Source organism: Medicago truncatula, chromosome 8 (assembly GCF_003473485.1).
Source record: "Medicago truncatula cultivar Jemalong A17 chromosome 8, MtrunA17r5.0-ANR, whole genome shotgun sequence".
In the NCBI taxonomy this organism is placed as follows: Eukaryota; Viridiplantae; Streptophyta; class Magnoliopsida; order Fabales; family Fabaceae; genus Medicago; species Medicago truncatula.
In genome coordinates this window covers 40,648,648-40,712,343 of record NC_053049.1, presented here as the reverse complement: position 1 = coordinate 40,712,343, position 63,696 = coordinate 40,648,648, and the positions used below count along the sequence as shown (strand labels likewise).

The following is a 63,696-nucleotide window of genomic DNA, read 5'->3' as shown; positions in this document are numbered from 1 at the left end:
AATTGTTATTTTCCACTATTGGAGTCTAGTACAAATGGTTGTTGCATTGTGTATGTGAGTTTTGTAAATCTCGCGATATCGAATTTAATTTCACCAGTTTTAAAAAATATTATTTGCTTAACTTTTTATATATCAAAGTGCACCCAGTGATAGATTTAGGTTTGTGGTTTATCTATATGACATGATGATGGAATAATCTAATATGATAAATGTGTAATGGAAGAATAGTATGCCAATAGATGGTGTCCTTGGTGTTATTAGTGTAGTTGAGATGATTATTGATATGAAAATAATCAAATGAGATCAGATCGATGAATATTTAAAACGTTGATTGATATTTTTTTTTCTTGATATATATTTATTAGGTTTAATTGCAGTTTTAGTCCCCTATTTTTACCATTCTGCAGAATTGATCCCTATATTTTAAAGTTCGACAGTTTTGATCCCTCTATCAATATTTTGTCTAAATATTGATATATGATTTGATTTTAAAGAAGTTTTCAAAGGAATTTTGTTACAATTTCATCGATGTTAATCTTTTTCTATCTTCAAATCATATTCCACGACATTTAAAATTTATCACACCACATTTTTATAGTTCAAAAATATGATGGAGGGAGTAAAATTGTCGAATTTTAAAATAGAGGAACCAATTATGCAAAATCGTAAAAATATGGGATCAAAACTGTAATTAAAGCCTATTTATTATACCATTTTATATTATTATTTTTTGTAAAATACTACAACTTGCAAATGTATCATTGTATACTTCAACCGTTAACGATCATTTGCAGTGCACCAAAATATATAATTGATAAAATGAAGTAAAATAAAGGGAGAACATAAAGTTAACCCAAAACAAAATAAAAATCTATTACCTAAAAAACAAAATCTTCTCAAATGAAGTGTAGCAAATAATTCCACAAGTGAAAACTTGGAATAGTAACACCAAGATTCATCAATTATCTGCACACGAATTTCCTTCACGAAAAATATGGGATACCCTCGTAAATCATGTCAGAGAAAGAGAAAAGATGGTTAAAATCATGATAATATCTAGAACAATTAAACAAAAGAATGCTAAATCCGTATAAAAAGATGACCCATTTAAAAATCTGTAATTTTGATCTAACTTATTTTGACCATATTTTTCTACTAATATAAAAAGATAAATAATATCATATAAGTTGTCGTTAGATTTATCTCAATGAGTATTTTCAAAATATCAATTTTTCATAATTTTTTTAATATATTATTCAAGATATTTACACTCAAAATTATGTATTGACATGTGTAAAAATGTTAATTGTGTAAAGTATTATGGGGCGGATGGAGTAGTAGCTAAGCCAAAGTTTAGCCACTCAATTTTAGCTAGGTAAGAGCTCATTTATGTAACTTTATAGTGTCATTTTAATTTAAAATAACATTTTCCCGTTTTTTATAATAAAACAACTACTTTTTGATTAACCAATTATGTTTATTCAATAAAATATAGCTTTCTGCTTTTTGTCCTAGACCAATAGAAATGGCTCTAATCAATAAAGTGAAATATTTGGTGAACAGATTATCTTAGAATTTAGCAACCACGACAATACAAGCACTTTAGAGTCATCACTTTAGATGGGCGCCCTAGCTTTTATTTCTATATAGTACACCTCGTAATATATTTATTTCTAAAGAGTACACCTCATATTAGATGGGCGCCCTTGCTGTTATTGGTGTAATTAGGATTATTGCTGATATAAGTCAAGTTAAATGCGATCAATATCCAACTAAACAGTAAATAAAAAATTAATTAATTTGTTTTTTTTAACAAATCAAAAAGAATATATTATTATAAAAATAAAAAAATAAAAAACATTCTTCCTAGCTCAAGACGTACCAGAGTAGAACATCAAAGTTTAACAACAAATACAAGGCATCAATAAACAAAAAAACAAAGAGAATTAACCAATGCCGAAACTAAAATCCCCTAACCACGGGTCTATAAAAAAAATGAATATGTACAACTATCACCTTTCGCCGTAAATTCTCCTCAAACCAACTCTCTGCTTCTAATCCAACCTTTTTTTTTTTAATCGGAAAATATTATTATACGCCATCCCTGCAAGACGCAAGGTATGAAGAAACAAGATACAAATGGTGCCGCATATAGACGGTACACCATAATCACCTAAAAACACCCCTGAAGATAAACCCACCAAAACACATCACCACCTAAAACAGACTCCAAAAAAACAAACACTGTAAACACGGTATCCACCACCGCCCATCGTAACTACTCACCCCCAAACTAAAACACGCAGACCCCCACATCCAAGTTGAGCCACATTTCGAAGAGCACCTGACCGAAGGATCATGCAGCTCCCACAACCTCGCGACCTCCGATCCATCGAAAGAGCACAAAACAAAAGCCCAAAAACAAACTAGAGTCAAAGAACTGACACCCGATCTCGAATTAAAAGTGATCGGCCCACCAGACTTTAGAACCAAATTAGCAGGGCACCCCTCGCCCCCGGTACACCAAAGAAAAACCAAATCAAGTCAAACAAAGATTGCAGCTAGACCTCGTCTCCCGATCTCGAAGCCAAATGAACCGGCCTACCGAAAACCAACACACAATATGTAAGACGAAAGACATGGCATGCGAAGTTTAACCAACAAACAAATCACAAGGAAAAGGTTCAACACAAAAGGACACGCACCCTCCAAACTCCGTAGACTCCTAAACCACCCAAAAGGCACAAACAAGAGCTAGTGACGACGAACAAGGACCCGTGTAACAGAGGTTGCTTCCAAAGGAAATCACCCCAACAAGCACCCGCCTCCTCACATAAAACAGTAACCACCACCACACATCATCACCCCCATCACACTTCACCACCACCACGCATCACCACCCCCACCACAATTAAATAAACTCCACCATGCGCACCAACTCCTGCCACCAAGCAGACTCGCCCCTACTGTCCTCTTTCATACGCCCTCCCTCCAAAACCGTTTGCATAAAAGGGCGATATTAAACTCCTTCATCCACCTAACCCCCATACTCACACCCTCCACCTAAGCGCGAAATGAAAGAAATGACAAATTATAGTATAATTGTTTCAACTCAACTTATTCCCAGCTTATTCCGTTCCCTCTTAGACATGTGTTTGTCTGAGAAATGCGCATTATGAAACCAAAAAAACTATATGTAACTGGATAGGATAAAAGTAAGGTGGCAATGCAAATTTTGGTTTTTCTTGTAGTGTTTTGGTCAAATAGATTCTCTAAAATGATTTGATCAAAAATTAGACAGAGTTATGATATTTGGTTATTTTTTAGTGTGAATTGTGTTCTTCACGTAATTGCCTAATCCAACATCTTATAAAAATGGAATGGGTGACAAAGCATCTCTTAAGAAATTTAACATTAATGTATTTTGAGAGTTAGATCCAAAGTTAGGACCTTTCAAGAGGCCACAAGTGCACCATCACATCACCAACTATTAGTAACATTGAGTAGTGCTGACAACACTCTCTCTAATACTCATTTTTTTTATTGGTTTAGATCATTGCGGGTCTACACATTGGAAATAGAACCCACACAGTGATAATACATACATTTATTTCATCTAATAAAAGAGTAAGTGCTAAAGATAGTGTTCAAAAATGAGTATTGTTAGCATTCCTCTAATAGCATTTAATATTATGAACCAAATGAGCATAAGGAAAATTTTACTAGAACAAAAAACTGGGAAAACATTATTGAAGGACTAAAAATAAATTTGAAATTTTTATATGGGACCAATTTTTTTTACAGGTTATGGACCAATTCCTTTTTTTTTGAGGGAAGGTTATGGACCAATTCCTTATTAATTTCTGTATTTATTAACCAAAAAAATAGAGTATAATATAAAAATGAGTGGGTAATTTCTTTTTAACTCATTGTTGTCTGTCTTTTGTTTACAAAGTCGCGTAAAATTCGGGAAAGAAAAAAAAATTGAAAGCTTTAAGTTGGTCAAGATTTGATAAAGATTTTCAACAGTTTTTCTTCCGTCGAATTTGATTATTACAACTTCCTACCAATCTGGAAGTATACAACTTTATCCAAACCAACCAGGGAACCTTCTCACTGTGAATTTCTTAAATCTTTGACCTTTGCATACAAATCTGAAAATATCTATTCCGTTGTATGATTTGAATAAAATCCCTTGATCCATTTCCAGGGATCTCAAATAACTCATTACTCTAGATATATTCACCTATTCATTATAAATATGGGAAGAAAGAGGTTGAAAATAGTTGTTTTATCAACGGGGACTTCCATGTTAAACATAACTACCCTTCAAAAAAAGCTTTAAATATATAACTAAGATAACTTTAGCCATAATATGACACATAAAACAATATTATTTTGTTTCATATTATTCATAAGAGATATAGCAAGTCCAAACATGAAAAAATCATAAGAAATTCAACAACCATTAGGATTGCCTTCATATTGACAAAAGGGGACAATAGAACAATTGATGAAGGAGTTAAAAATCTGAAAATACTATCAACAATTGACATAGAAATCATGCAAAGATCGTCCTTATTGTTAAGCTCTCAAGTTGGCCTGCATTGAATCAACTTTCAACCTTCACATTAGTTCAATTTCAAGTACAAACATGAAGGAAAAAAAATTAAAAATTCCCTCAAGATAGACCATTATTTAGAACATGGCCTAGTCAACCCAATTTTTTACAAAACGTTTATAGTAAGTATAGTCATCACAAGGTTCATGTATCTGATTAATGAGGTAGTGTAACTTGTTACTACAACAATAAATATGGTACTTCAATGAGAAAAAGTAAGGGAGAGGTGTGACTTCCACTCTCATTCATCTGGATTGCTTTTGAATAGACAATGTTAGTGTCGTTTGGAACCATAGATTCTAATTATTTCCCATTGCTACTGCAGCTTTAAAATACTTTTGATACACCATGCACTAAATAGTAAATATGACAAAACTGCGAGTCAGCCTCTAGTGTAGTGTACCATAAGAAATCAACACACCATGGAACACTCTACAAGTGATATTCACTCAATCTATTTTTATTTTTTTTACTCAGACAGGACTTACAACTTCTTATCCCTTAGTTCAAACCACTTGAACTACTCAACCCTTAACTTCTTTAACCTTTTTACTCACTCAAGTGCACTGCACACGCAATATAATAAAAATAAAGTAACGACAACAAAAAATAATAAAAGAAAATAGCACAAATTACACGCTCCGAAAAAACCTCAAAGAAATTCCATATCCAAAACAACCTTATTCATAGAATCCATTAACATCAACTACTTAAATAAAATTGATTCCACCTACTTCATAATACATAAATTATATTAATATAATATTTCGTAGTTTAAAATTAATTTTACAAGGTTTGAGAGTTATTTTAAACTCTCAATTTTATCCAACAGCCAAATTTAAATGTATTATTAAGTAAAAAAAAAAACAACATTCGTTTAAACCCGTAATCCATGACCCAATTTTATCTAACAAACCAACTTAATTGCTCTTCTTCCATCTGTTTTTAATTTTTACTCATTTCTATCAAATAGTCGAGCATGAGCACGAACGGACCCATAAATTTTGTATAGTGAGGGCCATGTCTATATATGAAATACTAATTTTTTTTTCTACTAAAAGTTATGAAAAAAATAAGTTTCAAATAATATATTAACTATAACAACCCACCTAAATTGGTCTAGTGGTATTGGCATTTGGAAGTGTGCTCCTCTTCAAGATCTCATGTTTAATTCTCTTTAATGTCAATTTGAAGGGGTTAGTTTAACTTTTTTTTTAAAAATATTAACTATAATTTCTGTAATTCTTAACCCAAGTTCATTTTTGATAAAAAATAATTTTTGGTTGGATTTTACTTAACTTTAGCTTAAACTTCAAATTATCAATGTCTTATTCTTCAGGAACTGGGGGTAACAATCTTTAAAACACATAATGTTGTTATTATTATTTACGGTATGCTTTTTTTCTAATAGTAAAACAAAACAAAACAAAGAAATAGACAGGGGAATTACTTTCAAATGACGTACATATATTATTATATGTTTTTTGATTGGACATACATTACTATATATATATTTAGAATGTTTTCAATTTTTCATGCACTCGTCGCATATATATACTAGTAAACTAGTACTACCGCATGTTAATATTACACGTCCTAGCTAGTGAAGAAGTTATTCTTACATGTATAGGGTTCCTACAAACACAAATATAGTGAGGGCCCAAGCCTACACTAGTGGCAACGTGGGTCCGTCTCTGACCATGAGATAACTCACGTATGTGTATTTTTTACTGTGAGTTAACTTACGTACGGTAGGAATGAGCAAAAACATATGGAAGAATAGCAATTATCACAAACCAATTGATCCAAAAACTGGATCCAGGCCCAGTTTTCTAAACCCGTAGGCCGTAACCCATTCCCCTCACACATACCGTTACTTACACCGCCAATTATTCACTTGAAGAACGATCCCGCCAAGTCTTGAGTTTTTTTTGTCTCTGCTTGTTTTGTTTGTTAGTTAGTGATAAGTAGGGTTCATCTTCTTCTACAAGACAACACTACAATGGGTTATTTTTCATCATTATTTCTCAAATGTTGGTAATAAGTCGTGCGTTCAAATTCAAACCCGACTTATTATTAAAGTTTGTCTATAAAAATATATATAGGCTAATTCTATAACAAAATATAAAATAAATTATTAATTTTTTTAGAGAAAAATTTAAATTATTTAATACAAAGTATAAATTGTTTTTTTAAGCTCCTATGGAGGAGCTTGCGAAAACAATCGAATGAAAACAGCTTATAAATATGTCATAAGTTGTTTTTATAAACTATCACAAGTACTTATGCTAGTAGATGAGTTTAAATTAGCCAAATTCAAACAAGCCCTAATAAAAACTATATTTATTGTAAAAAAAAAAAAAAAAAAATCAAGTTATATTTGTAGGTGGCTAACACAATTCCTGATTTTTCTTTGTTTAAGTAGTTAGATCATAGTCACATAACTCTATTGACATGTTGTGAACCATGAATCGGTACTTGTGAAATGGTATGGTTACTTTTGTGAATTGGTTTCCACAAATTACTCCATAATTCTTTGAAATCAGCGAATTGAGTGAAGATCGAATAAAAATAAAGATGAATTTTGCTTAAATGAAAACATGTGATGATGCGAATAAATTTTGCTTAAAGTCCCTTTGAAGTTTGGAGAAAGATAATATCTCTTGAAAAATAACACAAAAAAAAATCTTAACAAAAAGTGAAAGAAAGGTTCAAATAAAAAAGGTTTTGATAAGTGAGCATTAGTTTATTCCAACTAATTATTATAATTTTTCTACTTTTTAGCGCTATTAATTAATTTAACTATTTAAATATTAAGAGATTTTGAGTATGGATGCGGAGTTAGAAAGACTCACATTGGATAAAAAATATATTTTTCTTGAAAAATCATTGTTAGCTTACTATACGGGCCAAAACTCTATAACCCATGTGTAACAAGTTCTTGACATGCCACAAACTCGTACTGGCTACCAACACGGATTGCGAATTATGTGACTAAGAATTGGGTTTGGAGAAAGCAATGAGGCACTTCTAATATGCAAAATGCGAGTTTGAATGGATTATTAATTCATTTCCACGTTTAGTTGGATCTTGGTGTTACTGTCGAGTTTTATGGCTTATGTTCTGATAGCCTTTGCCTCAGTTAAAAAGTTAAAACAGTCTTGAGATTCAATGTGGTATTGTATGCACCTGTAATCATGTATCTAGACGTATAGTATCCAATACTCCATTATACCCTTGTTTTGTTGACACTTTTTTGAATCATAGACTGTGTCATGGCAGAGTTAGAGAAGTTAAGCCAAAAATATCGTGTAGCTCTGAGGTAGATTTTATGTAATGCGTCTTGATTGAATGGGATGTTCTTATAAGAAATCAAAATATGATCGTAAGTGCTTCATTGTAGCAACATGTGATCATTAAGAGTGTGTTTGGATGAAGGAATATTTTGAGGGAATTCAATTATTTCGATGTGAAATCCATTGTTTAGATAATAATTTGAAGAATTTTCAAAATGATGGAAATTTATGAAGTATTTTGATCAAGTTAAATTTAAAGAATTTCAAATGACACCTGAAATTTGGTCCTCGAATTTTCCAAAATTTTCATTTTGACCCCTATAAATTTATAAAAATTGCAAATTGACCCTCAATTTTTACAAAAATTATAATTTGACCCCTCCATTTTTTGAAATTTTCAAATTGACCCCTAAATTCATTTATCAAATTTGGCCCCAAAAAATAAAATTTATAAAAGTTGCCTAAAAATGATGACAATAATATTTTTTATTACTTCATCCAAACAATAACATTTAAGAATGAAAGCAATTGAATTGAATCATTTGAATTCCTTAGAATTCTAAATTCTTCAAAATTTCTCAATTATCCCATCTAAACACACTCTAATAGTAGTTTCTATGTTCGTCATTGCTTGCTATTGGACCATAACTCAGTCCAGTTCATTGCCCCTCCCAGATAAAGGATTACTTTTAAGTTGTTGGTCAATTGTCCCATACTCCCATTACTTAGTTAATGACTGAAATTTGTGGCTATGTAATCAAGCTTACAGTTGATATTTACATATACTTTTAAAAAGTTTATTTTACATTCAATTGAAATTGTTTGATGAAGTATATAAAATAGTTTTGATCAACTGACACCCGTATGATTTTTAATGCAGCACCAGGAAATTCATGCCACAATATGTTTTGCTGGTTGGATTGAAGTTTGGTAGAAGCTTGACATTGAACTGCAAATCTTCAATAGTTGGGTACATAAAATTCCTAATGCAATTTAGTTATCTTTTGGGGGCTGTCAAACATTCTGTCCCCTCTTGTTGCCTCACTAATGTATATGGAGATCATGAACCTTGAATGGTGCCTAAACTAATAGTATGATTTTGTCATCTTCATAGTTTTGGCCTTGTATCTTGAAATAAAATAAAATTCAAGAAAAAAGGTAAGGGAAGATAAGGCAATGAATTGTTTTAAGGCTTAATTGCATTTTTGGCCCCTATCTTTTCAAAAGTTGCGATTTTGGCCCCTAACTAATTAAAATACAAAACAGCCCCGTATGTATTGGATCTTTGACAGTTTTGGCCCCCAATGCCATTTTTGACTTAGTCTTCGCTGACGTGGCACCTCACTTAAGGGATGTGGGTGCCACGTCAACGAAGACTAAGTCAAAAGTGGCCTTGGGAGCCAAAACTGCCAAAGATCCAATACATAGGGGGATGTTTTGTATTTTAATTAATTAGGAGGCCAAAATCGCAACTTTTGAAGAGATAGGAGTCAAAAGTGCAATTAAGCCTTATTTTAACTTAGGGGTTTTCATATATCATTGATGAATCAAAAATAGTCTTCTCTTTCACTAGTTTTGTTATGGATATATATTTTCTCTAGTAATTTTGGGATACAACATTGCTAGGTATATCAAGCGAAGAAAGGCATCACTGGAGAAGAACCACTAATTATAAAGGCTTAAATATGTCTTTCGTCCCTGCAAATATAGGCCATTTGAATTTTCGTCCCTGAAATTACTAATTCTTCCAATATGCCCCTGCAAATATTAATCATTTGACTTTTGGTCCTAATTACATCTGATTAGTAACTTCAGGGATGAAAATTCAAATGACCTATATTTGCAGGGATGAAAGACCTATTTGAGCAAACCATCTCACCCAATCATCACTTGCCACATGGGCACCACGTCGCTAATGACAGCCCAACTCAGCAAAAAAAAACTAATTAGGACCAAAAGTCAAATGATTAATATTTGCAGGAGCAGATTGAAAGGATTAGTAACTTCAGGGACGAAAATTCAAATGGCCTATATTTGCAGGGACGAAAAACATATTTAAGCCTTATAAATTTGGATTGAGTGGAATTCAAGGAAAGTTAAAGGAATAGATGGAAGTAACAAAAAACATTGTCCACTTCACTGTGTATTCGCGGATTGTCCTTTGGTGACATTAGCTTTTAGTGATATTGTTTTTATCTCTCTCAAAATCAATATTCTCTTTCGTCTAAATAATTTATTTTAACCATTTTCTCTCATCTAAAATAAACTAATATCAATGGTGTCATAAAAAACTAATGTCATCCAATTATTTTTCGTATTCACGAGACTCCATTAGTTGTATTTTTCTTATTCAATGCTACATTATTTGTAATTTAATTTTAAATTTGCATGCAGAAAGTAATAAAAAAATGTGAAGTGTTGAAATAAGATATATTAAGATTATATTTGGTTTGGTAAAGAGTAAGGAATGCCATATGGTAGCGGATGACGAATAAGGTTGATGATGAATCAACTTTCTTCTTTATTTGATGGCTCTTTAACTACTTCAAATATTGCTAAGTGTTGTGTTTTTTTTTTGTTTGATCTACTAAATTAAAGAATGCATGAAATGAAATCTAAAGGTGGAAAGATAATGAGATAAAAATGTGTAAATTATCTTGTTTGATTGATTGCATGTGAATAAAAATTTACAAATCCAATAAACTAATTATACCGGCCAAAACGACATGGCCTTAACAAATTATCCCTGCTCAACTATGGGCGGAGGTAATGTGTAAATCCTATTGTTGTTGAGGATATGTGGCGCCCTACGTTTGGCTTGATTTCACCATTTGTGTGGCACTTCCCGTTGCTCTTATTCATGCGTGTTCGGGTTTCTCAAAACATGTCTTCTCAATTTTAGCTTTCTTTGATTAGAGACACCATAAACATGAAGCACGAGTAATTTGTCTAGTTGTAAAGTTCTACTTAGTTGTGACTAATTCAACATTTCCCACAACCTTCGTAGATCTTAGTAAACTCGAGAAAGATTTGACTAACTCTTAATCGATTGTATTTGTATTCTCCTGACCTTTAATCGACTAGATAGTTTCTCCACCTCGATAGCCTCATTTTTGTTTTGTCTCTATGTAAATTTCTTCATAGACCCCCCCCCCCCCCCCCAAAAAAAAAAAAAAAAAAAACTTCTATTTATAGATATAGTGAATGGGGAAATCACTAAGTGATGTGATACTCACTTTGTGGACTAACCTTTCTTCATTACGAAGTCTCTCTCGACTATAGTTAAAGTCATAAAGACCGCCTTAAGTCTCTAAGCCACCCAATTAGTTTGCTTGGCATTTTGCTCTTTAAAGCTTATTCAACTCTATGACTTGAGTTCGCTAAGCCACTTATCTGCTCGCTTAGCGAATCACTTACCTTGTTTCTCCTCCAATATCTTTGGCTTTTACTCGCTAAGCCACACTCAACTCATCTAGTGAATCACTTTGAACCCATAATTCTTCATTGTTTGATCCATTTATCTATCAAACCTATAATAAAAATGATAAATATAAATGTAATCGTTCACGTATATAAGCCTAAATAATAACCATGTATAAGAACTTAGGGTTAAATAAATGGTTTGCTTATAAATCCAAGTCCAAGTAAATAAGTGTCTTAAAAGTCTTGTTAAAAAAAATTGTCGTAAAAGTATAATGCTGAATAAGTAAATTTGACAACAATGACTCCATTTCAGCAAATGTCCTAAAAAGAACAACTCTCAACAATGATTCCATTCCTTTAAGCGACTACAATGAGGAAGGAATTTTGTTCTTTAGTCATGGGTTCCTTCATTGTTCCAAAGAATGTTAAGTACGTCGTTCTTGGGGTGTTCGAGTTACTAAACTAATAAATGCATAAAATGAACGATAAATGAAGAAAGGTAACAAAATAAGAATGTGCAAAACCTGGTTTGAGACATTGGAGCGTGCTTCTCCCCCAAGTTTTCAGGTTTGATTCTCCTCAACGCCAATTTAGGTGGGTAAATTTAAGTTAAAAAAAAAGTGTAAAACACTCTGCTTACTTGATTGTGTCATTGTGTGTGTATAAAAAATTCACAAAGTCCAATACTGGACAAATACTAGTCTTAGCTTAAACGAAGTGGTCTATATAAATCAGCCTTGTTCAACAATTTACATGGATAATGCGTGAAACCTCTCGTTGTCGGGGATGCATGACACCCCAATCTGGGCTTGATTTATCCAGGTCGCATTTTCCGTTGCTCTCAGCATGTGTGCTCAACTTCCTCAAAACATAGCTCTCCTCTTAACTTTCTTATGCGACACTATAAACATAAACATACGAGTTGATTTCTAAATTGTCTAGTTTTATATATTTTTGATTAATTCCAACACTTCCACAACTTTCATAGACCCCAGTAGACTTAAAAATGATTCAAGTAACTAATATTCAACTGTAAGTTTGTTCATAAAAAAAACTATAAATTCAACATGCTAGTTTATCCACTGTCAACTAAATTATCAATCCTAAGAAAAAACCAACAAAGTCATTCATCACATATTAGATATTTTATTTGGATGTGTTTTCATAAACTTGAAGGATGAATGAATAAAACACATGATATGTGGTGGAGCACATGACAGAAGGCGCCCTCACAAAAAACCGAAAAAAGAGGGGCTAATACAAATCCAGCTGGACGAGGACATTCGTGTCATTTTCCAATTAGGGTTTCCATAAAAACGCATCTTCAAGATTCAAAACGGGGTACACTAATCTCACCCACCGCCTCAAAATACACAGAAACAACAAACCAATAATATTCCACCACGTGTTGAGATCCACCAATAAGAAAAGAACAATGAGATCACAAAGTAACCCGCGGGTGAGAGAAAGAGTGTAAGTGTTAGTGGTGCTATTTGAATCACTGGTTTAGGTGAAACAAAACCCTCTCTCCCCAAAAACCCAAACCCTTGGCGGCTGCGAGACTCGTTCTCTCTATTTTCTCTCTCTATCACTCTTTTAGGGTTTCTCATCTCTTTGATTTGGGGCTTAAACCCTCTCTATCCTTGATTCAGATTCAGATTCATTTTTGGGGGTTTCTGTTTCTTGAATTCATTCGAAGAAAGAACGAGATCTCATCTTTGATTCCGATATGGCTGCCGTTGCAAATCCCGCGGATCGTATCCTTCTTCGTTTTTTCTTCAATTATTTTGAACTTGTTATTATTTTTTTTTATCTATTTTCATCAACCGTTGATTAGATCCAACTGATTTCGTTTTTTTGTGTTGTTTGTGTTGAATTTTTTTTGCTTGAAATTTTTTATTGAAATTAATTTTATTGAGCTGAATCTAGGTTTTGGGATTTGGTTTTTTTGTTGAATTTTATTGTTTTGTGTTTCATGTGAACTTCAATTTTGCGTTTTGTTGTTTTCCTTCACTTTATTGTTTCTACAGAAGCAGCTGAATTGTTGCAGAAGTTCTCATTAGAATCTCAGCCGAAGTCCTTGGAAATTCCCGAGCCAAACAAGAAGGTAAATTTTTTGAATTTTTCATAATTGAATGCACTTGTGTTGATGTGTTGAGTTAATTCATAGTTCGTGATAAAATTGCATATATGTGGTTTTATTTGATTAGAGTTATGGAAGATGATTGAATGCTCTTTGTTGATGTGCTGAATCAATTTTTCAACTTTGTGTAGGCTACAGGAAACCAGTATGATTCGGGAAATGCTCTGAATGGCCAGATCCCGTCGTATGAACGCTCCGTAACCCCTGTGTTGCAGGACTTTATGGATCCCGCCATGTGCTATCTTCCAAATGGATACCCTTCGTATTATTATGGTGGTAAGTTTATGTATTGATCCTATGAACATTATGTATAATGGATATTGCAATTTCATGTGATCTGATATGTGTGTCTGTTGTAGGTTATGATGGGACTGGCAGTGAGTGGGAATATTTGAATGCTGATGGAGTTGATTTGACTTCTGTAAGTATTAGTTTTTCCCCCTTAAATTTAGTCAGGTTTTACGCTGTTGCCTATGTTTTATTTATTTACGTTATTTACTTGGTGTTTTCAGGGAGTCTATGGGGATAATGGGTCGTCTCTGGTGTATCACCATGGATATGGATATGCACCCTATGCTCCCTACTCTCCAGCTGGTTCTCCAGTTCCAACCATGGGAAATGATGGTCAGTTGTATGGCCCTCAACACTATCAGTATCCTCCCTTTTTTCAGCCGTTGACACCAACCAGTGGGCCATTCACGCCAACTTCTGCTGCCCATCCTCAGGGTGATAATTCCACATCTGTAGCTGCTGATCAAAAGCCTCTTTCTGTGGAAGCAGCTAATGGAAATACCAATGCTGGCACAAATGGTGTGAATGCTAAAGGTAAGAATTTTGATGCACCTGTTGAACAGCCCTATCGAAATTCATATTCGATTTTCTGTTGAATGATTTATAAGAGGTGATTTGATTTGCCAGGTCGCACTCCTACATCTGGTGGTTATCAAGATCCCAGATATGGTTTTGATGGAGCACGCTCACCTAACCTATGGCTAGATACCCCAATATTTTCAGATGGGCAGCCAAGGCCTGTAAGTAGCACAGTAATCTCATCCTCAATATCAAGTGGCAACAACGGTACTGCTTCAAGGAACCAGACTTACCGCCCCAATTCTCAATATATGGTATGCACAGTACTTTGATGTCACTTTTGTATAGTAGATGTTAGCCAGTAAATCAATAAGTCTGTTTTTTGGTTATAAGTTTGCTATAACTAATTTGCACAATTCTCACGTTGTTCTGTATTTGCTTGAGTTTATATATGTTAATTGAAATTTGGTATCTTTTCTCTTTGTGTTAGGGCTTGCACCATCCTAGGCCAATTCCTGCCATGGGAGCCACCCCCGGCTTCATTAACAGGATGTATCCGAACACAAGATATGGTCAGTATGGGAACTCTGTTAGATCAGGTATGGGTTATGGAACACATGGTTATGATTCTCGTACAAATGGGCGAGCTTGGCTTGCTGTGGACAACAAATACAAAACAAGGGGAAGAAATGGTGGTTACTTTGGGTATGGCAATGAGAACACGGATGGTTTGAATGAACTGAACAGGGGACCTAGGGCCAAGGGTGGTAAGAACCAAAAAGTTTTTGTTCCAACTGTTCTGACCGTCAAAGGGCAGAATGTGCCAGTGAACACTGTTGATGAAGAGAAAGAGAAGAATAGTACTACTCCAGACCGTGAACAATATAACAAGGCTGATTTTCCAGAAGAATACACCGATGCTAAATTTTTTGTCATCAAGTCTTACAGCGAGGATGACATTCATAAAAGCATCAAGTATAATGTGTGGGCCAGCACTCAAAATGGCAACAAGAAGCTTGATGCTGCCTACCAAGAGGCCCAGCAAAAATCTGGTGGCTGCCCTATATTCCTTTTGTTCTCTGTAAGTGTCTTATAGCTGGTGCAAATTATGGTTTCCTTTGTTTTATTTGGTATATTTTGTCTCACATTAAACTCATTTGCAGGTTAATACCAGTGGACAATTTGTTGGGCTAGCAGAGATGACCGGTCCTGTTGATTTCAACAAAAGTCTGGAGTATTGGCAGCAAGACAAGTGGATGGGCTGTTTTCCTTTGAAGTGGCACATTGTTAAGGATGTTCCTAACAACGTGTTGAGGCACATTACATTGGAAAACAATGAGAACAAACCTGTCACCAACAGTCGGGATACACAGGAGGTAATTTAAGTTCTGCTCATGTAGTTGTATAGTGGTTACAATATTGTGCTCTCATCTGATCTTCCAAGTTCATGAATGCAGATAATGTTGGAGCCAGGTCTGAAGCTGCTCAAAATTTTTAAGGAATACTCGAGCAAGACATGCATTCTGGATGATTTTGGGTTCTATGAGGGCCGTCAGAAGACTATTTTGGAGAAGAAAGCCAAGCAGCAATTCCCAAAGCAGGCAAGACTTTCTACCATTCCAGTTAGCTCATTTTTTTTTTCTGTGATAAATTATCTTCGGTGTTTAAATATTTTTTTACTTTCCATTGCAGGTATGGGAAGGGAAGCCTACTGATGAGAAGATAGAGGTGAATGGGGAAACCAATACTCAAAAATCTGAAGTCAACTCTGAGTTGCTCAAAGAGTCTACCCTAGCCAAGGACAATGATGATAACAAACATTCTGAGAATGGAGCTGTTCCAACAACTGGAGATGCCCCAAAGGGTGCTAAACCTGTTGTATCTGAGAGTAAAATTGTACCCAATGGTGTTGCTAATGGTTGCTAAGCTCTACTGTTTCCAACAATGGCGGTGATTGAGTTTAATGGCTTATACTGTTTTTTTGCAATGCTACACTCAGCAACTTGGTCCCGCCTCTGATTGGATCCGTCTCGCTTTCTCTTGCTTTGTGAAGATGATTGGTGATTAGTGAGATCTGTATATTGAGATAGGCTGAGCGGAGTTAGTAGATAGAATGCTAGCACCAACCCAACCCCTTATGATTGGGTTTTGTTTACAGTGGTTAGCTCCTAACAGATTTTATTTTTACTCCTAGGGGTTTTTGGGATTTAGGATTTCTGCTTAAGATACTCATATGGTTTTTGTTTGCTTTTTATCCTCCTCTCTCCTTTTTCGTTTTTTTTACTTGGTTGGTCGTTTCCTGTCTTGTAAATTTATATCTACTTTGTTGGGGAACAGCTTTCTTTTTTGTTTCACACACGGGGTAGATGCAAGGTGGGAAGCATTTGAAATATAGTTTGCTTTAAGTTTTAATTTTTCCTTTTGGGTCTAGTTTAGTCTGTTTCTTAATTTACTTTTTGAAGATTGACTTGCGCATACAGAAGATAGAATATTTGTGGACAATCTGTTATGTAATGGGGTGTTTTTCTGGCTATGAAGTTCACCATATTTAGTTGACGTATCTTGTTTGTTACTTTCACACTGCAATATGTATTGTATTATCTTAAATATCTGATGTTCCGAAATTTTGCTTTGCGCATGCCATCATATGTGATTTAACCATTAGCAGAATGAATGTTGAACGCTGCGTATAATCTTTTCCTTTCCTGTCTATAGTATTAACAGGTATCTTATGAAAAGTAGTGTGGTAATTCAGTAAAAAACACGGTGATATGGAAGTCCTTCATCCCCTCCTCCTTCTACATTTCTATACCGGTGTTAGGTTATAACATTTGTGACATGGTTTTGTCAAAAAAATAAATGTGTCAAGGTTTAACGAATTAACGTCATAGATAGATGGGATTTAATAATGCTAGTTCGGCGCCGTGGGTCGGTAAGTTAAAAAAATGTACATGCTTTAGATATACTGATTTTTGGTTTGGAAGAGATTGCTTAAAGTATAAGGGAAGCGTAGAGAAGTGGAGATGTTGTGGGGAAGCAGCGGCGGTGACCAACAATTTCTTTTGGCAGGCTTCTCTTTTTTCGTTTATCCTTGAATTTCGACCATTCATTAATACTAAGTTGTTGTACCTCTTCAAAAAAAAATAAAAAATACTAAGTTGTATTTTTAGAAAAATATTAAGAAAGTTCGTCAAGCAGAAAAAAAAAACCAGTTTATTTTTTCAGCATACACCTGTCAAATAGTGTAAGCGACCTAAAACCAAATGATATTGGGAAAACTCCATTTCACTTGGAGTAAAATCAACAATTTTGGTCCAAAAGTCCTAGTTCAATTGGCAAAGATCGCGAGATTGTTAGGCGGAGGTTCGAACTCCGGTTCCTCCACTTGTGTGTGAGTTTTCAATGGACCTTTCCATTTCATCTTTCAACCAAAAAAAATTAACCATTCTATATCTTATTCCGATCATATCAATATTGTACATTTGATTCTATATCTTATTCCGATCATATCAATATTGTAAATTTGATTCGGTGACAATTGTGTTGTGCTTTTTTTGTGAGAGTAAACAACTATAAGAATCTATCAGGCCAACGAAAGTATTTTTAGGTCACCTTAGCCTTTCTTCGTTACTCATCCATGTAGTTTCCTCCTGAAATAACATGTCTTCTATTGAGCAAAATGCATAACTTGTTAGCAATGAAGTGCAGGGGCAAGAAATTAGTAAAACAATGAAAACCGATGCAATTTTTTCTTTTTGGACAAGAAATGAAGAAAACAATGCAGGAATATATCAATAATTCATTATAGCTAATAAGAAAAAAAAAAAGATAAACACATTCGTATAACTTAGGCATTTCAAGATCCGGTCTCCTGCGAAACACGTTTGTATGACTGTGTTCGATACAATAGTTACTTAGGCATTTCAAGATCCGGTCTTCTGTCAATAACGTTGCTCGTAGAATCTTCAGGAAATGCATCTGGATAAGTTGTTGAAAGTTTGGTCTTCATGTTTCTGCAAAAGGCAAGGTTGATTGAAGATTTAACTTGAATTTATAATGCAACGAAATAGAAACATGCAAATAAGCTAACATATATAGAAATAGAAGGTTATGTCATTGCAGTGTGCTAAATTAGCTTTACTCTCCTAACCCTTTTTCTTCTACTGTTCATCTGCTCCCTCACTCCATGATAAAATTAGCTCTGTATGTTTATCAACCATTGTACCTAACCAAAACGGGTAAGATGGCCCTAATAAACAAACCATCTAGGTTACATTAGTAAAACTAGAAATCAGTTCAAGTCACCTAAGGAATCAATGTCTAAGATTCAGTTCTATACTTGACTTCTAGCGTTTAGATGCTTCTCTAACACCATATCGCCTTGTTATTATCCAATTGTAAATGCTTCACTTTCAACACCACCAAAGACAACTTTACCATTTGGGTTGGTTTCTAGTGTTCACTTGTTTCTCTACCACCAAATGCCCTAGTTATCGTAATGAAACTCCTTCACTGTTTAATCACCAAAGACAACTTCATCTTCAACATTTTGCTTGGCTTCTAGTGATCATTTGCTTCTCTAGCAACAGATGCTCTTGTTATCACCCCTGATGTCAATCCTTAACTGTTATCACCAATGATAACTTCACCAACATAATGTTCAAAAACATCCATATCCTTTGTGTTCTTCCCCTATCTCCGTTTTGTAAAAAAAAAAATTAGTTTACAAGATTCCAAAACAGTAAGATCAAAGACTAAAACTATATTTAGTCTAAACATTAGTGCTACATTACCCCTTGCCTGAACAACAAAAGAATCCCTAATAATGTAGTGCATGCAACCTCAATTTGCAAAAGTTGCTGAAATTTTTCTGGAAGCTTGCCTCAACAATTGTAGCACCTTTTGCGACAAACTAAAGTGGGCGAAGTTTAAATAAAGACTCGTATTTCTTTGATTATGTGAACAGACCTAAAGAAAAATCCTACTTCACACAAGAAAATAATCTTAAAAATTTAATTTTTATGATTAAAGAAAAAAATGCAAATTTGAAATGATATAGATGATTACACACACAATATTAATAAATAGACATCTATACCAGTATTAAGAATTTTCAATACGCAGAATCAAGTTATTTTGGCTCGTGCAGAGGGAGTACCATACTGCCTGCTTCCCAACTCTTGGGGGAGAAGCAACACGCCTACTGAAGACGGGTCAGTAGACCAACAGTCCATAACTGAATCGTATTATTTTTTAGCTTGAATGTAAGCTTGTAGTTGAATTTTGATCATATTAATTTTCCAAGAGAATACAATTCAGATTTCAGAGCTATTATCAAGGACTGTACTCCTTCGCTTTTTCAAAACTCACTCAAGTGTTAGTTTCGTTACAAAGCAAGCAAACAATGTATCTTATAGTCTAGCTAATAAGGCGACAATGTCCATAACTGACCTAAGCCCCAAGATTATTAACAATTTTCACCTTGTATTGCTTCTTTGATTCTTAATAAAATGCAATGATTATTTTGCCTAAAAAATATGTATAAAAACTAATGAAATTATAAAAATTTGATGTTATATTTCAAGTAAATAAAGATAAGAAGTAATTAAAAAAGAATACCTAAGTTTAAGAAAAATATAATCAAGATCAGATTTGATAGACTTCAAGACACGTGTGTTTCTAGCCATATCAGGAGAAATCTGAGTAAAACAATGTTGAGAGAAATCATTGAAATGTGATAAAACTGCATTACTATCCTGCAACCTTCCCAATCTGAAATTCAATTCAATTTAATAGTATTAATAATCTGAAATTGAATATTAAAGAAACAAAATAGATGAAAGAGGAATATACATACATAGTGTGTTGTAAATGGTTAAGGGAACGAAGATCATCGGAACTAACGAGAGTTTTAAACTCGCTCGAAAGCTCTTCTGAACCTAATTTCATCGATTCTGATTCTGATTCTGATTCTTTCTCTGCCATTTTCACAACCGTCACGGAATGAAACGGTTTTTTTCTTTCCTCTTCCACAAAATGAAGATCAGTCTACAGAACCTAAACCGGGCTTAGTTGCTTACTGAGTTCAAAGCCCAATTTTATGAGATTCTGGATATGCATCTAAAATATCACTAATTTTTATTTTATAAAAATATATTACTTTTTATTTTTATTTTTGAAATATTTGTATTAGTTTTATTTTGTTGGACAATCTTGTAATAGCTTTTTACGTGAGAAAAGGAGAATATTTTTTCTTGATGACAATTGTTTTGATATTATTTTTTTGTATTAACTTTCCAGTTTTTATGGGGAAACGATACATGAGTAAAATTTAATAAATAAATTGTTCTCTTCATAAATCTATAGGTTCTCTTAAAAGATTTGTTTTTTTTATGAAACTCATTTATCACTTGAGCTCAATCACTTAATTTACAATTGTTTTAATATTAAAAACAATAAAAATTTCAAAATAGTTATTTATATTTGATCCTCTCATTCTACCTCGGTCCAATATTCGAGTCTATCTTTGTCTAAATTTTAGATTGAAAATCAAGAGAGAAGATCCTATACACATATTTTGGAAGTAGGGAGAAGGAGAGAGCGATGCAAAAGAGATGATCCGTTTTGTAATTTTTCAAGGGGTCAATGATAATTGTTAAAGATTTGTCTCATCAATGTTTTTGTTGGTGGAGACAATTTGGATTAAGATCATATGAGAAAGGCTCATCAGAGTCACAGTACCATTTGCTTTGGTGGAGAACGAAACTGCTAGCAAACAAACACCTTGGCATCAAAGTTAGTGTGGTGGGTTGGTATTGAAGAAACTTAGAAAGATTATGAATAAATGAATTTCATTTCTTTATCAAATGGAGTGTTTATAATGAGATAAATGATATTTGTACAACTAAATTTTATAACAATTTTTGTGACAACTTTCTCCCTCATACTTACCTTATATATTTACTTTCTCTTTTTATTACTTTGATTTTTGTGCCAACACATACTTTTATTTAAAAAAATATGGTTGTCTATTTGGTTTTCACACAAACAGATGTTCATATAACTCCTTAAAAAAAAAAAATGTTCATATAACATTATTCTTATAATAATGATCCGAATGATTACAAAACCCAAAGTGTTCACGTCACATTACTTGTCCGGAAAGAAAGACAGATAACAGACTGATGGTTGTCTGCCATCAAAAACGATGAGACAGAAAATAGAGAAACAACTGATAAATGGGAAAAAGTTTGTCAGCAAACATTCCTTCCTAGGACCTCGTTGGTTATACTTATCTGTTTAATTCAAACCAAGACACAATTCCTAACTTCATAAGCAATTAAAAGTTAAAAAAAAAAAAACATCATAATTACGGTCATGTTAGGGGAAAAATAACAAAGCAATCCTGTATGGCCATCATATCTATCGTTAATAACAAAGCAATCTTGTATGGCCATCATTTCAAGCAGATTTACTAATTTTGAAAAGAAAAAAAGGGACTCAACTGTAGTTTTTATCTGTATCTTTAGATTACAGTCGAACATTTTATAGGTATAAAATAAATAACACAGCAGAAAAATAGATACAGAAAATCTCCATTCCAATTTAATGATTCGTACGACAAACATATTATATTGAGAAAGAGTTATCACGAGGGTAATTGAAGAGAATTGATAGTTAAGTGTATGTTTGGTTTCACTCTTTGGATGTCAAAATTGATTATAAAGGTATGAAATTGATTTTGCCATGATTAAATGTTTTTTTTTGTAGAATTGATTTACGTTCAACTCTATTCGTTCAAAAAAAAAAAACTCTATTACTCAGCCAATATCACGGGAATCGAGCACTTTAAAAGTATAATTCTTTCAAGTGTTATTTGAATATCACAAATCCGAGAATTGTATATAAATACAGTGAAAACAATTGTCCATCTGACAAAAGGAGGAGGAGAAGCCAACAAAAAAAATCACATAATCGTATAACAACCATATTTTTATACGTTGTCCAACAACTTCTTAGTTGTTCAAATAACTTCTTTTCAAAAAGATATACTTCCTTTGTCCCAAAATAGGCAAGTTTTTTTTGTTTATTTCACACATAATAAGAAAAAACGTATAAGTGAAAGTGAGATAGAAATAGTTTTGAAGGACCTTGTCAAGTATTGGTGTATTCACTATTATCATGTGTGTAAAAAATCTTTCAAAAATTTAAAAGTTTAAGCATAATTAAACAAATTTTAATTTAACAAGAACTAAAACCACTAACGGAAAATTTTGTAGGAACTAAAAAGTGTGATTTGTTTTTATAGGGACTAAAAACAAAACTGCAGATATTTATAGGAACCAAAAACTTAATTAACCCAAAATGAATTGATCAATTATTTTGGAACAATTTTTCTTCTTCAAATAGCCTAACATAATGACTTCCTGCAAGCATATCTAGAGGAGGGTGCACCGGGAGGAAACCATCTACCGGGTAATTTTAGGCGGAAACAGAAGGGACAGTATCTTGAGCACTCCACCCAAGTTTTTCCATAAATCAAAATCAATAATATCGAACTCCACAATTCTAGGAGTAAAATAAATATTTGAAACCAAGGGAGAAACTTAGCCATACAATATTATGAATAGTCATTGAGTGAAACAACAAACAAAATTTCAAGTTGATTTGCTGGGAACTGTAAAACCTCTTTGCAACTCTAAATCCAGTTCACAAAACCTGAGCATTGCTAAAGACATTGTTTCCTAATTCACAGCCCATTTAATTTTATTTTCTAAGATATCAATACCTTGACAAGGAAGAAGAATTGCCGCTAAAGCCATGTATTCCTAATTCGCATAAACCACCTCACTCAAACCTGCAAGCAAAACACACATTGTTTGTCTATAGAATGTAAGTTTGGATACCATGCTAGAGATAAACAAAAAGGGGGAATATTGGCATATTGATATTCAGGTATTGCTCAGCAAAATAGTCCAAGACTTCAATTCAAACATATTATAATATCCAACCAATAAAGAAAAGTTGAAGCAGCAAAGTAGAATCAGGGATAACAGAATAGGCATAATCTGACATTATCATTTATTCAAATAGAAGCTAAGAAAACAATTATGAGTAAATTCTTTGTCGGTTGCATCTCAATTACAGTACAACTTTCAGGTGAAAAATGGAAATATAGCAGAACTTTCAATAGTCAAAACGAAACTAATAAAAAGATTCAGTATGACATTATTACCTCATAGTCTACATCCTTAACTGGCAGCATATGCAAAAGAACTCAATAGATGGAGTATTTCTCACTAGCACCAGGCCAGAAGTTCTTGTAGAGAGTCCTGACAATTGGAAGCATAGCAATAAGGGCAATCTGAAGTTGGTCTGAACTACTTGTCCTCACAGTGATCTGTCCACTAAGCTTGTTGTTCAATCCCGCACGAACCGCCATCTTATAGCTTCGCCCAAGAGAAATCTGTGACTGGAAATTGGCTCCCAAGGCTAAATCACCTCTCCACTGCACCAGAGAGAAACTCAATGAAGACTGATCCTGTCCAATTGGAAAATCTGCCTCTCTAAGCCTCACTTCAACATTGGCTCCATAAGCAGAATCACCTTGAGACCGCACGGTCCCAGTGCTCCCCACTAATACCAATCGTTTCCCCAGTGCTAGTTGATCCTCAAGTTTCACACCGGTGGACACATTTTCACCCAAAAATGTCACAGATACTCCAGCTGCAGTTTTATTTCTTTTGAAATTTTTGAATTTGGTCTCGCCTCTAACAATGTATGCCATCTGCTTTCCAATGTTCTGAATGTCAAAGCCTGCCATGGTCGATCCATTTTCTCCATGTTTAGCGGCAACCGATGAATCCAAGTGAATGCTGAAATCTTGCTTGTCTTTTGTTACTTGAACAGTAACTGCTGCCGGGAATTTGTTGATGATGGCCACACTGTTTTCAATGTTAACACCGTCATAACCACAGTCGTGGTCCCAACTATGGGTGTCCAAGACCGGCCTTGTCAGCAACTGGGAAGTTGGTTCCAAGAAACGGTATCTATAGGCTGGATTATCACTATCAAAGGATGGTGGCAACGTCATATCAGGCAATGGTACAGGCACAGCTGCTGGACTTCCATTCTCTTCATCTTCTTCCCCCATAAAGCCATTATCATTTTCAACAGTTTTACCTCCTCTTTTCTTCATCTCTCTCATCCTTTTCAACTCCTCTCTCCATTGCTTCTTCTGCAAAAGTTTCACTCGGTACTCATACTCCTCAAGATATGCCTTTTTCTGTTCTCCATTAAGCTTAGCAATTTGTGACTTCTTAAGAGGCTTAAATGGTGGGAGCTGGTCATATTCATCTTCACCTTCCTCTTCATCAGAATCAGATAAGTCAGCCATTTCAACATCAGAATCACCATTGTCAATCCCACCTTGATCAGCGAGTTTGGGGTGAGCACGTGACTGCAACAACCAAGACAGCAAGTATGGAAGTGGTGGGGAGCGGGTTCTGAAACCAAACAGCCTGCGGTTATCAGCTGTTTCCGGAGTTTTTGAGAGGTTACCAGCATCTGAGAGAATCTTCATTGAGTAACATAAAAGCAATAACAGAGGTCTCCAACTTTGACCGTTAGGAAGCACCTTCTGGCCATCTCTGTTTTTCCGACATGAAGGATGGTTTTCAACAAGAGAAACTGGATTCATCAAACTTGGATTCATAAGACGTAGGTCACCAACAGCTTGACCAATGGTTTGTTGAACAATATGAGTTCTTTGAGCAACAAATACATCATAACTTAGTGGGGAACCTGATGGCCCGTCCGGAGGAGCAGAGGCAGCATGAGTCAGAGTGACTATCACATTTCGCCATATCGATGGACCAAGGGCAGTAGTAACTGATCTCAACATGGGCAAATCGTTCATATCTCTAGTTTGTAGGTCGAGGCGATCCACATAAAGAACAATATCAGGGGGAGAATTTTTGGTCAATTTCTTCACATTAGACAAGACTTTTCTGTTGTAACTTTGTTCAAATGCAGAAGATTTCAAACCTGGTGTGTCAAAGACCCTTACTTTCACTCCATCAACCATTCCAACAATTTCTGTCACAGCAGTAGTAGCGGGACCATATGCACTGAAGCTGGTCTTGGTTTCACCAAAAATTGAATTTATCGTAGCACTCTTTCCCACGCCAGTTTTACCAAGAACCAATATATTTATAGAAAATCCAAAATCACCTCTTCCCTCGGCTTCAAGCCGGGAAGCACTCTCCTTAGCAGCATCTAGGCTGAAATTTTCACCAGTTTGTCTCCCTGCGGCAAGTGTAAACCGATACAAAACCTGCGCTACTATTGATTCTTCAGTAGTAAAACCTAGTCTCTGAACCATTCTTAGGTATTTTATCCTAATTTCCTGCAATTTCTCCAGTTTCATCTTCTCTTCTACGCTCAAATTGGTATCAGAAACAACAGTACCAGCTCTACTCATGGAAGGACCAAAAAGATTGGGACGGTTTGACCGTACCGCAGGTTTACCTGTCTGAAGTGATGGTCCCAAACCAGCAGGGCGCTCGACAGAGAAAAGCCTTGATCCATCTTGAGCAGTTATAGTGATACCGCCGCCATCTTCACCTCCTGCTCCAGATGCTGCTTTTAAGAGAGCAGCCAAAGTAGCAGTATCAAAGAGCTCCTTGCTATCTCCTTCATCATCAGATTCCACTTCCTCATCTGAGTCAGTTACAATCTGGCCATCAATTCTGTCATCCTGTGAACTCTCACTTGCCCTAATTTGCTTCTCCAATTCCTCCAAGTATTTATTAGCAGAATCGGAGCCTCCAAAGATCATTGATTCATCCTTCGTATCCGACACCGAGTCATCAATCTCTCTGTCAACGTGATGATCAACAGCAGCCTCAACATGGCTGCCATCATCCACCTCGATAACACGATCAACATTGCTCTCAGCCTCCCCCTCAACAGCATTATCAACATGGCTCCCATCTTCCACCTCAACAACACGGTCAACATTGCTCTCCGCTTCCTCCTCAACAGCAGTATCAACATGGCTCTCATCTTCCACCTCAACAACACGATCAACATTACTCTCCTCTTCCTCTGCAACAACATTATCAACATTGCTCCCATCTTCCACCTCAACAACATTGCTCTCTTCTTCCACCTCAACAACATTGCTCTCTTCTTCCTCCTCAACAGCACCATCAACACGGCTCTCAATTTCACCCTCAACAGCACGACCCTCTATGCTTATCCCATCTTCCTCAGCCTCCAAACTCCGACTCACAACTTCTAAACTTTCTTCACCTTTCTCAATAGGAGCAACGTCACTCACTTGCTCACGTGCAACACCATCATCAACTCCAATGTCAACAACCTGATCAGGCTCGGCATCCCCACCGACAACCTCATCAATAACAACATCACCAGCCTTCTCAGTAGGAACAATGTCACTCAGTTGCTCATGGGCAACATCATCATCAACGTTACCAGGTTCGGCATCTACAACAACCCCTTCATCAACAACATCGCCAACCTTATCAGTAGGAGCAATGTCACTCGTCTGCTCACGTACACCACCATCATCAACACCAGCAGGCTCAGCATCCCCACCAACAACTTCATCATCCACGACACCTTCACCGCCCTTCTCAAACGATTCAAAACTACCACCAACCACATCAAAAACACCTTCCCCACCAACCTTCTCAATAGGTTCAAAAGTATTATCAAGGTTCACAACAGGTGCAGGCGCCACTACCTCTTCAATTTCAGACACCTTAACTTCCTCTTCACCCCCCACAACAGCAACACCTCCATCCACCAAAGGATTAACTTGCAGTGTATCAACTACAACATCTCCATCACTCGTAAACTTCTCATCACCATCACCGCCACCATCGCCATTTTCAACAACACCAACCCCCGAATTATCACCAGAAACCAATCCCACAACCTCAGAATCCAAATTATTAGTTTCAACAGTTCCACCATCACCCAAAACCGCAGAATCCAAATTATTGGTTACAACGGTTCCACCATCACCCTCCTCAAAACCCTTATCATCAGCCTCCACAAAAACCTCATTCCCATCGTTCGCCTCAACAAAAACCTCATCCTCCTTCACTTCATCAACAAAATTTTCATCGCTATCATCGCCGCCATTCTCCAAATCTTCCTCCTCCGCTTCATCTTCATCATCAGCTGTCACTTTCGCAATAGGTCTCGGAGAAACATCATCGAAACTCTCTTCTTCTTCAACAACGGTAGATTTGACGGTGTCTGGATTGACGAGAATTGGCCTGGAAGGTTCAGACTCCTCTTCGCCGCTAACAAAACCGTCATCGGAATCGGAACCGTGACCGTTAACGGCACCGTTAATTGGTTCGTGAAATTGAGAAGAAGAAGAAGAAGATAGGGTTTGAGAATCCATTGGAATGAAGAGATAAGGTTTATGGATTAGGCGGAGAGAGTGAAGTATGGAATTGAGGGAAAGAGGGTTTTGGTTTTATACGCTAAAATACAAAAATGAAATGCCTATATTGTTCAATTCATATCCTATCACTGGAGAGTAACGACGGTTCCTTTCAGTCACACTGCATTTTCATTGGATCAACATTTTATTTCATTTTTTTTATTATTTTGACTGAATTTTATTTCATTTTTAAAAATTAATAGAATATTGAATTATGCACTAAAATATAATCAGTTCATTCATGTTAGGGAGAAAATGGTTTATGCAAATTATGAAAAATAAGAATTCTATATAATTTGATTTTACTTCATATGAAAATATTATTTATTTATATTTATATTGTTTGAGAAATTAATTAAATTAATTTCTACTAAAAACAACGATTTGACGATTTAGGTGTACTAGATGTATAAGGTCAACGAGTTGATTCGACGGTAACTCCTGAGTTCTGTCTAAGTTAGTAGGTCTCCTATCTCAAAGTTCGTTGTTTTTATTGACATTCCTTGTTTGTTTATATTCTCGTTCTTTTTACCGCTTAAAAATCGAAATCATGTACAAAAGAGGAAAGTGTCCAAAAAGAAATGAAGGTGTGTGCGAGCAATAGTTGTGGAAAAATTAGACTGACTATTTTGTGGAGCGATGTTCTTGATCGTATAAATGTGTAAGTAGATGTTTTTAATTTAGTCGTCGGGATATATTTTTCTGCACTTTCATTTCTACCCCTCGCCCGTCGGGATTCTATCCACGAGCACTTTATTAAAATAATTTTTATGTGTCGATGTTGAACTACTTTATAGTTTTTTTCACACAAAATATGTATAATTTTATTTATAAGTGAGGTTTATTGTTGTAACAAGGCTATTTTTTTTTTTGAGAGGGTCATAAATCTAACGATAATGTCTTAGTTTTTTATTTGATTTATGACTAAACTTTACTTTTTTGTTTAATTCTACAATTTGATATTTTTTTAATTGCACTATATCAATGACCGACTTATGACACTTATTTTAATCATTAAAATGTACACCCTCTTTTTAACTCTCAAATAATCACTTTTTTGTTGGGTGTGATCCGAGTGGATATGACATTTTAGAAATGGATCTCACGTAAATTTGTGAGACTCGCACTCTCTTTAATGTTCACTCTTCTATGAAATTTATATAGGTCTCACAACTTTACATGAATCCATTTCTAAAATGTGGTACAACATGGATCACATCCAATCATATGAGTGTTCATAGCATTTCTCCTTAACATAGTTAACCATGTATTAAAATTGTCCTAGTCATTCAAATTTTGTTGTTTCATTCTCGTTAAAATAACACAACACTTATTATTAAAACTTTTTTTTTTTGAAATGTTAACTTGTACCCTTTAAGCATAAATTAAGAAGATAAATGTAGAAGGTTTTTTTTTTTTAAATTGTGCATTCAATATCTTAAAAGTTTCAGAAATTATATTTTCAATATAAAATTTATTTTTAATTTCTATTTCAAACTCTTTAACTTGTGCCCTTATGGTACAAGTTAGCATGACACTATATTTTTCAATCATCAACCATAAAATTAGTTATGAGACATCCACGTTAACTTTTGCACAAAAAGTTTTCGTATCAAATTACTTTGTTTATCTTCATAGCTGCCTTTCATTATGGTATGTTGTCTACTTACTATATTATAAAGATAAGTCCTTAGGATTTTACCATTTTGCCTTTAGGAGGGGCATTTTAGTAATTTTCTATTGATGGGGTGTGGTTAGTGCCACCTCATCATTTTAGGGTGCATTTCCCATTTTGCCCTTCACCATTTTTTTTAATTATTTTATACTTTTTATATTTTTAATAACTTTTATAATTTTTAATAACTTTTAACTATTTTCCAATTTTTATTTTTTTAACTATTTTTCAATTTTTTTTACCCAAATTCAGCTGTTTCTATTTTGTCAGCATCAGATGATAGAATTTTGTATAAGTTTGATAATGACCCGAAAAATGTCTTTCCTTATGTAATGGGAATATAGTTGATGTAACACTATGGGAAAAATACTCCGTAGCTTTATCATTTACCATCTATTTAGCTTGAGTTCTTTGCTTCCATTTTATAGTCAATGGCAACCCAAATATATGTAACAATTGGTCAGGTTCGAGGCTGCTCATCAACCTACATCATCCGGATGTTGAGAAGTTTAAGACTTAGTAAGTTTGCATTATGATTTCACAATACAGTGTTAGAGTAACTTATTATTTCATAATCCGATTTGATTGTTTTTTGACCATGTTTCTTGAATTGTTATCGTGACCTTAACACTTCTCAAGCTCAGAGTCAAAGCTTCAGTTAGAACTTAAGTCAGAGTTCGACTTCTTCTCAACGTACTTCGTACAACGATTTTTCCAAACTGTCTCAGGTTAGGCCAATTGCTGAATTTATAAACTTAGTCAATGTCTTCTTTTTTTATGCACAAACATGCTTTGAGTTTATTTACGCACAAATTAAAAATACATATTGCATTATTCTTTATTTCATATGCATAATTTGTGTTAGGAAACATATTGCATCACTATTTGGAAAACAACTAAATTCAAACCTTACCAGTTTGGATTGTATTATGAGAGTTGCACCAAATGTTCGAAGACATCAATGTCAAATGGTGCTAGCTATATATGCACATGCGGAAGTGATGCTTAATTTCCATTTGTTTCAACAATGTTAATTGGTCAACGGGGTACATATAATGTACATGCATGCATTTATCTAGACTTTATAGGATGATAATAGGAAGATAAATTAGAAGTCATGTTACATTTTCTGTAGCTTAAAATCAGTTATGCTACCTGTACTTGTCGAAAAAGTACGGTAAAGAGAACTGGGGTTTTCTCCGTATACTAGGGTTTTAGACTGATTATTCGATCCTTGAGAATGATCTCTAGAGTGGTATTTATAGCCTGCTGTGGGCTTTGGTTACTGTTGCTTGGCCTCCAAGCAACAGGGACATTTTAGTATTTTAGGCGGTTTCTAGAAGCTTCTGGAGGTTTAAAGAGGGCGGCATCCTTTAGGAGGACGCGCCTAAATCCAATAACCTCTCTGGAAGGCCTCTAGGTCCTTACGGAGGGTGTTTAAGTCCATCCATAGGGCTTCTAAGCTTATAGGAATATTATGACGGTCCACAGCCACCCAAGCACAAGTCTTGATACAAGGCGTGGTGCTTTAACTCTTTACGAGTTCTTTAGAATACACTGGTGGAGGAGCCTTCAAAAAGAACTCGTTTGATAACTTTATTTTGGTATTCACGTATTTATATCGCTTTTGACTTTTGTGCTGTTGTGGGCATCTTTTAATTTTGTAATGCCTTTGTGTCTGTAAGCGGATATTTATCTATTCTAATGAACAACTTAATTTTATGTTTTGCTTTATAACAATTGCTTGGAAACTGTATAGGTTTACCTTATTATCTTTTCGTTCAATATAAATGATGTCCTGCGAACAAGGTGTTTAAAATTCAAAAGGTCCTTGTCGCCTGTGTTTCATTTTAAACGAATTGCAGACAACTTCATAACGTAAATGTCTTTATGACTGTGAGTTTTTATCGATAATCTTCTTTTTATCGGGCCGCCAAGTTCAGAGCCTATAAAAGGTTGACCCAGTTTGGGCGGTCTCTCGATAATCTTCTTTTTATCGGGCCGCCGAGTTCAGAGTCTATAAAAGGTTGACCTAGTTTGGGCGGTCTCTCGATAATCTTCTTTTTATCGGGCCGCCGAGTTCAGAGCCTATAAAAGGTTGACCCAGTTTGGGCGGTCTGTAACGCCCCAATGTTATTTAATTATTATTGGTTGATTTAAAGTCTTTTTTATATATATGATTTTATATAATTATGTTGATTATGCGGTGTGTTATATTTTATTAAATGAGTTATTTTACTATTTAATAGAATAAGTGGGAAATTAGAATAATGTGAGAAATAGAATTAATTGGAGTCTTGGGGGTTTTATTTTAATTAATAGAAATTAAGTGGGAGATTATGTTTTACTGAATTATTAGAAAATGGAAACTGTCAGTCAGAGAAACAGTTTTCACGTACAACAGAGTTTTGGGAGAAAAACCAAGAGAAGAGCCAAGTGGGGAGAATCAGATTCTGTAGAGCTTTGTTCATCGATCTAAGGTAATAAAGATTAGTAGGAGTGGTGGCTCAAGTGTCTTAGGGCTCTGATACGTACGGGATGAGATTTTCTTATTGTTTTTCATTCCTATATATCAATTTTTGAATATTGCTGACGTAGCCATATGGTTGTTGAATTTATGTTGATAAGGTTTTTATGCCAAGATTTAATTATGGAGATTTAAACAGTTGTTGTTGTTGTTTTGATGCAAATTTTCCGCTGTAAAATTAATGATGACTTTGAAGGATGTTTATTAAATAGATTTTATATTCTATTTAAGAAATCTTGAAAATGTAGTGTGACATGCCCGTTTGGAAATTACTCTGATGCATGTTTTATTAATTAATTGATTTTTGGGAAACGGGGTGTTACACGGTCTCTCGATAATCTTCTTTTTATCGGGCCGCCGAGTTCAGAGCCTATAAAAGGTTGACCCAGTTTGGGCGGTCTCTCGATAATCTTCTTTTTATCGGGCCGCCGAGTTCAGAGCCTATAAAAGGTTGACCCAGTTTGGGCGGTCTCTCGATAATCTTCCTTTTATCGGGCCGCCGAGTTCAGAGCCTATAAAAGGTTGACCCAGTTTGGACGGTCTCTCGATAATCTTCTTTTTATCGGGCCGCCGAGATTATAGCCTATAAAAGGTTGACCCAGTTTGGACGGTCTCTCGATAATCTTTTTGTGGGATCTGCAAAACAAATCTCAAATGTTGAGAAAGGTTAAAACAACTATGTTTTATCTTCAAGCTTTTAACGGCGGGGCCATTGCTTCTATTTTCATTTTGGTGTGCTGTTTGGCGAGTTCTTTTTTGTTTATTCATCTGAAATATAAGGTTACTTTCAAACTTTCAAAGTAAATAAATAAAAGAGTTTAAATTATATTTAATAATCTTTAATGGGCATTAACTACTCTTTTTCTTTTTCCTATTTACCTGTCCCTGATTTCTACTCTTCTCTACTCAGTCACCCATAGGAATAAATACAAAATATTGTTGCTAGAATTATGGACCAGCGAGGCATAAACAAGTATATTGAGCCAAATCTAATTGTCCATTTTTTTTTCTTTCTTTCATGCAAAACTGATTATCCACATATTATATTTATATGATACCACTCCAATCGTAAGACAGGAAGTTTGATTAATAATATGGATAGCTAGCTATGATACTAGCATATGCTCCTATGGGAGGAAATAACATATCAGGATATTTTTGTTGGCAGCTAGTATGTTAAACAAATTCTTAACTAATAAAAGGAATTTACTATATGCGTGCCGAGAAGTCCAGTTTTAATAGGCTAATTCTACCTTATATACTTGACTACTAGTTAGTAGGATGGTAAAACAAACATATTTCCTAACTAACAAGATATTTATAAAAGTAGAGATCAAGCTCTATCAATACTAGAAACTTGGTACATTAACATGTGTTGAATGAATCTGACATGGACTTTCAAGCAATTTGAATTTACTGATCATAATCTGCCTTCCTATAATTTCTCTTAGTACACCATTTAAAGATAATCATAGTATTCTCACAAAAAAGGACAAGATTATCACTTTCAATTACACCATAATATGTTTCTAGACAAACTCAACATCATCTTAAAAGTTCATGACTTTTCTGCAGTTTTAAAATATGTACCTGATTTCTTATGGATGATTCCAAAGGTATGAAAGTTTAAAACTTACAGTGAAGTCGATCACACCATGCTCTTTTAGTTTCTGTAGCAGCCAAAATGAGTTGATATGTCATCGCCTTAAAATCAGCATATCGATGCTATCAGTAGCCCTGGCTTGTCATCTTGATTCCTCCTCCAAACTTTTTCACCCTTTAACTTGTTTACCAATAGCATCCTATACTCATGCTTTCTTTATTCATTAGTGTAAACAGGGTCTGGACAATAAGGTCTGTATGACGTCGTTCCGACACGGTGTCCTCTGTATTACTTATGCTAACCGAGTTCCTGGACTGCTCACAAGGCAGCAACAAAGCACCTGATTATGGGAAGGTTGTAGAGATCGCCATGTTTATGGCAATCTTGAAATAACGATGGTAATATGATTGCAAACTCCACCGTGAAGAATAGTGATAAGCTGCCATATAAGGTTGTTGCATAAACACTGCACAAACAAAGAAAATATTGCCCGACCAAGCACTGATCAAGAGCAGACTCTCAACAGCGGAGACGACTGAAGTTTGTTAATATCCTCCGTAAATAATAGAAACTGAAAAAAGGAGCAATTATATATGTCTCTGTCTTTGGTTAACAGTTAAAATAAAATATTATGCATATATGTATTCTATAGATTGTTCCTATTGTTCTTTTAAAAATAAGAATTTGAATCTTCCTAAAGTTACATATATTCCTGGTTTAGAGAATTTCTTCCCAAAATTCATCTTTTGTTTTTCTTCGTGGTACAATATAGGTCTCTTTTACATAGCTATTTCCTACGATTTACAACAATAGATAAAATAGAACCAGTCGAGACAAAACAAAAGTCAAGCGGCTGCTTGATACACATCTCATAAATCAACGGCTTCCATCACCTAATGAACCAAGAGGGGTATCTGTTCGCCTGATTGAAAACATATCTCGATCGTAGCTTCTACAACAAAGGAATTAATAAACAATAAATTAATTAATTCACCAATTAAATATATATCATGATCCTCATGCACATAATCTGGTATAACGCTGCTTTACGGTTTGTTGATGTCCTCTCAAGACGGCGTCGGTAGGGTTCATGGCGGTGTGATTCTTAGCGGCTTCGATGATGAGACGGATGCGAAGGTCAGTGACAACAGCATCCTACAAGGTTGGATTGAAGTGTGGCCCGAGTCAGTTTTACCGGGCTCCACGGTGGGCGCCAACTGTACTTGTCGAAAAAGTACGGTAAAGAGAACTAGGGTTTTCTCCGTATACTAGGGTTTTAGACTGATTATTCGATCCTTGAGAATGATCTCTAGAGTGGTATTTATAGCATGCTGTGGGCTTTGGTTACTGTTGCTTGGCCTCCAAGCAACAGGGACATTTTAGTATTTTAGGCGGTTTCTAGAAGCTTCTGGAGGTTTAAAGAGGGCGGCATCCTTTAGGAGGACGCGCCTAAATCCAATAACCCCTCTGGAAGGCCTCTAGGTCCTTACGGAGGGTGTTTAAGTCCTTCCATAGGGCTTCTAAGCTTATAGGAATATTATGACGGTCCACTACCTTTATTTTATAAATTATATGTAATTATATTCGCATACATCTTATCCATGTAAATATGCATTAGACTAATATTGCAGTTATTTTCCTATTTAGCATTTCCCAAACGAGGTGTCAAGAACAATTCTGAAAGGAAAGTGCAAAACTATCACTCTCATTGATGACCAGACACAGAGACAGTATAACTGTCACCTCATTACCGCCGATAGAGCACCTCTTTATAATGCTTTGGTAAATGATTAAGAAATGTACATATATATAACTTCTAAAAGGAACACGGAAAACAATCACACTCATCGACAAACAAGCTCAAAAAAGGTATAAGTGTCGCTTGATAACGGCAAAGAGGGCAAGTTACAAAAAATACTTAGGCGGGCAATGGTTCAAATTTTGCCGAGAACATATGTTAGAGGTAAGTGATAAGTTAATTTTTGATCTAGAGAAGCCACCTAAAAATATGCACGTTCAAGGCGTTTCCAAATAAAGATTGAGTGTTCATGATCCGCACTTTCAACAGAGCACCTTAACTCTAATCCCATACTAGATTATCTTCACTCACTGATGCTACTTCTTTGCTTGATTTCATTTGATGTAAATATGGGTATCAATCATTTTTTGGTAACTCTATTACAACAACACTCTTTTTTATAATTTTGGATAATATGTAAATTCACACATCATTGGTTCCTTTATTAGTTCCAATTGTTTTCATCTTAAATATTATGTCAATTCCTAATCTCATAAACTGATTATATGCTCTCTTAATCAACCCATACATATTTTATGATGCATCACAATGTTCCGTCGTTTTAACATCTCTTCTTTCAAAGATTTTTTTTATCAAATATGTCATTGAACCCGTGCGAAGCACGGGTTTGTAACTAGTTTCATAAAGAAAATATATTATTAAGCGTATCGAGTCCATTAGACTATCTTCAATGGTGAAGTCTTCATCATTTAAGACCCGATACCTAACATGTATCCCTTTGGGGAGAAAATTTTTGGGGTCTTCTAAGACCCATTGTCTCACTTAAGACCCCCAATTCTTAAGTGAATCCCACAAGATTTTTTTATAAAAATAGTGTTGAAATGTAACGATGAAGAGTTAATGATGAGATTCATTTAAACCTTTTGTTAGAGAGTCTCCATTGACTGATTATTAAGTACTGATATTTTCTTTAAAAAAAAAAAGTACTGATATTAAAATCTTATTAAATAATGATGTGTACATATCAAATCCATTTAAAAACTTAAAATTGGGAGTCTCCTCGTGGATGCTTTTAGAATCTTCACAGCTCAAAAAGGACAAAATGTATACCTGGAATCCCCAAAAGAGTGCATGCACATATTTCTCGGTCACCCAAGTTTCTATAGTAAATTGTACTACAACATTGGCATATATTCCATAATTTAAAGCACCAGATGTGGAATTAAACAGAATATCAAATTTTCAATCATTTTAGAATTAAACAAAAAAACTAAAGTTTAGTCATAAATCAAATAAAAAACTAAGACATTATTGTTAGATTTGTGGCCCTCTCAAAAAAAAAAAAAATAGCCTTGTTACAACAATAAACATCACTTATAAATAAAATTTATACACATTTTGTGCGGAAAAAATATAAAGTACTTGAACATCCACATATAAAAATTATTTTAATAAAGTGCTTGTGGACCGGATCCTGATAGAACGAGGGATAGAAATGAAAGTGTCGGAAAAACATATACGGGAGAAAAGTGCGGAAAAGAAATGAAGGTAAGCGTGTGTGAGTAATAGTCGTGGGAAAGTCAAATTTGGTATCTTATGAAGTAATATCCGTGATCAGTGTAATTTTTTAATTTATAGAGGTTGATAAGTGTTAATGAAAGTCAAGTTACATTGGTCTAAGCAAGTCTTTCATAGTCACAAGACTATGGACACAAGTTTAAACACACTCACATAAAAGCAAAATATAAAGTTAACTTTATCATTACTTTTTAAATAATTAAAAGAATAAGATGTGAAAATTATATTTTTTGAGTGTGCCTAAATTATTTGTAATTGGGTTGATGAGTATCTAAGAATAATCCCATTGGTCCAGTGATAATATTTTTATTGGTGGCTAAAAGTGGAGAGTATAGTTGTTGACATGTTCAGTTTGGCTGAGAAATACGTGTAAATTACTTAAATGTTTTTCGGCAGTTAATTGTCGAAATTTTAAAGAACCGGCTGCAGTTAACTGCCGAGGAAAACTTAAGCAGTTAACTGCCGAGGAATTTCAAACCTGAAATTAAATAAGAAAATACACCTAAATTTTCGTTAATTTAATTTAATTCTTTAATCTTTTTAATGAATTAAACATAATTATTTTTGTGATTTCATTCGTATGATTTTGTTGTCATAAATGAAGAAATATGAGAGATGAATAATATCTGCAATCGTTAGTTAATGGACCTAAAATGATGAGTCAATAAAAAAAAATGTAACAACAAAAACGTTACAAATGATAGAATAATTATATTTGTAATTATTAGTAATTAATTTCATTGATGTATGTCATATTCATATGTTTGACTAACCTATTATTACTTTATACTAATATTTCAGATATTATTACTTTAATTAACATGAAAAACGCAACAACAAAAAATAAAATGAAACAACAAAGAAAAATGTTTGTCATCGTTAATTAATGAATCTAAAATGGTGATTCAATAAAAAAAAATGCAACAACAAAAAACATTATAAACGATAGAATAATTATATTTGTAATTAATTTCATTGATGTCTCTCATTATTCATAGGTTTGACTAACCTATTATTACTTTATAATATTTTAGATATTATTATTCATCTCTCTTTCAAATAATTATATTTGTAATTATTCTATTAATAAAATCTTTTTTTTTTTTTTTAGAAATAAAACCTCTTTTCTATTACTAGTAAGAAACGTGATCGAATCTGTAATTATATGATGTCATATTTCTTCATTTATGGTAACAAAATTATATGAATGAAATCAACAACGTTATAAAAAAAATCATGTATTAAAGAATTAAATTAAATTAATTAAGGAAAATTTAGGTGTATTTCCTTAATTAAATTAATTAAATTAAATTAAATTAAATTAAATTAATTTCAGGTTTGAAATTCCTCGGCAGTTATTTGCAGCCGGTTCTTTAAAATTTCGGCTGTCGAGGAGCATTTGAGTAATTTACTTATGATTTTCAGCCTTAACAAATGTATACAACAATTCTCAAAAGTGGAAAATGTAGCATAAGTATGTTGCTGAAGAAAATGAAGGTGTGTACGGACGATAATCATGAAAAAGTATTATGTAACCACACATATAAATGGCTGACATTCGTATTCACATCAAAGAACAGTAATTTTTTTTTGAAGAAACATCAAAGAACAGTAATGAAATGAGAAAATAAAAAGATGCGATAATACAAATAATATACAAATGAATCTAACAAAAATTAAATGACCGTTTGGTTTTTCACATATTGTGAATATGGTATTTGTCGCAAAAAGTAACAAGCATAATATTATGCAATAATAGTGCGGAAAAAAATAAAGGAAAATACTTTATGCAGTTAATAATAGGTATATAACATGTATTGAATTTTTTTAATATGTGGGTGTTTGTGTGCGCCCGCACACACGCACATGTTGGTGTTGCAAACAGGGTGGGGTGGGGGTAGCATGTCAAAAAGAGGATAATGTTGATGTATTGATGATAATCACAACAACAACAACAAAAGTCTACCTTGCAATCTACATGTGTTTGCTGATACACAGAGGTGGTCAAACAACAATAAGTATACCGATTTTTATCAAAAATAAATACTAAATCCATATAGATTGCGCGTTAGTCTTACCTATAAAATTCAAACATTGGTTCACTGTATTCTCGTTCCTCTAATCTCATCTGTTTGAGGTTAATACGTGTTTCTACAAGCCACCTTTATTTATAATCTTAATGAAAAATCATATTTAAATACCACATATTTTCTTAACTTATCATCCGATATATTCAACATTTTTTCAAAAGAAAAGCACTCATTGTTTGACGATAGACTAAAGATAATAGTCAAGTTCTCGTGTTACATGTCCGATAGTTAATTTGCTTAACAAATATTGTATTTGGTTATTAATTCATATATGTTATTTTGACACACTAAAGCTCGGATGGTGCACAAAATACATCCCAAGTTAGGCTATGTTTGCTAAAATTAAGTTACTCGTATAAGTTGGTTGGTGGTTAAAAAGCTGACCGATAGCTTATGAATGCTAGCTTATAAAAAAAGTTGGTCGGTTGGCGTTGTGGTGCTTGACTAAACTAGTTATTATTAAGAGAAATTATATTTGTACAATCCAATTTGTGACAACTTTTATATAATTTTTTCTATCATATTCATATGATGGTCTTATTCTCTCTCTTCCTTCTTCTCTCTCCATTGTTTTTGGCTAATAAGAAGAGAGAAAAACAAGGTTGTCACTAAAGTTGTCATGGAATGGATGTACAAATATCATTGCTCTATTATAAATATTAGATAACATAAATGTACAAATTTATTTAATTTTAATTTTTTTTGGGTACATAATATATACTCCTTCCGTTTCTAAATATAAGCAAAATTGACTTTTTCGGTTCATTCATTTAATGATGTATGTGGTTAATAATATGGACCACATATATCATTAAATGAATGAACCTAAAAGTAAATTTTGCATTTAAAAACGGAGGAAGTATATATTTTATTTATAAAAATTATAACAATCATCCTTGACGTTAATATCAATCAAATCGACAACTCTAATAGGAGGATTTTGATATCTCATATAAGTAGGAATCCACATGAACAAATATTCTTCATTTCCCGGTTGTCATTTTTTTTGTCACGTAGTTTAATTGTTAGAATTCACATTTTTTAAGGTGAATAAGTTGGATGTCTAAGATTCGAACCCCAACCTCTGTATATAACAATGCATGTCCCTACCAACTGAGCTATACTTACGGAAACCCGTTGTCAACTTTCTAACATCCTAAAAAACGTCTGAATATGTTATCATGTAGCATATTCTTTACTCCTTACACTATTTTAAATAAAAATACTATATGCTTTTCATTAATTAATATCCTATACATTTCATGTTCCTTGAATAAAAAAAATAAAAATAAAATCCTATACATTTCATGTTACGGTCATTGTCCGCAGTTCCATGTTGTGGGACCACCAATTTCACGTTATATGACATCGAGAATCTCATGGTTTGGATGCTCTCTTTTATACTAAGGTTGAGATTCTCTCCATTTATTACTTTTTTCATTTATTCTATTTGAAGAGATAAAGACACATAAAAAATAAAAAATAATTAATGATAGGTTGAGATCTTTTGAGGCATTGTTGATATGGACTTGTGATTCTTAATTTCAGGTGCAATTAAGCTTCATGAAATCATCTTTTTTGGCATTTTGATCTTTAAAGCAATGAACACCCATGTTTTCTTTTATTTATTCTACTATCAGATTTTAGCAAAAAGATTGGTACTCATTGCTAAACCAGAATGCTTGTGGAAGTGAGAGTGTGGTTGCTTTATTTATGAAAATTATAAAGAACCAATAAAATTAAAGTCACAAGATTAATTCTCTCAAGTTAATTTGACGTTGTTGGCTTGAGACCTTGGAGTAAATTTCTTCTCAAACTCTCAAATTTAAATAGAGTATATAACTTCAAACTTCAAGTCAGTTATAGATTTTTTTTTTTTTTTTGAGGTAAAGTCAATCATATTCAATACATATAAAAACATGTTAAAATCAATTGTACATCTCTAAATTAAATTAACCTTGTTCAAATGTGAAATGTAACATAGACTTGCACTAAATTAAATGTATATTCTAAAAAGTTTAACAATTATGCACATGTAAAAACTTTGCGCATTAGTATGTTTTTTTATTTTTTATTTTTTTTTCAAAAAAAAAAAGTATGTATTTTTTTTTGAAACCATGTAATTTTTCTTTTGCAAAACATTTAATCATATTCGACAACGACACCATATTTTAATATTATAATTTATAACAATTTAACAATTATTGTACCAAAAAAAAAAACAATTTAACAATTATTTGTATTATAAATGTTATGAAATTAAGGTATTATATGAATATTGTTTGGCTTGCTTGTGCCCAAGTAATCTAAAAGGAAAGAAATTACCACTGTTTCTATTAAAAGAGGAGATGATTGATCAATTGTTCGATAAGGTTAGGAAATTATATTTTTTGTGTTTAGTCTTTGATCTTAATCACCGGTGGATTAATCCTTTATTATATATGGGGTTAACCACTTAAGAGAGTCACTTTCTTGGATTTTTGTTCTCTTGTTATTTTAAATATTTGTGTGTACTCTGTATTCTTCTCGCACACTTCTTGTGTTGAGGATAATTTTTATTATCATAAATAAATTCAATTTTAGCTTGTTAAAAAAGCATTTTAGAAATAGTTTCATTGTAGTATAGCTCAAACTTTTTTTTTTTTAACAAATTAAAATGAGATATAATAAACCACCAAGCTATCCCTCCGTCACAAGATGTGCTAAAGGAGATAGTTAATAATTACAATAGTGTCTGAAAGAGTAAGAAATCATTAGCCATCACCCAAACATAACAAAAGGTGCTGACACCAATCATGAAAATTAAAATGATAAACAACAAATTGCGCTTTATACCATCAAGTGGAGAGAAGCTTGATATTTTCCAAGAGTTGAAAAAGGGTGCTCTATTTTGATCGAAAAGTTCTAGCATTTCTTCTCTTTCAAATTATCCAAGAACTAACAAACCATATGAGATACATAAAAGAACACCGCGATTTTGCAAGACCTGAAGAAATATTGAACTGTAAAAAGTGATCGACAACAATTAAAAAATCTGCTGAATGAACATCCAACCATTGCCGAACAAATTGCCAGACCTGGCCAAAAATGCTAAAGACAAGAGAAGATGTAGCTCTAAACATTTTAATCTTCCTTACAGCTCCAAACTTTTTTTTTTGGTGATGACAGCTCCAAACTTTTTTTTAAAGTCACCTATACTATTCATCCAAGTTTTTTCCCTTTCTTTTGCGATGCATAATGCAGTATCGTTTTAGGCTTAATTTGGTTGAAATAGTGGATGACTGATAAGCTAGCTGATAGTTTATAGCTGATGGCTGATAGTATATAGCTGATGGCTTATAACTGATGACTAGTAGCTGATAAGCTACTTGAAGTGTTTGGTAAAATTAGCGGTTCAATTAGCTGATAGATGTAAAATTACATAAAAGGATATTTTTAATTCATAATAAAGTTTATATCAATTAATGTTTAAAGTATTTAAAAATTAAAAATTATTAATTTAATATTATTATTAAATTAATTTTTAATTCTTAAATGTTAATTTATATTTATTTTCATTTTCCTAAGAAATAATAGAATAAAAGTGTAAAAAAATTTAAACGTGGCAATAAATAAAATATAGTTTGTACAAATATATATATATATATATATATATATATATATTGAAGGTAAATGTAACGTTTTCATTTTTTTTTGTTGGAGAAAATTGTTGTCCTTGTTCTTATTCTCTACAATTCTGATATATCACACAAAAATAACGTGTCATTTCGTAAAAAAAAAAAAGGTGACATTAAATATTGAAATAGTCTCACAAAAAAAAAACATAACAATTGTAACGAAAAAAAAACATAAACGTAATGGTAAAAAAAATATCTTTTCTATTGAGAAAAAAAAGGATCTTTCATTCATAAAAAAAAATAGCATTCATATTTAAAACATATGTATTTTAATTTATAATATAATAAATGATTAAGAGTAAAAAATGCAATTTAGATAGAATAATAAGGGTAAAACTGGAATTAATAGTGAGAAGCTATAAGCTAAAGCTCAAACGCTACTTGGAATAGCTTCTGAAAAATAGCTTATAAGCTCGTGAAATAAGTTATAAGCTCATGGTAAAAAAGTGTTACCAAACAGAATTTTTTTTTGTCAAACGAGTTTATAAGCTATAAATTAAGAGCTAAAAGCTCTTTTTTGGGTGTTACCAAACAGATCCTAATCCATCAAAAATGGCTTATGCTTGTTACTTGTTTTTTTCTTTTAATTCTCTTGTCCTTTTATCCTCTTTTTTCTTTTTTCCTTTAATAAATCTTATTCTTTTATCTTTGAGTAAGATTCAATGTGATTTCCGATTATTTTCTCGTCAGCCAACTTAATTCTCAGTAAAAAATAATATCAAATTAGTCACTGTCATTTCAAATTGGGGACAAATTAAAGCCTATATATATAATGAGTCGACGACTAATGTGTTCCAAATTTAAAAATGTCAAACTAGTTTGATATTATATTTTGTCGGGTATTAAAATAGATTGTGGGAGTTTCCGTAAATTTAACTCAGTTGTTAGGTATAATATATAATATATATAGTGTTCAAGTTCGAATTTAAGACATCCACTTATTCATCTTAATGGTAAATTTATTGTCACCTGACTATTTGAGAAAAAAAAATCATGAGAAAATTGTAAAGGACATATCTTTATCTTTTATACTATCCCTGCCTTATTCAAAAACTTTGTCAAAAGCACTTATGTACGCAAATCGGAGTAAATCCTGCCATTATCTTGGATGTTTTCCCCTGCAATTTCCCTCCTAAACAAAAATTAGCATGGGTTCTAGTCTCGTCAAACTTTGCACTATGAAATTTTTAAAAAGGCTAAAATATGATTTTAGTTCCTGCAAATATAGCGAGTTTAGGTTTTGGTCCTTGGTAAAAAAAAAATTTCAATTACATCCTTGTAAAATTTTTTGTTTTTTAAAATGGTCCCTAAACCCACTTTTTTGCTGATTTGTCACAATTCTGCCTACGTGGCAGTTGCTGACTGTGTTAAGCTGCCCACATGTCCTCCACATGGCAATTATATCATTTAACATATTTTAAAAATCAAATAACATATTTTTTGAATTTAAAAAAACCAATTAATTTTAATTAAAAAAAACTGCAGAAAAGGGGCAATTTTAATTTAATTTCAAACAACATTCATCTTTATCAACAAATTCATTCATGTTCATCCCCAAATTTTAATTCAAAGATATGAATCTACAATCTCAAACATACATGTTCATCTTCCTCAAAAACCACACCCATGAAAATGAATCTCACAAAAACACTCATCTCTTGCATAACTCCAAATCCGCACACTCAACAAATCTGCACACCATATCAAAACCCAGTACCACTAAAAGCCTTTCTTCTTCATGCTAAACTCAAATCCACAAGCAAAGTTAACAAGCACATGAAAGCAAAGTTAAAATCCCAAACCAACATTCTGTTATTGCAACACAAAGCTAGCACAACAACAAGGAAAATTCATCACCAAGTTCATCCCAAACCCAAAATCTAAAAGAGGGGAAAATTAGGTTTTATATTTTTCCCATTTCTAAGTTGCAAGATGTGCTGTTTTTATGTTAATGGAAGGTGACACATGAAGAAATGGAGAAATGGTGTGAGTATAAGTGGATGGATGAGGGTGAAGGAAAAAATGGTGAAGATGTTGAAACATGTAGTTGTTGTGGAAGAAGAAGAAGAAGAAGAAGAAAAGGGTTGGAGAAGAAGAAGAGAGGACGAGAAAGATGTTGATTCTTTAATTTTAAATTTATTTAAACCTTTTTTTAATTTTGAAACCCAAATTTAATTTTAATTAAAATGATTTTTAAATATTTAAAATAAGGCAATTGCCATTTGTATGCCACATGTACATTTTTGCATAGTCAGCAACTAACACATAAGTAAAAATGTGATAAATCAGCAAAAAAGTGGGTCCAGGGACCATTTTAAAAAACAAAAAATTTTGCAGGGATGTAATTCAAATTTTTTTTTTACCAGGGACCAAAACGCAAACTCGCTATATTTGCAGGGACCAAAAGCATATTTTAGCCTTTTAAAAATGGTGTTTGTATATGTACACCTTGATTATTTTGGTAAAGTCATGTTTGCGGATCATCGTGAACTTAGCTCAGTTGGTAGGAACAATGTATAATATATGTAAGGTTCGTGATCAAACCCCGACCAAAAAAAATAATGATGTTTGCTGTCCCTTAATTTGGTCTGTTTCATGGAAACATTTTTATTTTCCAATTTAGTCTTTTATCCCATTTTCAAATACAATTAGTGACACTAGATTTTTTTTTGAGGGAACTAGTGACACTAGAATTATGTGGCAATTAAGGTCTTTGTTTGGTGCTGTAAGAATTTGTCCTCCATAATAGTCATCTAAAGAGAGTCAATAAAACCATATAAACTGTTTACACTTGATTTTTTTTAAGGATGTTTACACTTGAAGTTCTCTACAACCATAAATGCATATGTGCAACATCTAAAAACTTGATAGTAAATATCTACCTATCAGTCCCCATGAGCTTAACTCATTTGGTAAGAGATAAAACACAATATGTGTAGGGGTCGGGGTTCCAACCCCGAACACCCCACTTATTTATCTTTAAGATGAATTTCTCGAGCCACTAGGCTACTTGACAAAAAAAAAAAAATCTACCTATCAATGTTATTAACTTCCTCTGCTTGCAAAGTAGCCCGAACAATCAACTTTGAAAAAAAAATGTCAAACTAAAAGAAATGCACACATAATTTAACAAAACTTAAAGGCTTATTATGCAAATAAAATGTAACAAAAATGACTTATTATGGAGAAAAAAAATAGCCTAAAAGACTTATTCAAGAAAATAGTGGAAGAACCTCAAACATAATTTTCCCTAATTATCAGATTTCAAACTTGCAAATTGAAACAACTTGAATACTTTTAAGTTGATGTAAGACGTGTCGTGCTTTTACTTTAAATCTCAACTTTAATTTATTCTCAATGTTTATAATATTTATATATACACTCCATCTAAATCCATTTCCAAAAAAAATGTCCTATGTAAAAAAAAAAAAGGAATTTTATCAAAATTCTGAATCATCATATACAAAAACTTGACTGCTGTTAATAAAACTACGAAAAACTTGACTTAACCCCCAAGTAACTTGGACCCTAAGTCACGGTTAGAATGTTCCAGATGCTTCTAGAAGCTCTTCGAGGCAGCACCTTTAGAATGAAATACCTAGGGCTCTTTCGGCCCTTCTAGAGGGCATTATATCCTTCATTATATATTGACGGTCCACAACCCCAAACACGAGTTTTGGGACCAAGCGAAATGATTAATTATGAAATTGATGGTCCAATACCAATTTCACCATCAATCATGACAAATAAATTTAGCATAAAGTTTTCTCGATGTAGTACAGAAACAGAATCTAACCCGTGATTTTTCTAATATAATAATAAAATTCAACAGGAGTTTTGTACCCAAAAAAAAGTTATAAGGCTACATTGTTAGGGTAAATTATTTTTACACCAACCTCAATTAAAATTAGTTTTATCGTCACATACGGTTGGTTATAAGTTACATGTCTGTTTGTAAGCTTTTATCTAAAAATCACGGTAAAGTGGTAGAGTTTTTTTTTTATTAAGTATGTTAAATTTTTTTTTTTTGGTAGATAGACGAAATGACAAAGCCATTATAAACTCACACATACAAGTGGAGGTACCGGGGTTCGAACCCCGGTCATGGCATCCGACCTAACAATTTCGGCATTTTGCCAGTTGAGCTAGGACTTCTGGATAGTATGTTAGACTTTTATTGAACATAATATAGAACTAATTTTACTCGTTTATCAAACCTGAAGGATGAAAGTAGAATTTGCCTAATATATATGATCCTCTTAAACTTGTGAATTTAAGCAAAATTGAAAAAACTTTTGAAGCTAAAATCCATGTAAATATACAGTGCAGTCACATGGAGTGAGAAAAAAGTCAAAATATTCTTATGATTTTTAACTTTAGAAAAAACAAAGAGTGAGTAGTAAAAGACAAAGGAGAAAGCGGCGAGAATAGAAGATATGAACATTTTTTCTCCGACAGATGTTCACAGTTTCTCTTTCGATTTCTTAAAGTCCTTCCATTCTCATTAGAAAACGGTACCGTATCAACACTCAGTGTTACTATATATTTATTTCATACTCTATTCTATTCTATTCTATCTCATAAGTCATAAACCTCAAGCTCAATTTCCATGGCGGAATCTCCCATAGTCTTCGTCATCCTCATTCTCGCAGGATATTCCTCCGCCAGAGACCTCCGTCCAGCAGATCACGGTCTCATCTTCCAGACACTATCTCCAACGGGGACGCATTCTTCGCCGGAGATGAGATCCTTCTTCAACAGTGACAATTCATCACCAACAGTGTCCTCTTCCTCCGAAGTAGCGATGCCAAAGGCATTTACCTCCGGTAACACAGCGCCTCCGTCGTGGTCGAGCGTCTCCGGCGATGGTAGTAGTGACCGAGTTTGGAATTCGCTGAAGGTAGCCAGTTTGGCATGTGGAGTTGCTGGTGCGATTCTGATTTTGGTTTCAGGTTTGATTTACGTGTTTAAGTATAGAAAGCAGGAACAACAAAACGCAGCGTTTCGTGGTAACAACAGTAAATTAGAAAATGAGGATCATGATAATAACAAGTTGCAATTAGTGGTACGCGACCCTTCGAGTTGAGCATGTTTGTTGTTATTCATGCAAAGGGTAGTGGTTTATTTATTTAGACTAGATTTTTAGTTATTTATGTTTTTTTATTTTATTAACTTACTATTGTTTATAGCAGTTTTTAGTAACTTAGTATTGAAATTTACATTAATTGTCACACTCATTTCTCAAGTAACTTAATAGCTAAAATTTCAGCTCTAGATAAACATGTGGATCCAACTCATGCATATATAATATACTGTTCCTCCTAGTTAAGTTATACACATGAGACTTTCTTCATAATTTTTCATAACGAGAAGTAATTGCGAGGGAAATTAACTCGTTGATATACTTAATCCGGGTACATAAAAGGAAAATTACAACAATCCTCACTTGACAATGCACAAGCACAAGTAATCTATGGTGATCAAAATTAGAGAATTTACATGAAAATAGTAATGCATCTAATGATCAAGAGACATCCACTCAAGTTCTAAGTTTAATTCTCCACATTCGACATTCTGGAGCTTAATAAACATCTCTTGTTTAACCTTACCATCAATGATATTGACTATGCTATCCTCTATAAGTGCATTGTCATTAGATCTCAGCCATTTTCCTATTCGCATATCATCAAACATTCCAGTATCTCCAAATGCCATTGCAGAATTTATTAAAGGTTGAAGATCAATCTGCGCTTCTCCCATTATATCATCAGCTGAGAACAAGTCATGATCAAATACCTCCTGCAATACAATGAAGCATGCTGTCAATATTAAGTCTCATTTTCATATACACACAAGACATTGTAAGGATTGAAATATTGAACCATCTCCTCATACGTAATGTTGCTCTAAGAAATACATTACATCATGTATTGTTTTAGATATATTGATTTCTAGAATCTAGTTAGCATCGGAGAAAATACATATCATGAGTCAAATAAATAGCAAGCAAACTACATAAATTGTTTACAGGAACTAGACACGATAAAATGTAACCTTACCAAACTTATTGGTCCAAATTGCTGAGGAACGGACAACATAAGTTCCTCGTTCCAAACCGGATTCAAATTGCTCCTTATTACAGTCGTCTGAACAGTCTGAATGCAATAACACCATTGTCAAATTAAAAAGAAAGTTAACAACATATATTATTATTCTTCAGCTAATTAAAAAATAAAATAATAAAGAGAAAATGTTTCCTAATAGTATATGCTAGTGAAAACAACCAACCTGTTGGCCAAGCTTCAAAACAACATATGGATCACTTGTCCTCATATCTCTGATTGCTAAATTTGTGCCTTTGACCACTTTCACTTTCAGCATTCCAATAAATTCTACCATTCCTTCCTATTTTCAACATCCATTAAAATCACTCATGAAAACAATTTCATTTCATTATCTGATGGTGTAATAAAGTTGGATCCATGAAGTATGTACCATGCATCAGTATGCTAATTCAACTTATGGTCAACACAAATACATTCAATCAAAGGAACTAAATATAATTACCATATTCTTTGAACCACTAGATTTTCGAAAGCTATCCATGATCTTTTTGGAGAAACTTGTTTGACGTTTGCTTTTTGTTGATAAAATGCGCAAACTATGTTTCAAAAATTCTTGACGCTCATACTTTGACCTGCAATCATAAATGTCAATATTAAAATGTCACTCTTAAATGGAACGTTGATTGAATTGGTACCGTTTTTTATGCTACCATGAACAACACATCACAATGTCGTGTAAATTAGTCAATGTTTAACCAAGCAAAATGGACTATTATTAAAAAGAGTAACACTAGATAAGAGTTACAAAACAATAAATATGAGAAGAGCAAAATTTGGGTTGAAGACAAAAATTCATATGGATGTATCCTTGCCTACTTTTCAGTGACAAAAAGTGTAACAAATTTATAATATAAATGTAAGAATGTCTTACCTGATGAATTTTGCACGTTCTTCATGACTGGCATCTGGTCCAGGTTTTGTATATCCTTCCGGAATAAAAGCCTCATAAATTGAATTGGCAGATGCATTTCCTCCAACTTCCATCATTGCATCTATTTCATCATTTGACCATTCATCCAATGTTACAGACAAAATCTGACAAGGAAAAAGGAAACGTCTCAGTGATTTAATGCATAACAAGCAACCTCGATTCTATTTATGTATAGAGTGTTGAAAAGAGAGCGTTACTAACACTCATCTTGTCTTACATTCTACCTATCTTATCCATCTAAAAAACGCGACCTCAATTCTGTTCATATTAAGAAATCTTTTTGAATCTCAAAGTGCAATATAACATGTTTTCCCCGTCTAGGGATGTAAATGGATATCCATGGATGCGTATAGTATGATATCCGTGTCCGTTCCGTTAGATAAATATGAAATCCGTACCCTATTCATATCCGCGCGGATATCCGTTTAACGGGTAATCCACAGATTTTGAGGTATCAGCGAGTTTATATAGATATCCATGGATAACATTTATGAAAATAAAATAAAAAATTTGTTCAATTTTGTTAGCTAAAATTTAGAAATAAAGGTTCTTCACATGCATTTTCTTTTCTTTTTAGCAAAACATAATATTCATACATTACAATAACAACAAAGATCATTGACTCCACAAAAACATAAATAAAGTGTCTTACATTTATTAAAAATAAAGTTCTTTGATTTAACACTCATCATATTCAACAAAAACAAAGCTCTTGATTCAACAATCCCAACCACTTTCACTTCCATTTAAATGAGCATAATAACTTCTTAGGAAGTTGAATATATTGAGGTTATTTATGTATCTTACTCGGTTTAATAACGGGTATGGATATTCGCGGGTGTGTATACTATTAAATCCGCATCCGTATCCATTAATTAGTGGATAGTTAAAAAATCCGTTTATTTTATTCATGGATATCCATTAAGATATCCGCTCCGTGTTCGTGGCGGATTTTATCCGCGGATATCCACGGGTGCGGATTTTTTTGCAATCCCTATTTTTGTGTAAAAAAAAATTAGTAGGACAGTGGTTAGTGATTACCAATGGAATGGAGGATAAATTAGTAGTATGTGGAAAAATAAAAACACTTATTTGCGAAGATTCCACCTCTTATACCCTAGATCATTAAGTTTAGCACTTTGTCTGAATTTCATATTTCAGAATACATCACATGCTAATGTAAATTTTAAGAATAATGCGTCACCGCAATCATGTATGCCATACGGTAGTAATTTAAAAATAAAAAAAAAAAACTATTGCACAATCATAGTCATATAAGAGTGGTTGGTTGTTTTCTCATTAAATTAAGTTCAAACAAAAGAAAAATATTAGCTATATATGTATCTATCTACCCACACGCACATTTGTATCTATATATATATATATACTGTTAGTTTTTCAATTATTTCAAGACAAGGGAACTCAGTTCAAATTTTTCTCATCAATAAAGATAAAATGTTTGTTTTTTAATTAAAAGATCGTGAATGATTTACCTTTGATATATGAGTGCCAAGACTTCTGTGCACCCCACAACATTTTAAGCATACAAAAACTCCAATATTTGCTGACCTGAAGAAGCATAGTTAAAAAAATTAACTTCAACTAAAAAAAGTTAATATACATTACAAATGTGACAGGTTTCTTGGAGAATAAGTTAATTACACTAACATCTCATGACTCTCAGACCTTAGTTTTAGAAAGGCCATGACCATAAACAAAAAAGGTTGTGTGAATAAACTTACGCCCATTTGGGATCTGGAGCACTACAATCAGCACAAAAGCGATTATCTTTTTGAACCAATAAATCCTTCAATCTTCTTTTACCTGTAAGAGACCTACCAATCATTCAACTTCTCAAGGAAAAACTAAACCAAATGCCTGTTTTTAAACATGTAATTTGACTTTGAGCCTTCGAAAAAATTATTTCAAACAAAGATTTTAACCGATACAGACCATACAATCAACATAATTTGTACATCAACAAATAACTCGTGTCCTTGAAAAACACAGCATATTATTATATACCGTGAGCATCAAATGTTAGATTATTATTTTTTAAATGTGAGAGTATATATCGAATTTTGATAAGGGTAAACACAACGTACTTAATACAGGCCTCCCAAATTCCAACCTTCTATTGTTCATTGACATCCTTAAAACCCACTAATAGCAGTCAAGTTAATCCACCTGAGAAAGTAAGAAATATCCTTGGTTAAAGTCTATTTTCTTGAGAGAATATTTGGTTAAAAGACTAACAAAATAAGAATGCAGCAGTGAACTTCTACAATATATACCAAGTCTTTCCCAATGCACTAATCTTTAGTTTTTACCTTCAAATAGTAAATAAATAAATAAAAAATCAAGAATAGTATTTAACTAATTGATATAGAAAATAGAATAATTCCATTGCATAAAGAGGCTGAGCCAAATAATTTTTCTAAAGGGGTCAAAGACCAAATTTATATAATTTATGAATTAAACACATAAGCCACCCTAGTTCCACCCTTGATTGCAGGTTGGTCTAATTGATCATTAAAAGGAAGAAAAAATTACAGCTTTTTGTATTTTGTATGAATTAGCAGACATCAAAATTGTTGGGTCGTATTAATAAATACAAATATAAGATATTTGTATTTATTACGTATGTGTTAAACATTAAACTTTCTACAACAACATAAGACGTATGCATTCATTATACTTGCACTTTTCTTTTTCAATCAATAACAAAAACAATGATGGGCACCCACTATTTTATAGTATTTTCAATTTTTGGTTCATCGATCAAACATTAAATTTGAGATTTTCTTTTTAATTACAAGAAATTACGTAAGAATGTTGTTTATACATGGTTGGAACAACAAGAATAGAATTGAAAGATTAACATTTGCATCAACGATTAAACAATCATCTTCTCATTAAGAAATCAATGAATGATAACCAGAAACGAAACCAACATAACACAAAATGAAAGAATAATGAGTGTGAAGGTGGATTGAGAAAAGAGGATTAAATTACCGGTGAATGAAGGAATTGAAATCCGCATAAGTTCGGATGGAAGGGGGAGAGGTAGGAAAAAGATGGTGACATTTTTTCTTTTTTTGAGCATGTATTTTGAAACAACCTTTTCTTTATTTATAAAGGGTGTTCAAGTATTTTTATTTGGATTTGGTGCTCTCTCTCACCTATTTCTAATTTCTGATCAAGAAATTTTCTATTTTCAATTTTTAGATCATGAATCAAACATTAAATTTTAGATTTCCCTTTTTTATTAAATGTAGCAAGACTAAAAAAATAAAATACTTAAAAAAAACTTACTTATTTTTGCACATGACGAAGTATCTCCATGTGCAATGGAGAAATCAAAGGTTTTGGTAGAAATATTTTGTTGGCTGGTGTATTTTTATTTTAAAAAAAAACTTGTCACAACTCAACTAAAAAAGGATTTGGAGTTGTCATGAACTTTAAAGTTTTGTGTAGTGAAAACCAAAAAAAAAGATTTGGATTAATCACTATCAGTTTTTAGTTTAAAATGATATGACAATCGAACAAAAAGAGGTTTTGGAGTTGTCATCAATTTTAAAACTTGTACAACAATCAAACCAAAAGATGATTTAGATTTTAGAATAATCACTATTAATTTTTATTAAAATAATAAAAACTTTTGAACTTAAAATCATGTGATTTATAATTGGTAAAATTGGTTTCTATTAAAGGATAGATAGGTTGTAAGAAATAAAGTGTAGAGATATTTGAAAAATGAAGTATGATGCAAAGGAAATAACGTAAAGATAAAAAGATCATAAACAAATAACAAACATTGTCCAGTGTCCACACACAATGCCAAGTAAGTGGTGCTTACATACCTTCACCGAAATGAAAAAGAAAGAAAATGGAACCGAGATGGAGAATATATATGATCGATGATGATGATGATGATGATGATAGAGGTGGAAAAAATGAGATCTATTATTGCTTTACTTGATATTATATCTACTGTGTTTAACTCATTGGTGAATTAGGACTCCAATATATAGTCACTCTGATTCTTTACAAAAATCGCAACCCTCGCTAATTCCTCCTCCCTTTTCGCGTGCTTAGTGTACTCTATTTATAAAATTTTCGAGATGTACAAGATATATGGAAGGTATGGAAAGAAAACAATAAAGTATAAAATTAATTATCAGACCAATTCAGAATTAAACCGAGATTGATACTGTCATTGATTTCAAAATCAATCACAATTAAACTTGTTTATCATTGCGCCGACTTTTACGTGTTTTGTTTGTTTTTGTTTTTTATGATATGATGGATGAGTGCCAAAATGTTTTGTTTTTATTTTTATTCTTTTTGTCTAATTTTTTGGTTTTTTTAGTGTCATATCCTAAATTTGGACCGTTTAAAATCTTTTTTGTCCATATTTTAAAATTGTCCACATCCTCTTTTATTCGTTTTTTTTACCATTTAAAACTCGTGTTTTTAGTCTTTAGTCATTTAAAAACTTTTATCTTGCATTTAAGTCGCCGCTTGCACTTTTACAACAATTAAAATTATTTCATCTGCATTTTTATAACGCATTTTATAATCTTTTTAGTCATAATAATCAAGTCATTTTAAAAAGTTTAATCATATTTTAAAAGTCGCGTCTTTTTATCATTCCAAACAAAATTTCGGCAGGGAGGTTACTTTGAAGTACCTCATTTGGTTCCGAAGGGACATTGTTTTTACGTTTATTTAATCTTCATTTTTATTTTATTTTTTATTTTTATTTGTTTTTTATTTTATTTGTTTTTTATTATTTCTTCTTTTATTGTTATTATTTTTGTTTTTCTTTTGTGTGTTGTTTATTTTTTATTCTTTGTCTTTTTGTCAAGTCTTTTTCTCCAAGTCTCAGCTGCAGGGGTATTTTGGTCTTTGATGTGTACCAGAGCCAACCCTATTTTGTCACTATAAGTACACTGTCCAATCATTGGAAAAGGGGAGGTCAGAAAACATGTCAGATTAGTCCCCATCACTACACAAACGCATTTCCTTTTCTCTCTCTTCAACTTTCAGATCAAAAAAGCAAAAAATGAACATTCATGCATGTTCATCATGAGTTTCAAACTTTTTTAGAGAAGTTAAAAATTGCTTTCACATAAACATATCACCAGTGTCGTAACAACACAGATTTTTCGTGGAAATCAAAACCGTCACCAATTCCAACACGTTTCCGGCGATGAGATTAAACTCACCAACAACAAATCGGATTGGAGCGTGAACTGAAGTAAACAGAGCCGAAATAACAAGTTTATAGTGTCAAGGATCGGAACCTGAACCGGAGCGTGAAGGAAGAAGAAGGGACTTGAAGTTTTCCGAAGGTAGGGTTTTATCACCAGATCTTAACAGATCCGAAAGAGGTAACCGTTTTTCCTTCGTTCTTTTCTTCACTTGTGTTTCAATTTTTTTTCAAAAAAACTTGCATTCTAGATCTAGGTTTGTATGTGGTTTGTCTTGAAAATCTTAGTCCGGATTTGAGTAGAGGAAAAAAAAGGATATTCGAATATGTAAATTTTTTTGAAACGGTTGAGTTTTGAACTCCGGCGCGGTGGTGCCACCACCGGCCACCGCGCCGGAAGAACTCGGACCACTACTCTTCTTCTTCTCCGGCATTACTTTTCTAGAGAGAAGGGAGAGCAAAAATGTTTTTTTAGAGAGAAGGAAAAAGGAAGAAATAAGAGAAACCGGTTCAAAAACTTCTTTTATAGACATATGAGAACCGGTACGGTTCATCTGAACCGGACCGGTCCATCTGGCTCCTCCTCCCCTTCTTTCTGAACCCTTAGATCTTTCCTCATGTTTTAATCCAACGGTCTAGATTAGTTCCCGCTGAGCCAATTCTTTTTATTTCTTTTTTTGTCTTTATTTTTTTTAAATACTATTTTTACTTTTTTTTGACATTTTTGTGCTTAGAAAAAATTCCAAAAAATATTGTTCTCATCATTTTAATTTTCTCTAATTTTAAAAAAATTCATCCTACTTGTTTTCTTTTAAAATGTTCTTGTTTGTTCATTACTTGCTCTTAATCTCTATATAATGATTTTAATTGTTGCTTGACTTAAATTCTTGCTTATTATTTCTTATGTCTCATTCATCATATTTCTTGTGATTACTAACTATTTAATTTTTGTCTTGAATCATAGCATGCACATTTAATTTTCTCATCATTTCATTTTGTCATTGACTTAGTGTGTATAAATAGGGAATTGATGTAATTTTATTTCTTGCATTTTATTTTGGCATAAAGGCCTTAGGTTTGTATTTAGGAATTGATGTAATAATGTAGGTAACACAAGCACCGACACATGCACCGACACTACCACATTTTATTTACCGCTTTCCGTTAATTTTTTACGACGTTACGTTAGTTTTCACCGTTAGTTTAGAAAAAAATCATTTTTCATAAAAAAAAAACCAAATATGTCAAATTCAAAAATCTTTTTTTTCTTAGCAACATTTTCTCTTTATTTTCTCAATCAAATTTTTAATCAATTTTAATTCAACTTCAATCATTTTCAAAATTTAAAATCAATCAACCTCACTCATTTCTTTTATCTTATGCCTTGAGGCCTCTTTCTCTTCTTAAAACCATTTTCAAAAAAATCTTAAAATCAACCTAACCCACCAAAGAAATTCTTGAGTGGAACTACGTTGGTTTTGATCCCTTTCCCAAAAGGGTACGTAGGCAGAGGACTTGTCCTTCCAAATCAAATAAAAATAACCAAAAACATACTTCTTCTCCCTCCATTCTTTCACTTAGACATTAGGCAATAATCTTTCAAATAAGCAATGAATTTAGCACAAGATAAATTAGGCAAGAGGTTCCTATGGAATACCATAGACGCTTAGGGTGCTAGCACCTTCCCTTCGCGTAATCAACCCCCGAATCCAAAGTCTCGATAAGGGTTTTTACTCATTTTTTCCCTTCCCACGAATAAAAATTGAGAGTTCAAAGATTGACGATTCAAATCAATTAATGGTTTGATATCCGAAAATCGCGAGCACATTTAGTCTAATAGTATGAAGTCCATCTCTTTAATGTGAATAAAAGAGAAACTCGAGGTTCCAACTTCTCTGTGCATATTGCAACATTCTTGTAAATTGAGTTATGTTCACGGAGACTGTGTTTTGCCATTTTTATTGCTTTTTATAGTTATTTTTTTGGGTTTGAAATAGGTCAAAATAAATTCAAAATTTAGTATAATATACTAAAAAAAATAAACTACATAAAAAAATGAGCTCAATATAAGAGTGCAGCTTCCCCCTAAAAAAATTAAAAGTGGAGCTCCCCTCTAATTTATGTTTGTTCACCTCTTTAGGAAGCCTTAATTTATTTATGTTTACTTCTTAGATGTATGACATGTGTGTAAAATAAAATCAAGGGGCGAGATTTAACCAGTGCAACTTCCCTTCGTTTATGCATATGTTCGCTTCCTTTTATTTTTTTGGGTAAAATATGTATTTCATCCCTGTAAATATAAGCCATTTGAAATTTCATCCCTGAACTTACCAATCCTCCCTGCAAATATTAATCATTTGAGTTTTGGTCCTAAACACATTTAATTACCGACGTGGCACATCATAACTGGGAGATTACCGCTTTGCCCTTGTTGAACCAAAACATGTGAGAAATTACATTTTTAACCCTGTCTTCTATCTTCCCCATCCATGTCGTCTTCTCTCTTCAGAAACAGGTTTCTTCCCCAGTAATTTTCTCAATTGAACCTAAATCTGTCTTCCCCATTCCCAATTGAATTCAAATCTCACACCCACCCATTCCTTAATCGAATTCCAACAAAACCATGAGAAGAGGAGAAAAACGCATTCTCCGCCACCGACAACAACAATGGCCCTCTTCTCCTTCTTCCTTCTCAAATCCTCTTCTCTTTCTCCCCCAACCACCGCCGCCTTTGCCGACCATGATTCATGACCCCTCCACCTTCTCCACAATCCATGGTTTAGCGTTTTAGCGATGGATTCGAGTTCAACGGTGGCGCCAAACACTGTGTCGCGGTCGGAGAAAGAGTCATGGTTTAGGTGCTTACTTTATTGCGATGATATTGATCAACATAAACTTCTCCTGTGCCATTATTTGTGACAATACCTGTTACCAATTGAAACAATAAAATACTTAACATTTTAGGGAATTGAGTATACTTATGATTGAGTTTCTCTCACTGTTGGAGGGAAATAGGTTTGGGTTCTTGCTCCTCTACTGTTGCCATTGTTGCAATTTTTGTTTCTTCAAAAAATTCTTCAAAAAATTATCTTATTGGTGTCATTGGGAAAACACGTCAGTGTGTTAATATGTTCAATTTCACTTCACTCTTCTTCCATATCAATGCATACTCGTTGTTCTTATGCTTCGTTTTACAGCTCACGCAAGTTGGTGGTTCGGATTTTGTGGTGATGGAAGAGTTCAATGGTGCTGGTGGAAGAGAAGAAGAAGGAAGAAGGAAGGGGTATAATAGTCATTCTGCCTATAACTAGTTTCATTAAGGGGAAAGTGGTCATTTCATGTGTCACTTGCTGACTCATACATGTCATTTCCCAATCAGATTCTGCCACGTCATCACCACCTCACTAATCATGTGCCACGTCGGTAATTAAATGTGTTTAGGACCAAAACTCAAATGATTAATATTTGCAGGGAAGATTTGGGAGGATTAGTAAGTTCAGGGATGAAATTTCAAATGCCCTATATATGCAGAGATGAAATGCATATTTTAGCCTTTTTTTTTTTTTTTTTGTCATATGTAGCAAAAATAAAATCAAAGATTGTGTTATAAAACATGACCTCCATGTAAGGAAAGTGAAAAAAACCATAAAACTCCTTGTGAGAATGAGTAATATTATAAAGGGTTAATAGTGTTTTTCAACCCTGTAATATATGTCATTTTTGGTTTTCTCCCCTATAAAATTTTCGGTTTGATTTTCACCCTCGTAAAAATTTTATTTTCCAGAAATCACCCTTAATAGGCCATTCAAAAACCAAAATTTCTTTAAAAAAAATCTGAAAATGGCCTATTATGGGTGTTTTCCGGAAAATAAAAATTTTACGAGGGTCAAACCGAAAATGACATATATTACAGGGGTGAAAAACACTGTTAACCCTATTATAAATGAAGAAGTTACACATTAATGTGATGGTTACAAAACTATTTATACAACTATCTGCAAGAAGTAATATGCAATTAATTTGAATGGATACCAGCACCTTCGAAGTAAAATTTATTTAACAATACGGTTTATTTTTAAATAAATTAATATGAAATATAAGCAATAAAAATAGATGAAAAGTTTATGTATGTGAACTGAATTTTCAACCACATACTTTAACTTTTCAGCTACCACCTTTCATTATATTTTATGGGTCATGCTAACTTATATCCTTAAAGTACAAATTAATAAGCTAAAAACTGAATTAATCAATAAATACACAAGTTAAAAGGATAAAATTTAAAGCTTTCACAATTAAGAATACACAATTTCTAAGATTTTATTTATACTTTTGGTTTCTTATCTTGTTCCCTTAGACACAAGTTAAGCATTTCCCATATTTTATTGCATAGAGAGTATGACATAACATCGATGGATCAAATGTAGGATCGATATCCAACTAAATTACATAGATATGATTGTGTTCAGTGGACCAGGATTAAAAGTTGAGTGACACTGGTTAAGGAATGCTTAAATAGAAATTTTGCTTTAAAGATGTAAATTTTTATCTTTAATGAAGTAATAGTTACATTTTTATAAAACCTTACCTTAATTTATTTAACGAGTAAATAGGTAATTATTCCCCTAAAGTGGTAAGTTTCGTCAATTACTCATTGACATTAACAAAACTTCAATTACCGCCCCTGAAATTGCACAACGTTAATCAATTTACCCTCTCCGTCAAATTCTTCTGTTAGTTAACATGACGTTTTGCAAATAACCTCCCTGAAGTTTTGCACTTATGTGCAAAATGCTCCTTTAACTTAAAAATTTATAATTTTGTCTTGTCTATGGCATTATAATGGCAACATATATTAGTAGTCTTGTCTATGGCATTAAATTAGAGGTTATGATGACTCATCCATTTGAAGGGTGTAGCTCAGCCTTATGGGTGGAGGTAATTGCAATATTCATCATCGCGTTTTTGGTTACAACTTTGATATCGGAACATCAATCAGTAAGTACTTATTAAGGAGGAAAGTTACATATTTATATAATAATGGTTAATTCACAGAATGCGTCTTAAATTTTCAAGGATAAGAAAAAAATATAAATTTTTAAGTTCGGGGGCTTTTTGTACCTAAGTGTAAAACTTTAGGAAGGTATTTGCAAAACGTCATATTGACTAATAGGAAAATTTGACGGATGGGAAAATTGATCAACGTTGTGCAATTTTAGAGGGTAATTGAAATTTTGTTAACATCAGAAAGGGTAATTGACGAAGCTTACAATTTCAAGGAGTAATTGTCTATTTACTCTTTATTTAACCAATGCACACTGTTAGCATTTTTTTTTGGTCAAGTAGCGTAGTGGCTAGAGTTCACACAATTTAATTGTGGAGAAGTGGGATATCCGGGATTGAACCACGTCTTCTGCATATACTAAGCAATATTCCTACCAACTGAGCTAAGGTTCATATATTTTTTAAAAGTTTTCTAGCAGGACTAATTGAAAAGATAAAAAAAAAATGTACGCGCGCGTTTCCTCTTCTATCTATTACAACGGTGCACTAGCATCGGGAGCATTTTCATCTGTGATCTTCCTTCATTTGCCTCCAAGTCCGAAGCTGTGAAATGATATTGACACATTATTATTCCCTTCATGCTAAAATTCACGAGCCAAATAACCACCCATCTGAAATGTCGTACAACACCATTTACCACTCTTATTCAAAACCCAAAATCTTCTTCAACTTCCTTAAACTTCACGTTCTTAAACCACCTCAAAAACCAAAAACTAGACTCAGCACGTGCCGTCTTCAACAAAATCCCTTCCCCTCACGTGTCACTCTACACCAAGCTACTCCTCGCTTACGCTCACAACAACAATCTCCACGAAGCAATCAACCTCTTCAATCAAATCCCATCAAACACCAAAGACACTATCTCATGGAACTCTGTCATCAAAGCCTCTATCATTTGCAACGATTTTGTCACTGCAGTTAAACTGTTCGATGAAATGCCGCAACGAAACTCAATATCATGGACAACGATAATCCACGGTTTCTTATCCACCGGAAGAGTTAATGAAGCTGAGAGGTTTTTTAATGCAATGCCGTATGTTGATAAAGACGTTGCCACATGGAATGCTATGGTTAATGGTTATTGTAATAATGGTAGAGTTAATGATGCTCTTCGTTTGTTTTGTCAAATGCCGTCCAGGGATGTTATTTCTTGGACTTCGATTATTGTCGGATTGGATAGGAATGGAAAAAGTTATCAAGCGTTGTTTTTTTTTAAGAATATGGTGGGTTTTTCTGGTGTTGGAATTTCTTCAACTACTTTGGTTTGTGGGTTGTCTGCAGCTGCTAAAATTTTGGATTTTTATGCGGGTATTCAGATTCATTGTTGTATGTTTAAGTTTGGTTTTTGTTGTGGTTTAGATGAGTTTGTGTCTGCTTCGCTAGTTACTTTTTACGCGTCTTGTAAGAGAATGGGTGATGCTTGTAAGGTTTTTGGTGAGACTGTTTGTAAGAATGTCGTGGTTTGGACTGCTCTTTTGACTGGGTGTGGTTTAAATGATAAGCATGTGGAAGCATTGGAGGTTTTTAGTGAGATGATGAGATTCAATGTGGTGCCTAACGAGTCTTCTTTTACTAGTGCTTTGAATTCTTGTGTTGGGTTGGAGGATCTTGAGAAGGGTAGAGTGATTCATGCTGCAGGAATTAAAATGGGTTTGGAAAATGCAGTCTATACGGGGAATTCTCTTGTTGTTATGTATAGTAAATGTGGTTTTATTGGTGATGCATTGTGTGTGTTTAAGGGGATTTGTGAGAAGAATGTTGTGTCTTGGAATTCTGTGATTGTTGGTTGTGCTCAGCATGGATGTGGAACATGGGCTTTGGTGCTTTTTAAAGAAATGTTGAGGGAAGGAGTTGAGTCTGATGAGATCACGTTGACTGGTTTGCTTTCTGCCTGTAGCAGGTCCGGGATGTTACAAAAGGCAAGGTGTTTTTTTGGGTATTTTGCTCGGAAAAGATCAATGAAGCTGACGGTTGAGCACTATGCTTGTATGGTGGATGTGCTTGGCCGGTGTGGAGAGGTGGAGGAAGCGGAAGCGCTGGCGACGAGCATGCCTGTGGAAGCAAACTCAATGGTATGGCTGGTTTTGCTGAGTGCTTGCAGGGTGCATTCTAGTTTGGATGTTGCAGAAAGAGCTGCGAAACGGATATTTGAAATGGAGCCTGATTGTAGTGCTGCCTATGTGCTGCTGTCGAACTTGTATGCATCTTCTAGAAGATGGTTGGAAGTTGCAAGGATTAGGATGAAAATGAAACATAATGGAATTGTAAAACAACCTGGGTCAAGTTGGATAACCTTAAAAGGAATGAGGCATGAATTTCTGTCTGCAGATAGGTCCCATCCTCTAACCGAGGAAATCTATGAAAAGTTAGTGTGGTTAGGAGTAAAGTTAAGAGAACTGGGTTATATTCCTGATCAACAATTTGCCTTGCATGATGTTGAAATTGAGCAAAATGAAGAAATGTTATCATACCATAGTGAAAGGCTTGCAATTGCATTTGGATTGCTTAGCACTGTGGAAGGAAGTACAATAACTATAATGAAAAATCTACGTGTATGTGGGGATTGTCATACTGCAATAACGCTTATGGCAAAGATTGTTAACAGAGAGATTGTTGTCAGAGATTCTAGCCGTTTTCATCACTTTAAGAATGGCATATGTTCCTGTGGGGATTATTGGTAGTAGAACATTGTTTATTTATAAATTTGTTCATTAGAAAGTTTAAAATAGTTTACACTGAAAATACTGAGGAAGGAAAAAGATATGAATATCAGTGGAAATTTTTGTTTATTATACACTGCAGATCCTTGATAACAAAGGATGGAGTGAAAAGTTTGGTATGACACTGTGTAGATTCTAAGGAGAATGTTAATGGATTCTTAGTTCATTTTCCTTCCGTGCACTAAATTTTTTGTTTGTTATACGCTGCACACTAATTGTCACCTATGAACTAAGATAAGAAGATTCTTAAGAGCAAAAGGAACATTTTGCGAGAAAGAGTAGATGGTTCCAGGCAAGAAACATGAACTGGAGTCATCACCACCAACAAGGAGTCAGGGATAGTATCTTTTCCGTAATATGATTATGAAGTACAAGCAATCAAGTTTCCTAATATTGCAAGATATATGAGATGATCCTAAGAAGTAGCCAAGACAGGTTGGAAAAATTTAGGTGGAAGGATAGAAGATATAGGCAATAAGGTTGAGATTGTTTGATATTTATGGGGGCGATTGTTTATAATTAATTTTAAGGCAAATTCTATGGTACACCCAACATTTTAAGTGTACCAGTACACCAAACATTAAAATAATAATTAAATTGATTGTTTTTTGAAGGAAAAATAATTATTTTCTATCATTGACAATTATAATAATTAAATCTTATTTACCAAAAGCGTCGATGAAATAAAATTTATTTTTTTTGAATTTTTATTGCTTATAATGAAGAATTTTATGAGAAAATGTTAAAAATTTAATATAATTCATATAAACAATGAAATGATGTTTTTTTCTCATGAGATGGTGTTTTCTAAAATATAAATAATGACAAATAACAACTTATTTTATAAAATGATCATTAATTTATAAATTTATAAAGCAGAATATCGGTACACCTCAATTTGTGAGGTGTACCGTAGAAACTCCCTAATTTTAATAGTTTTTAATTTTTGTTTTTTA

At 33.4% G+C, this 63,696-nt stretch overlaps 6 protein-coding genes across 7 annotated transcripts; 3 read left to right on the top strand and 3 right to left on the bottom strand.

Moving 5' to 3' along the window:
- Positions 1-12,843: 12,843 nt before the first annotated feature.
- On the top strand, positions 12,844-16,865 carry LOC11413827 (YTH domain-containing protein ECT4). Its single transcript, XM_003629875.4, has 10 exons — positions 12,844-13,097; positions 13,371-13,447; positions 13,615-13,759; positions 13,843-13,904; positions 13,996-14,308; positions 14,402-14,607; positions 14,784-15,374; positions 15,457-15,669; positions 15,751-15,894; positions 15,986-16,865. The coding sequence occupies exons 1-10, from the start codon at positions 13,070-13,072 to the stop codon at positions 16,217-16,219; spliced, it is 2,013 nt and encodes a 670-aa protein (XP_003629923.2). The 5' UTR covers positions 12,844-13,069; the 3' UTR covers positions 16,220-16,865.
- A 1,146-nt stretch (positions 16,866-18,011) lies between these two features.
- Positions 18,012-20,402, bottom strand: LOC11408211 (kxDL motif-containing protein 1). 2 transcript variants are annotated; one of them, XM_003629874.4, is made up of 3 exons: positions 20,151-20,394; positions 19,913-20,065; positions 18,012-18,306 (listed from the first exon to the last, which is right to left on the bottom strand). In XM_003629874.4, the coding sequence occupies exons 1-3, from the start codon at positions 20,276-20,278 to the stop codon at positions 18,204-18,206; spliced, it is 384 nt and encodes a 127-aa protein (XP_003629922.1). In that variant the 5' UTR covers positions 20,279-20,394; the 3' UTR covers positions 18,012-18,203. The 2 variants fall into 2 exon arrangements, with proteins under 2 accessions (XP_003629922.1, XP_039685618.1); XM_039829684.1 differs by lacking the exon at positions 18,012-18,306 and adding an exon at positions 18,361-18,985 and having other exon boundaries at positions 20,151-20,402.
- A 2,399-nt stretch (positions 20,403-22,801) lies between these two features.
- On the bottom strand, positions 22,802-27,857 carry LOC11422615 (translocase of chloroplast 159, chloroplastic). The gene is made up of 2 exons (XM_003629873.4): positions 23,529-27,857; positions 22,802-23,150 (listed from the first exon to the last, which is right to left on the bottom strand). Exon 1 carries the CDS (start codon positions 27,732-27,734, stop codon positions 23,571-23,573), a length of 4,164 nt encoding a protein of 1,387 aa, XP_003629921.1. The 5' UTR covers positions 27,735-27,857; the 3' UTR covers positions 22,802-23,150; positions 23,529-23,570.
- A 19,284-nt stretch (positions 27,858-47,141) lies between these two features.
- On the top strand, positions 47,142-47,965 carry LOC11405217 (uncharacterized). The gene has a single exon (XM_003629869.3). It carries the CDS (start codon positions 47,295-47,297, stop codon positions 47,769-47,771), a length of 477 nt encoding a protein of 158 aa, XP_003629917.1. The 5' UTR covers positions 47,142-47,294; the 3' UTR covers positions 47,772-47,965.
- Positions 47,966-48,075: 110 nt separating this feature from the next.
- On the bottom strand, positions 48,076-51,562 carry LOC11408349 (ADP-ribosylation factor GTPase-activating protein AGD12). The gene is made up of 7 exons (XM_039829403.1): positions 51,484-51,562; positions 51,235-51,310; positions 49,682-49,845; positions 49,253-49,382; positions 48,974-49,090; positions 48,745-48,840; positions 48,076-48,484 (listed from the first exon to the last, which is right to left on the bottom strand). The coding sequence occupies exons 3-7, from the start codon at positions 49,795-49,797 to the stop codon at positions 48,203-48,205; spliced, it is 741 nt and encodes a 246-aa protein (XP_039685337.1). The 5' UTR covers positions 49,798-49,845; positions 51,235-51,310; positions 51,484-51,562; the 3' UTR covers positions 48,076-48,202.
- Positions 51,563-60,426: 8,864 nt separating this feature from the next.
- LOC11422614 (pentatricopeptide repeat-containing protein At5g46460, mitochondrial) lies at positions 60,427-62,906 on the top strand. Its single transcript, XM_003629866.4, has one exon. It carries the CDS (start codon positions 60,599-60,601, stop codon positions 62,699-62,701), a length of 2,103 nt encoding a protein of 700 aa, XP_003629914.2. The 5' UTR covers positions 60,427-60,598; the 3' UTR covers positions 62,702-62,906.
- The last annotated feature ends 790 nt before the right edge of the window (positions 62,907-63,696 follow it).

What these genes read in the sequence shown, in the direction of transcription:
- LOC11413827 (XM_003629875.4), top strand. Translation starts at nt 13,070, where the DNA reads ATGGCTGCCGTTGCAAATCCCGCGGATC. An exon ending in CCCTTCGTATTATTATGGTG is followed by an intron (nt 13,760 to 13,842) that starts GTAAGTTTATGT and finishes TGTCTGTTGTAG; the next exon opens with GTTATGATGGGACTGGCAGT. An exon ending in CTATATTCCTTTTGTTCTCT is followed by an intron (nt 15,375 to 15,456) that starts GTAAGTGTCTTA and finishes ACTCATTTGCAG; the next exon opens with GTTAATACCAGTGGACAATT.
- LOC11408211 (XM_003629874.4), bottom strand. Translation starts at nt 20,278, where the DNA reads ATGGCAGAGAAAGAATCAGAATCAGAATCAGAATCGATGAAATTAGGT. An exon ending in AACCATTTACAACACACTAT is followed by an intron (nt 20,066 to 20,150) that starts GTATGTATATTC and finishes ATTGAATTTCAG; the next exon opens with ATTGGGAAGGTTGCAGGATA. An exon ending in TATATTTTTCTTAAACTTAG is followed by an intron (nt 18,307 to 19,912) that starts GTATTCTTTTTT and finishes TGCCTTTTGCAG; the next exon opens with AAACATGAAGACCAAACTTT.
- LOC11422615 (XM_003629873.4), bottom strand. Translation starts at nt 27,734, where the DNA reads ATGGATTCTCAAACCCTATCTTCTTCTTCTTCTTCTCAATTTCACGAA.
- LOC11405217 (XM_003629869.3), top strand. Translation starts at nt 47,295, where the DNA reads ATGGCGGAATCTCCCATAGTCTTCGTCATCCTCATTCTCGCAGGATAT.
- LOC11408349 (XM_039829403.1), bottom strand. Translation starts at nt 49,797, where the DNA reads ATGATGGAAGTTGGAGGAAATGCATCTGCCAATTCAATTTATGAGGCT. An exon ending in CTAGTGGTTCAAAGAATATG is followed by an intron (nt 49,091 to 49,252) that starts GTAATTATATTT and finishes TGTTGAAAATAG; the next exon opens with GAAGGAATGGTAGAATTTAT. An exon ending in AATTTGGACCAATAAGTTTG is followed by an intron (nt 48,485 to 48,744) that starts GTAAGGTTACAT and finishes ATTGTATTGCAG; the next exon opens with GAGGTATTTGATCATGACTT.
- LOC11422614 (XM_003629866.4), top strand. Translation starts at nt 60,599, where the DNA reads ATGCTAAAATTCACGAGCCAAATAACCACCCATCTGAAATGTCGTACA.